Here is a 72,089-nt window from a genome sequence, read left to right as displayed (position 1 = left end):
TCACAAAGAGTTGGACATGACTGAGCGAATAACACACACACAGTCCTTGCTCTGCCGACTCAGTTCATCCTCTGGATCAGCTTCACCATCTGGAAGATGATGAGCTTGAATTCAAGCCAATGAGTTACTATTTTACTGAGAACTTGTTATGTGTCAGGCATGATAGCTCTACAAAGTAACTCCTAACATTAGACCCATTTATGGATGAGGAAAGTTAAGAACATAAGATTAAATAACTTGTCTAAAATGGACCATAAATAAGCCTGAGTGCTGAAGAATAAATGCTTTCAAATTGTCATGCTGGAGAAGATTCTTAAGAGTCCCTTGGACTGCAAGGAGATCCAACCAGTCCATCCTAAAGGAAATCAGTCCTGAATATTGATTGCAAGGATTGATGCTGAAGCTGAAGCTCCAATACTTTGGCCACCTGATGCAAAGAGTCACCTCATTGGAAAAGACCCTGATTCTGGGAAAGATTGAGGGCAAGAGGAGAAGAGGCAACAGAGGCTGAGATGATTGGATAGCATCATCGACTCAATGGATGTGAGTTGGAGAAAACTCCAGGAGACAGTGAAGGACAGGGAAGCCTGGCATGCTGCAGTTCATGGGGTTGCAAAGATTGAGACATAACTGAGCAACTGAACAACAACAGCAAAACCCTCACAGATAATGAGGAATGATTCAACAATTTTTCAGATTATACTCCATTTAAGTTATTATAAAATATTGGCTTTATTTCCTGTGCTTTAAAATATATCCTCATAGCTTATTTATTTATACATAGTAGTTTGTATCTCTTCATCCTCTGCCTTGATTTTGCCCCTTCCCCTTTCTCTCTCCCCTCTGGTAACCAATATTATTTATAAAGTAAACAAGGTTCAAAGGAGCAAAACTGACTTTCTTTTGGACATTTAACTTCTACATTGTGGAAACCAGGTAGCTTCAAAATCATATTTGCTTTATTCCAAAATCAATTACCCCTCAATGAAATAGTGCTTTCAGTTCAGTTCAGTCACTCAGTCACGTCCTACTCTTTGCGACCCCATGAATTGCAGCACGCCAGGCCTCCCTGTCCATCACAAACTCCCGGAGTTCACTCAGACTCACGTCCATCGAGGCAGTGATGCCATCCAGCCATCTCATCTTCTGTCATCTCCTTCTCCTCCTGCCCCCAATCCCTCCCAGCATCAGAGTCTTTTCCAATGAGTCAACTCTTCGCATGAGATGGCCAAAGTACTGGAGTTTCAGCTTTAGCATCATTCCCTCCAAAGAAATCCCAGGGCTGATCTCCTTCAGAATGTACTGGTTGGATCTCCTTGCAGTCCAAGGGACTCTCAAGTCTTCTCCAACACCACACTTCAAAAGCATCAATTCTTCGGTGCTCAGCCTTCTTCACAGTCCAACTCTCACATCCATACATGACCACTGGGGAAACCATAGCCTTGACTAGACGGACCTTAGTCAGCAAAGGAATGTCTCTGCTTTTGAATATGCTATCTAAGTTGGTCATAACTTTTCTTCCAAGGAGTAAGCGTCTTTTAATTTCATGGCTGCAGTCACCATCTGCAGTGATTTTGGAGCCCCCAAAAATAAAGTCTGACACTGTTTCCATTGTTTCCCCATCTATTTCCCATGAAGTGATGGGACCGGATGCCATGATCTTCGTTTTCTGAATGTTGAGCTTTAAACCAAAAGGCAATGCCAAAGAATGCTCAAACTACCAAACAATTGCACTCATCTCACAGGCTAGTAAAGTAATTCTCAAAATTCTCCAAGCCAGGCTTCAACAATATGTGAACCGTGGACTTCCTGATGTTCAAGCTGGTTTTAGAAAAGGCAGAGGAACCAGAGATCAAGTTGCCAACACCCGCTGGATCATGGAAAAAGCAAGAGAGTTCCAGAAAAACATCTATTTCTGCTTTATTGACTATGCCAAAGCCTTTGACTGTGTGGATCACAAGAAACTGTGGAAAATTCTGAGAGAGATGGGAATACCAGACCACCTGACCTGCCTCTTGAGAAATCTGTATGCAGGTCAGGAAGCAACAGTTAGAACTGGACATGGAACAACAGACTGGTTCCAAATAGGAAAAGGAGTGCGTCAAGGCTGTATATTGTCACCCTGCTTATTTAACTTCTATGCAGAGTACATCATGAGAAACGCTGGACTGGAAGAAGCACAAGCTGGAATCAAGATTGCCAGGAGAAATATCAATAACCTCAGATATGCAGACAATACCACCCTTATGGCAGAAAGTGAAGAGGAACTAAAAAGCCTCTTGATGAAAGTGAAAGAGGAGAGTGAAAAAAATAGTGCTTTAGTTATTGTATTTAATGCCAAGTTTAGCTAAGGACAAATAAAATGCAAGAAACTTCCAAAATTCATCTTGATGAATTATAAAAGAACTTTCTTGACTCCCTTCTCTAAATACTCTGTTTCTCTCACCATTTTATTTCAATGTTGTCCAGCATGGGCACCATAAACAATGTTTCTTTTATAGAATAATGGGAAATGTCATTTTTTTAGCAAAAGAGAAATAAATAACATCTTTGACTTTTTATTCCCAGATAGTCAGTTGTCTCAACTTATATCTGACTGATATCTGATAGTCAGTCAGAGGAAGTAAGAGTAGAGGGCATTAGGAATTAATGAACTGTGGAGGTGAGATCTTCCTTGTTGACAAAGCAAGACAGAGATAAAAGATTAGGGCCTCTGGTTAAATGGAATGGTGGCTTTATAAGAAATTCCAAAGCAGAAAAGTCAGAAAATAGCATCACATCATGAAAATCAGAGCACATGGAGGTAATTCTGGGCTCTAAAGAAAGGAAAAAATGACTTAATAAGGATAGTGGCATGATTTGTTGATTCATAAAACAAAATATTACATTATAGCTTTATCTTATTACACACACAAATTCCATATGGATTAAAGAATTAAATGTAAAACAAACCAAAAGAAACAAATTTAAAATAAGAAAATAAAAATATTCATAAAAAACTTATTGAATCGCAGAATGGTCATAAAATACATGAGTTCAAAACAATGGACGAATTCAAAAGGATAACTATTACAAATGTTTTTCCATAGAGAGTTTTAAACTTTATGTGGCTGAAAAAACACCATAAATGAAATTAATAGTCAGATAAAAAGTTTCCATAAAATATTTGCTTATATAGGACAAAATAAGTAATAACCTTAATGTATGTCTTTGTTGTTAGTTGCTGATTCTTGTCGGATTTTTTGCGACCCCCATGGACTTTAGCCCACCAGACTCCTCTGTCCAAAGAATTCCTCAGGCAAGGGTACTGGAGTGGATTGCCATTACATTCTCCAGGGGATCTTCCCAACCCAGGAAACGAACCTGGGTCTCCTGCATTGCAGGCAGAGTCTTTACTATCTGAGCTACCAGGGGAGCCCAACCTTAATATAAAAATGTCCTCAGAACAACTTAACCAAGTGCCATTTTGGAAGGAAAAAAACAAAAACAAAAATATGCAAAGTAATAGTTGAATTGATGCTTTCAAACTGCGGTGTTGGAGAAGACTCTTGAGAGTCCCTTGGACAGCAAAGAGATCAAACCAGTCAATACTAAAGGAAATAAACCCTGAATATTGATTGGAAAGACTGATGCTGAAGCTGAAGCTCCAGTACCTTGGCCACCTGATGCAAATAGTCAAATCATCAGGAAAAGACTGTGATGCTGGGAAAGATTCAAGGAAGGATAAGAAGGGAACAACAGAGGCTGAAATGGTTGGAAGGCATCACTGACTCAATGGACATGAGTTTAAGCAAACTCCAGGAGATACTGAAAGACAGGGAAGCCTGGCCTGCTGCAGTCTGTGGGACTGCAAAGAGTCATACATGATTGAGCAACTGAATGACAACAAAGTAGTTAAATAATAAAAATGTAGACATATCAGACCTGGGATGACTTTTAATTTGGCAAAGATGAATTGCACATACATTTCTTTATTGTACCACCTAAGTTCAACAAACCCTGGATATTGTAATTATATATTATAAATTATATATTATTTATAATTTCTATATTTATAAATATAAAGTATATATTTATATATAACTATAACATTTATAATTATAAATTATATAATTTTCAAAAATGGAGAAGGAGGAGAAGGAGAAGAGGAAGATGAAATGTGGACAAAGGCAGACCAGCCAAAGACTTGGTCTCAGGAAATAATACAGCAGTGAATTTCCTGGGCTTTCTTTTTCTCTCATACCATCCCAGATGTGGAACTGAGAGGCCAGCAACTCAGAAATAGCAATAAGAGTAGAAAAAGGCCCAACAAAGATCAGTCTCTCTAGCAAAGGACCAGAAAATGAGCAGTCTAAGGAGATAGAAAACTTTCAGACAATAATTACCTTTGTAGTTGTTTTTTTGCCAAGTCGTGTCCAACTCTTTTGTGCCCCCATGGACTATAGCCCACTAGGCTCCTCTGACATGGGATTTCCCAGGCAAGAATACTGGAGTGGGTTGCCAATTTCCCCCTCCAGGGGATCTTACTGGCCCAGGGATAGAACCCATGATTCCTGCATTGGCAGGAGATTTCTTTTCCACTGAGCCACCAGGGAAGCCAAATAATTACCTTACTCCAGCCAAAATCCAGAGAAAAACCTATGACCCCATTAGCACCCACACCAGCAAAGACCAAGTGAGAGCTTAAATTTCCTCCTTGCAAGGCCATAAAGAGGTGCCCCCATGCCTCTGCAGGGGTGGTATCTGAGGGTGCCAGTAGGGACCTAGGACTTTCATCCCCTCTTGTCATTACAAGACCCCTTTGCAGTGTAAATGGAGACCATATGGGAAGTCTGGACTTCCATGCCTTCCCATTTTCTAGTGGGATGGTGATAGAGCAGGCTTAGTGAAGTCTGAGGACCTTTACTACCTCTCAGTAGTAATGAGGCCATCCCACCATGGTGTCAGTGGCAACACAAGCATCCATGACTGGCAACGATGAAGACCTTCCCTAACCAGATCAGGTGTTAACAAAGGCAAAGTGGGGAATCTAAACTTTTAAACAGCAGGAGACATCTGCCTCTCTTCCAGAGAAGTATCAAACAAAGCCAGTGACAAGAGAAGGTTTAAATAAGACCCAGACTCATAACATATCATGAAAATATCCAGGTTTCAATCAGGAATCATTCATCATACCAAGAACAAGGAAGACCTCAAAGGGAAATATATATATATATATATATATATATATATATATATATATATATATTCACTATATGGTAACATTGAGATGACAGACATGTGAGAATAATCTGACAAATATTTTAAAGCAACCATGATAAAAATACTTCAGCAAGCAACTAAAAACAGGCTTGAAGCAGAGTTTTCAAGCAACAGAACACCTCAGCAAAGAGAAATCTCAGCAAAGATATAGAAGGTATAAGAATGAAGTAGAATTTTAAAGCTGAAATATACACTAACTGAAATCAAAGCTGAGCAGATGGTACTGAATAATTTATTTACAGGGCAGCAGTGGAGAAACAGACATAGAGAATAGACTTATGGGCATGGAGAGAGGGGAGGAGAGGGTGAGATGTATGGAAAGAGTAACATGGAAACTTACATTACCATTTGTAAAATAGGTAGCCAACAGAAATCTGCAGTATGACTCAGGAAACCCAAACGGGAGCTCTGTATCAACCTAGAGGAGTGGGACGGGGAGGGAGATGGGAGGGAGTTTCAAAGGGGAGGGGATATATGTACACCTATGGCTGATTCATGTTGAGGTTTGACAGAAAACAACAAAATTCTGTAAACCAATTATCCTTCAATAAAACATAAATTATTTTTTTTTGTTTCCAAAACCTTTTTTAAAAAAAGCACTGAGTGGATGAAAGCAACTCCAGAATAGAGGAAGATAGGAAAGAATTGATAAACTAAAAGACGGAACAAGAGAAATCACCCAAATGAGTCAACATAGAGGAAAGAGAACTGAACAGGAGTCATCAGAAACTCAGAAGGAAAAGAGGAAAAGGGTGGCTTTAAAAATGCACCCTAAGAAATAATGTCTGAAAAGTTTTCAACTTGATGAGAAATGCAGATCAAGAAGCAACAGTTAGAACTGGACATGGAACAACAGACTGGTTCCAAACTGGGAAAGGAGTACGTCAAGGCTATATACTGTCACCCTGCTTATTTAATTTATATGCGGAGTACATCCTGAGAAATGCTGGACTGGATGAAGCACAAGCTGGAATCAAGATTGCCGGGAGAAATATCCATAACCTCAGATATGCAGATGACACCACCCTTATGGCAGAAAGTGAAGAGGAGCTAAAAAGCCTCTTGATGGAAGTGAAAGAGGAGAATGAACAAGTTGGCTTAAAGCTCAACATTCACAAAACTAAGATCATGACATCTGGTCTCATCACTTCATGGGGAAATGATGAAACAGTGACAGACTTTAGTTTTTCAGTTCAGTTCAGTTCAGTTCAGTAGCTCAGTCGTGTCCAACTCTTTGCGACCCCGTGAACCACAGCACACCAGGCCTCCCTGTCCATCACCAACTCCCGGAATTCACCCAAACTCATGTCCATTGAGTCGATGATGCCATCCAACCATCTCATCCTCTGTTGTCCTCTTCTCCTCCTGCCCTCAATCCCTCCCAGCATCAGGTCTTTTCAAATGAGTCAGCTCTTCGCATCAGGTGGCCCAAGTATTGGAGCTTTAGCTTCAGCAACAGTCCTTTGCGGGTCCATTGCTGGTCCTCCAATGAACACCCAGGACTGATCTCCTTTACGATGGACTGGTTGGATCTCCTTGCTGTTCAAGGGACTCTTAAGAGTCTTCTCCAACAAAAGCATCAGTTCTTCAGCACTTAGCTTTGTTTATAGTCCAACTCTCACATCCACACATGACCACTGGAAAATCCATAGCCTTTACTAGACAGAACTTTGTTGACAAACTAATGTCTCTGCTTTTTAATATGCTGTCTAGGTTGATCATAACTTTCCTTCCAAGGAGTAAGCATCTTTTAATTTATTTTTTAGGGCCTCCAAAATCACTGCAGATGGTGACTGCACCCATGAAATTAAAAGACGCTTACTTTTAAGGGAAATTATCTGGAAAGGTCTACCACAATATTTTAACATTATTCTTTTCTGGGTTTCAAATGTCTCTTAACTATTTTATTTTTGTATCCATATTTTCTATTTTTTATATATACTTCCAGCTTTAGTAATAATTCATAATTTCAAAAGCAGAAGCAAGGTTGTAATTGACCAAAATCTCAAAAGGGTCTATTTCTTTACCATCAATGCAAATTAATTAAGGAAAAAAAATGTGATCTGAAATAATAAAAATACCCCAGTCAATAAAAATTAGTAAGAAATATTAAAACATTTTGAATAACTGTCTAGCTTGGAAAAATCAGGAACTGTGCCAAGTATGAAACTATGCAATACATGCTTCTATTACCTCCTTGAACTTACAGTTCAAGAATTTTTTAAAGATGGTACAAGTCTACTGCCTCCACCAACACCTCCATATTGTGCATCTCTCTTTTTGTATTTATTTATTTGTAAAATTTTCATTTTATATTGGAGTATAATTGATCAATAATGTTTTGCTAACTTCAGGTGTACAGCAGTGGTCCAGTTATACGTATTCATGTATCTATTTTTTTAATAGATTTTGAATATTTTTAAAATAGATTTGTTTGAAATCGATTTTTCAAATAGATTTCATTTCCCATTTAGGTTGTTATATAATATTGAGTAGAGTACCCTGCTCTATACTATAGGTCCTTGTTGGTTATCCATTTTAAATATCACAGTGTGTACATGTCAGTTCCAAACTCCCCAATCCATTTTGAAAGCATCTTTAAAGCATATTTAAAGTGTCTCTCTAATCCATTTTGAAACTAAACTTAAATGGAAAAATAAGACCTGAGGTAGACTACCATAGGGTACAACATATTTAGAAATACCCTACTGGTTCTAGAAGTATCCCAGAAAACAAAACTCTTCGTGAAATGTGGGGAAATAGGAAAATAATTTTCTGCTGTACAATCTAGTTTATAATAAAGCATATGGTTGTAAATATTATGTAGTACTATCTTTTCAGATTCTCTGGCCAAGAAAATGCGTAAATTTTAGCAGTGTTCTCAAGAATGATGAAACAAGCTGGGGCAATTCACATATCTGTTGCACCTGGCTAGATATATTTATTTCCTTGTATGCCAGAATCGATCAGAAGCAGTACCAGTAGGAGATGAGAGAGACAGAGAGGAAGGTGTGTGGCAGGAATTTGACTTTATACAGTTGTAGGAAATCATCTGTGTCCAGAAGAATATTTTCTACAAAGCTGTTACAACTGTTGCTGGAGTTTGAGATCCACAAGGCAGGCAGAACAGAAGAAAAGATGAATGTAAAGAGAAGGTGAGCCTGAAGCCTCAACTGAAATCTGTATGGATTCTTTTGGCCTCTGACTGTGATAATACGGGATTCTGCAGAAGCCAGAGTCCTCCATCACAGAGTTAAGCCCGCACATTAGGGTAGATGTTGCCTCTCACAAAGAGGTTAATTAACAGATAAGCATCATTTGAGAGCTAAACATCCATCTAGTTAATAAATTTTTATATTAAATTTTCACAGTTCATGTAACTAGTGTGGTCTCTGTCTCCTGACTCTGATTCACATGGTATCATTATTGCAAGCATGGTTAAAAAGAAAAAAAAAAATCTCTTTATACATGTATATGAATTTCTACAGCATAAGGAAGAAAGTTTACTACACAAGAGAAGAGCAGAAATACACTGAGTTATTGGAAAGTAGGGGTCGTTTGTGTTATTTGTTTTTTATTTGTGTTATTGATGTAATCTAGTAAATAAGAAAAAGAATAAACAATATAACAAAATAGAGGAACACATTACTTACATGATGAAAGGTCATAGTGTCAAAATAAAGAACAGACAGGGGTACCCAAAGAAAATGGGTAGACATGAAAATGCTGTGGGCTTAAAAGAATATGTAGCAAGCTAAATAAGAACAGGAGCAGGCAGAGAATTAAAGGAATCTGGGTAAAATAAGAAAAAAAAAATGTAGAAGTGTAAAAAAAACAAGCAGAATTAAAACTAAGCTAAATTGATTCTGAAGAAAATGCTTTATTAATATACTTGAGAAGTTCTTGACAAAAGAAAAAAGGACAATAATGGGAATAGTAAGAGAGATAACAGAAGATCAAAATTAAATGTAAAAAGCAATCACTGTTCATAAAGAAAAGAAAATGAAACAAAATAATCATAAATATATTTTTAAAATGTTTTTGAGCTAAAAAATGTAGTCTACAATGTATCAGCAAAAAAATTATTATGAGAGTAACAGAGTCATTCTGGAACTGCATGCCAAACTGAAAGGAAACATCCTTCACAGAGACTTGAAGAGAAACATTTTATAATCCAAGAACCCTGAATGCAGAGGTTATTACTCATGTGGAAAAATCTCAGTGACATGTGTGCTTAGAAATATAAAACACATTTAACCCTCCTTTAAAAAAAGTACTCAAAGTTTATTCCAGCTAATTAAAAGATTAATTGAAGTAAAAATCCAAAAGTAGAGAAAAAATAATATGAAATGACTGATTGCTATAATTGAGAACCAAGAAACATAGAGTTATTGGAATAATGAGTAAAGAATTTGAATATAAATATAAAAATAAAAATATCCACAAAAAATTAATTAGAGAAAAATGTTATCCTTATCACTGTCTTCCCCTTCATCAAAGTGTTAAATATCAGGTTAAATTTGCAGATGTGGGAAATTAGAAATGTAAAAGGATAGAGGAAATTTTAAATTTAAGCTAAATTATTTCCCTTACATAGAGCAGATTACAAACGCAAGTATTTTAAAAGAATGATTTTTCAATTATTAAGGCATCATATGCATAGTTAAGAGTCCAGGAAATCTAATTGATTTAATTTTTTAAATCTCACACTAAAATATATATGCTATTTAAAATAATCCATAATATCAAAAACTGTTTCAAAAATATTTCTTAACAGAAAATTATAAACCTTTCTCAATGAAAGGCTTATGAATTTAAATAAAAATAATAATATAGTTGCAAATCTATTTTCAAATTATATGAAAAGAACAAATCACCTTATACAAGTATGATTTCTTTGTAAATGCACTTTTGATATGATAGTAGGAGAATCTATTAATATGCTACATCAGATTTAATGAAAATTTTGGTTGGTTAGCCCTAGGTTTAGAAAGTAGTCTGCTAAATTTGTGCTTCCCTCGTGGCTCAGGCGGTAAAATGTCTGTCTACAATGAGGGAGACCTGGGTTCGATCCCTGGGTCGGGAAGATCCCCTGGAGAAGGAAATGGCAAACCACTCCAGTACTTTTGCCGGGGAAATCCCATGGACAGAGGAGCCTGGTAGGCTGAAGTCCATGGGGTCGTAAAGAGTTGGACATGACTGAGCACACTTCCACTTTCACTTTCTGCTAAATTTAACTAATGTGTCAGTAACTAATTTAATCACAGTGATATACTCATTGTCACATGTAAAATAGAAAACTGTATATATCTTTGATTTTTCTGTAAAATTTGGAAATAATAACATAAAATATCTGTCAAATACTCAGCATAGATTAAGTGCTCAACAAATGATTGATTTTGTTGTTACTGTTGTTACAAATTAGGAAAAAAATTCGCCTCAACATATTCTGACAGTCAGCTAAATTCAAAATTAACCCCAAATCAATTTAAAAAAACTTGATTTATATCAGAAGGATAGATTTTTCATTCATATGAAAAATATTTATTTTATTCTAATGGTCATCAAAGTTAAATTTAAAGCATTGGATCCCAACTTTTAAGATCCAGATAAAAATCTGAGTGTACACTGAATCATTTTTATTTAACTTTATTTTGAAAATAATCCATAGATAGCTTTTTGAAGATGTAGTCCCTTGGACTGTAAGGAGATCCAACCAGTCCATTCTGAAGGAGATCAACCCTGGGATTTCTTTGGAGGGAATGATGCTGAAGCTGAAACTCCAGTACTTTGGCCACCTCATGCGAAGAGTTGACTCATTGGGAAAGACTGTGATGCTGGGAAGGATTGGGGGCAGTAGGAGAAAGGGACGACCGAGGATGAGAAGGCTGGATAGCATCACGGACTCGATGGACGTGAGTCTGAGTGAACTCCGGGAGATGGTGATGGACAGGGAGGCCTGGGTGCTGCGATTCATGGGGTGGCAAAGAGTCGGACACGACTGAGCGACTGAACTGAACTGATTTACTAGTTTTAAGGATTATTTCTGCACATATTTATGTAGGGGTTGATTTAGTTGCTAAGTCATGTCAAACTCTTTTGACTCCTTTAGTCTCCTCTGTCCATGAGATTTCCCAGGAAAGAATACTGGAGTGGGTTGCCATTTCCTTCTCCAAGGGATCTTCTCCACCCAAGGACTGAACCCGTGTCATCTCCTGCATTGCAGGCAGTCTCCTGCATTAAAGGTCGATTCTTTACTGCTGAGCCACCATGGAAGTCATATTAAATCGTATTAATTTTTCAGTTTCTGATACATATATATGTATGTACATATTTACCAGGATTTTAATAGGAATACAGGTCAGAGAGCAGAATTCTCATGTATTTCATTTCTTCTTGAAATATTATTTCAAGAAAGTAGGTTTATTTAGATAGTCCAGTAATAGCTATGTATGCAAATAATAATTGTGATGTATAAATGGTAAATAAAATAAGCATTTCTAACTTTTCATTTTTGTTATACAATATTAACCATTATTAAAGTAAAAACTATTTATAAGTATTTAGAGCAACAAAATGAAAGTAGCACTTCAAAGATAATTGCTTCCATGAGATACAACAGGCTATAACAAACAGAGAAATAGTTCTTAATGGCTTGGGAGGACTCACATGGGTATCCCCCAAGGGCTCAGCACAGAATGAGGAGACAGAAATTCACATCTCTCAGGCTTTTCCAGAAAGAGGCCAGTTTGCATATTTTAAAAGCTGTAGCCTAAAGGTCCTAAACTAGCATACACTGGGGGACTGACTGATTGGAGAGGCCAGCTGGAGTCATCTCTGCATTCTCCCTCTATCTTGCTCCAGGCCAAGGTATCTCCTGAAAGGAGCTGAGCACAATCTGAGCACAGTCTGGAGGCCTGGTTTCTATGGGTGCCACCAAGAGGATGCATCACTTAATCGACTGTCTCTGGGAGCCACCAGGGCTGTATTCCAGAGTCCCTGGGACTGTAGCAAACAAGGAAACTAGTTCTTAACTGGCTACCCCCAGAGCTTAGAACAGAGACTTCAGTCAGAAACAGCTGTCTCCCAGTCTGCCTCTGAAAGAGGCCAATTTGTATATCTTAAAAGCTATGGCCTGAGGGTCGGCTTCTAATTTTACCTGCAACTAGGTGCCTGGAGAATCCCAGGGATAGGGGAGCCTGGTGGGCTGCCATCTATGGGGTCGCACAGAGTTGGACACAACTGAAGTGACTTAGCGGCAGCAGCAGCAGCTGGGGGTCACAAAGAGTCAGACATGACTTGGCAACTGAAAAACAACAAGGGGTCAAAAGGCAATCCTCTCCAGAGACCTGGGAGAGTTTTGTTGTTCAGTCACTTAATCCTGTCTGATTCTTTGTGATCCAGTGAACTGCCAGTCTTCCCTGTCCTTCACTATCTCCCAGAGTTTGACTCAAACTCATGTCTACTGAGTTGATTATACCATCCAACCATCTCAGCCTCTGTCTCCATCTACTCCTCCCACCCTCAATCTTTCCCAGCCTTAGGATATTTCCCAAGGAGTGGCTCTTCATGTCGGGTGGCCAAAGTATTGGAGCTTCAGCTTCCGCATCAGTCCTTCCAATTAATATTCAGGGAGGGTGAAAAGTGCTATCTTTGCACTGTTCCTCTGTCCTGCTCCCTGGAAAGAGCTTACACACACACCTGAGGCCCCAGCTTTTGTGGCTACTGCCCAGAAGGTACACTCTCTTCTTAATCCCCCAGCTCTGCTGTCAATGGGACTTGAGTTCCTGATTCCATACAATTATGGGAGCATTTCTTAACCAAGTAAGAAGCACTTCTTACCCAACTGTCCCTCAAGGGCTCAGTGCAAAGAGAACAGACAGAAACATCCATCTCCCAATCTTTCCCAGAACAAGGGTTATTTGCACACTTTAAAAGCTTTGCCCTGGGGGTCAGTCTTCTAATTTAGCACACATTCAGGAGTAGACTGCAGTCCTCTCCAGAGACAGGAGAGGTTAAAATTATCTCTTGAGTTCTCCCTGTGGCCAACCCAAGGTCACCAGAATCTTCCTGGATTGAGTTTGTACACATGTCTGGCAGACTCAACAGACCTTTACAGATATTTCTATCCAATATCAGCAGCATAGACATTCTTCTCAAGCACACACGAAACATCCTCTAGGACAGATAGTATGTCAGTGATTCTTTACAAATTTAAGAAGATTGAAATCACATAAACATCTTTTCCAACCACACTGGTATATAAAACTAGAAGTGACTCACAGGAAGAAAACTGGAAAATTCACAAAAATGTGGAGATTAAACAACATTCTACTATAAAATCAATGGGTCAAAGAAGAAAGCAAGAGAGAAATTAAAAATACCTTGAGACAAATGAAAATAGAAATAAACATACCAAAACTTATGAGATGCAGCAAAAACATTTCTAAGAGGGAGTTCAAAATAATAAGTGACTATATTAAGGGGAAAACAAAGTTCACATAAATAACAAGTTTGCACCTCAAGAACTAGAACAAAGAGAATGAACTAAGCCCAAAATGAGTAAAAAAAATAAAAAGGAAATAACAAAGATCAGAGCAGAAATAAATTTAAAAGACTAAAATGATAACAGAAAAGATCAATAAACTTAAGAGCTGGCTTTGAGCAAAATTAACAAAACTCTAGTACACTCACCAAGAAAATAGAGAGAAAACTTAAATAAATAAAATCAGAAATGAAAGAGGAAACATTACAACTAATAGCAAAAAATCCACAAAAGATTATGAGAGTACTATGAACAATTATACATCAAAAAATTGGACTACCTAAAAGAAATGAATAAATTTCTAGAAACATAAAACATATCATGAAGATATAAAATCATGAAGAAATAAAAAATCTGAACAGGCCAAATAATATTGAATCAGTACTCAAAACCTTACCAACAAAGAAAGATGTAGCATCAGATGACTTTCATGGGTGAATTGTGGCTCAATGGCAAAGAATCTGCCTTCCAATGCTGGAGACATGTGGTCAGTCCTTGGGTGGAGAAGATCCCCTGGAGAAGGAAATGGCAACCCACTCCAGTATTCTTGCCTGGGAAACCCATGGACAGAGGATCCTGGTGGGTTAAAGTCCATGGGGACACAAAAGATTAGGACATGAGTTAGCAACAAAATAACAAATAAAATATTTAAAGATGAATTAATATCAATCTTCCAACTCTTCCCCAAAATAGAGGATGATGAAATACTTTCAAACTCACTTTATGAGGGTAACATTACTCTAATACAAAAATCAGACAAGAATCCTTCTAAAAAGAGAATTACAGGCCAATATTCCTGATGAACAGAGAGGCAATATCCTCAGCAAAATACTAGCAAACCAAATTCAGCAACACATTAAAAGGATCATATACCAGAATCAAGTGGGATCTATCTCTGGGATGCAAAGATGGTTCAACTACACAAATCAATCAATGTGATACACCATATGTGTGTGCTTAGCCACTCAATCATGTCCAGCTCTTTGCAACCTATGGGACTGTTGCCCATCAGGCTCTTCTGTCCATAGGATTTTTCAGACAAGAATACCAGAGTGGTTGCCATTTCCTTCTCTGGGGAATCTTTCCAACCCAGGGGTCAAACCCACATCTCCTATGTCTCCTGCATTACAGGCAGATTCTTTATCTACTGAGCCATCAGAAAACTCCAAAGGAGATGCTGTGGCTGCATGAACTGGGAATCAAAGCTGGGCCTCCTGCATGACAGGTGAAAATTCTACCACTGAACCACCCAAGGACAATACACCATATTAACAAAATGAAAAATAAAATTCATATAATTATCTTAATAGATATAGAAAAAACATTTAACAAACATCTTGTCAAGATTAAAAGCTTTCAACAGAGTAAGTATAGAGGGAACGTACCTCAACACAATCAAAGCCATGTATGTCAAGTCTACCGCTAACGTTATACTCAGGAACAAGACAAGGATCCCCATGCGAGGCATTTTTATTCAAACCGTACTGGAAGCATTAGCCAGAGAAATTACATCAGAATAGAAATAAACAGCATCCAAATCAGAAAGAAATAAGTACAACTATTTCTATTTGCCAATGACATGATATTATACATATATATATAACTTTAAAATTCCACTGAAGACAGTTCAAATTAATAAATTCAGTAAGTACAGGATTCAAAATCAACATACAAAAATTCTGTATACCAATAATAAACTATCAGAAAAAGAAATTAAGAAAATAATGCCATTTATAATTTCATCAAAAAAGACTAAAATACTTTGGAATAAATTTAACCAAAGAGGTGAAATGCTTGTATGCTGAAAATTATAAAAAGAAATGGAAGAAAATGAAAATAACAAAAAAATGGAAAGATATTTCATGAGCATGGATTAGAAGAAAAAACTATTTACAGCTGCAGTTCTAGAAGAAGAGCAAGAATGGAGTACGGTAAACATTTGGCTATGAGGAATGGGGATCTTAAGTCTGAGATTAAAAAGCATACTGTAATAGGGATTTGTTTTTAATAAAGAACAATAGCACACCAAATCATAATAGACAAAAGTGAAAATTGAAGACAATAAAAATCCTGACAGCTGCCTGAGAAAAAGAACATAGTGTTCTCAAATGAGGAACAGTAATATAAACAGCTGAAGAAAAAAAAAAAATAGAAATCAGAGGATAAGAAAACAATATCTTCAAAGTGCTGAAAGAAAATAACATGCAACTGAGAATTTCATAGCCTGTGAAACTGTACGTCAAAACTGAAGGTGAAATAAAAATAATTTTAGACAAATCAAAACAGAAAATTCATTCCTTCAAACCCACTGGAAAGGAAATACTGAAGAGTGTTCTTTAGTCAAAAGAAAAATGATCCCATCTGGATAGATCAGTAAGGCAGGCATCATTAGGGTTGTATTATAAACCACTACACTGTGATTTTATGACTTTCTTCTTACTTCTCACAATTTTTTTCTTTATAAATTTTAATGGTCCATCACTCAGAGCATAAAGACCCATGACTGCTAGATCCTCTTGACAAATTTCATCTTCTAATTCTGTAAGCTACACACTTAGTACAACCAAACGCTTTTTCACTAGAATTATATCTATTAAAATTTTATTTAATCAATTTTTGCTATTACCACTCCAGGTATTCATATAGCTTGTTTCGGTCCATTCCTTTAGTGGTAATTTTTCTGTCATGTGTATCTAGTAATAAAAAAAAACTGTAGCTGATTTTTTTAATCAAATTTTTAAGATTGTGCCTTTTTATGTGGATTTAACTGATTTAATTTAACATCTTTACTGATATGTTTGACTTTTGCCTGCCGTTTTACTGCATGTTTTCTGCTTACAGCTTTCATTTTCCTTTGCGTAGTGATAGAAACAAATTGATTTGTTAATACTAAGTAGTGAATCAACAAATTGATGGGTCAGTTTGCTTTATTCCTTTTATAACATCATGGGTTGAAAAAATGCATGCATACAATATAAAAATGTATTCAAATTTTCATTTCACTCCCAAAGAAGGGCAATGCCAAAGAATGTTCAAATTGCCATACAATTGTGTTCATTTCACATGTTAGCAAAGTAATGCCCCAAATCCTTCAAGCTTGGCTACTGTAGTACACGAACCAAGAACTTCCAGATGTACAAACTGGATTTGGAAAAGGCAGAGGAACCAGAAATCAAATTGCCAATATCTGTTGGATCATAGAGAAAGCAAGGTAATTCCAGAACAACATCTACTTCTGCTTCATTGACTGCACTAAAGCCTTTGACTGTGTGGACCACAACAAACTGTGGAAAATTCTTAAAGAGATGTAAATACCAGACCACCTTACTTTTCTCCTGAGAAAACTGTATGCAGATCAAGAAGCAACAGTTAGAACCAGACACATGGAACAACAGACTGGTTTAAAGTTGCGAAAGGAGTATGTCAAGGCTGTATATCACCCTGCTTATTTAACTTACATGCAGAGTACATCATGAGAAATGTCAGGTTGGATGAATCATCAACTGGAATCAAGATTGTCAGGAGAAATATCAACAGCCTCAGATATGCAGATAATACCACTCTAATTGCAGAAAGCAAAGAAGAACTAAAGAGCCTCTTGGTGAGGGTGAAAGAGGAGAGTGAAAAAGCTGCCTTAAAACCCCACATTCAAAAAACTAAGATTATGGCAAAAAGGTGGGGGAAAAGGGGAAACAGCGGCAGATTTTATTTTCTTGGATTCCAAAATCACTGTGGACAGTGATTGCAGCCATGAAATTAAAAGATACTTGTTCCTTGGAAGGAAAGCTATGACAAACATAGAGAGAGTATTAAAAAGTGGAAACATCACTTTGCCGACAAAGGTCCATATATTCAAAGCTATAGTTTTCCTGGTAGTCATGTACAGATCTGAGAGTTGGACCATAAGGAAGACTGAGTGTCTAAAAAATTGATGCTTTCAAATTGTAGTGCTGGAGCAGACTCTTGAGAGTCCCTTGGATAGCAAGATCAAACCAGTCAGTACTAAAGGAAATCAACCTTGAATATTCATTGGAAGGACTGATGCTGAAGCTGAAGCTCCAATATTTTGGCCACCTGATTCGAAGAGCCAACTTGTTGGAAAAGACCCTGATGCCAGGAAAGATTGAGGGCAAGAGGAGAAGGGGGTGACAGAAAATGAGATGACTGGATGGCATCATTGACTCAATGGACATGAGTTTGAGTCAACTCTGGGAGATAGTGAAGGACAGGGAAGTCTGGCGAGCTACAATCCATGAGGGTCGCAGAGTTGGACACATCTTAGGAACTGAACAGCAGCATTTTATATATATATATATATATATATATAAACCTTCAACCATAGACTGCTATAATTCAGCCCTCCTATTAAATTATGGCCATCATATTTTCAGTTCAGTTCAGTCGCTCAGTCGTGTCTGACTCTTTGCGACCCCGTGAATCACAGCACGCCAGGCCTCCCTGTCCATCACCAACTCCCGGAGTTCACTCAGACTCACGTCCATCAAGTCCATGATGCCATCCAGCCATCTCATCCTCTGTTGTCCCCTTCTCCTCCTGCCCCCAATCCCTCCCAGCATCAGAGTCTTTTCCAGTGAGTCAACTCTTCGCATGAGGTGGCCAAAGTACTGGAGTTTCAGCTTTAGCATCATTCCCTCCAAAGAAATCCCAGGGTTGATCTCCTTCAGAATGGACTGGTTGGATCTCCTTGCAGTCCGAAATACCTAAGAAATATTTGTAGTTACCAATTACCCTTTATCACAGCAGTCTGTTCATATTTTATGTATGTACTATTCTTTGTTTTTTTCTGATATTAAGTATAAACTGAATTTTTCATTCTATTTTTGTTGCTGTTTTACTGTTCCCTTTATTTTGTCTGGAGTTACTGTTTCAATTTCACTTTTGTTCTTTTTGTATTACTTACTTTGAAAAGTTTTTCTGGCTATTTTACTTCCCTGCTTCCTACACTGTCTTTTTGTTGATTATCCACCAATAACCCCATGTTTAATTACTCAGAGAGACCTCTTTAGAATTGTCTACAAGTTCAGCGTTTTTCTGTAGCTTTGATAGAAATCACCAATTTTACCACTATAATGATCATCCCCCCTCTCTCCAACCTACCCAAGTCAATCCCTCTCTCTCTTAGAAATTTTAGGTTCATCTGCCATTGATCTCTCCGGAATATCTCAATATATCTGACCTAGTCATGGCAATCTTATTTTTTCCTATTATTCCACTCTTACAGGTATATTTCTTTAATAAATATGTTTTATTGTCAATTTTTAATGGGATTTTGGCAGTCAAAATGAGAGGCAAAAACATGAATTTCATTGGCCAAACTAAAGCAGAATTGAGTTGCTTTTTCTCAGAAAAGCTTTATCTACATTTTACCTTTAGAATAGCATATGCAAACCTAAGGTACACTTGCTTCATTTCCTAGGGAAAATAGGTACTTATTCTACTGGCTAGTCTTGAGATTCTAAGAAATAAAGCTAAAGATTAAGATACACATACTCAAGTTTATCTTTAGGGTAGTGGCAACTTTTACAAGAAAACATTGGAAGATTAAAAACTTGTTATCTATGAGCTTTTGAAAGGAAAGTCATTTTCATTTGTTTGTTTTCCTTTATGTGCCCAGCAGTTAAGAGAGTATAAATTGATGTACTCTTTAGAAAGAAAATACCTTTACAGTCAATGGATTTTATTTTTTTAAAAATAATCTAGTACAGCAGAAACACAACATTATGCATCAACTATACTCCAATAAAAAATAATTTTTAAAAATCTAGAATTTGTGTAGAAAAATATTTCTCCAGAAATAAATCAAAATAAACACTTTGGGGTTTTCTTTCTCTTTGTTTGGTTTTACTCTGTTTTCCAATATTTTCAGTACAATACATTCCAGTTAAAAAAAAAAAAGTTGAAACTCTCTGGAGATACCAAATAAAATTAATGGTTATATACACTGCTTGTAGAGATCTTGATATCAGTGCTGCAGATTTCATTGTCATTCATTATTACCTTGTGCAGAAAGGGTCACTTGAGGATTCATCAATACAAAGATACAGTGATCTGGAAGCCTGGGCAAAGTATTATTTGAAGTCTTGTGCCATTGATTAATGAGTAACAGAAAGTTTAGATTTATTTTTTAGTTAATTTTCAATGGAGTATAGTTGCTTTACAATGTTGTGTTAGTTTCTGCTGTATAGAAAAGTAGATAAGCTATACGTATACATATATCCACTCTTTTTTGGATTTCCTTCCCATTTAAACCACCACAGAGCATCAAGTAGAGGTTCTCTGAGCTGCACATGAGGTTCTCATTAGTTATCTGTTGTATACATAGAATCAACAGTGTATGTGTATATATCATTCCCAATCTCGCAATTCATTCCATCACTACCCCTTTCCCCACTTAGTGTCCATACTTTTGTTCTCTAATTCTGTGCCTGTTCTTCAAACAAGATCATCTATACCATCTTTATAGATTCCACATATATGTGTTAATATGTGATATTTGTTTTTCTGACTTACTTCCCTCTGTATGACAGTCTCTAGGTCCATCCATGGCTCTACAAGTGATCCAATTTTGATTTAATAGAAATTACTAGCAAGGAATCACTTGTCACTGACATCCATCTCGTGACCACCTTAGGCACCTTCTTGTTAAGTCACCCAATAGCCATTACCTCTCTGAGCAGAATTAAGTGATGTGAATGATGCTGCCACAAGCCCAGGCCGGTCAGGCAGGCAGAGTTGCTCCCATGTTCAATTTGCAGCATCCTTTGAAGGAAGCAGTGGGACAGAGTTTCAGGTACCAGTGCCTTGACACAAATTACCAACCACACTGTCACCGTTCCCCATTCAAGTCTGCAGCATTTCATCTTCTCTTTGTTTGCTCCTTACTGAAATTTTCACCTAAAAGATACAAAATCATAATTTCTCTTAAAGAAATGTATGCTACATCTGTGGTTTGAAATGCTGTTAAGATTATTAATCATGAACTCACATTTTTAAAACAAAATGCAGTAGCCCCTATTTCCCATTGTGATTTTTAGCTCCTTGTACTATTTCCACCTGATTATTTGTCATGTGTTCTGGGATTTCTCATAATATTTTCTATGAACTTCCATTAGCATTTATGTTACACTCTTCTAGCTGTTTAGCTTCTTATGTCTCCCCCTAGTATTTTGTGGAAGGAAATTTCTCACAATAGAAGCTATATACTCTGCCTTTGCAAAGAACCTGTATTTAGTACCTGTATTATGAATAACTAAATTACTATTTGCAGGGTTTGGGGGGGAAGTTGGCTTTTTGTATGGCTTCTTAATGAAGAAGTAGCATGATTTTAAGATTTATATTTGGAAAGTATATCTGGAAATTTACAATAAGCTAGCAACTATCAAAATTCATCATCTAACTTGTCTTCATTATTTCAATGTTTCACTATATTTCACTATTTTATTGTTTACAGAGAACAACAACAACAAAAAAAGCCACTGCGTTACTTGCTTTTAGCATTTCTTTGAGCTTTATCAAGAAGCAAATCATTTGCCATACTAACCACTAGCCTTTTTATGCTAGTAAAAAATACAAACAAATTTAGATTGAGTGAATAATAGTCAGTACCATAAAGGCCCTTATGTTTTTATTATTCATTGTCAATATTGCAACTGATAAAAAACCAAGGAAGAGAGACCAATTGATTTATGCCTTTTTTTCCCCAATAAGTTTACAAAACTTCATCATTTTAATCAAATATTGTTCTCAGGATTTCTGTCCCATCTTTAACGCTTTTCTTTTTTGTAGTACCTGAAAGAGCTTCATAGGTTATACTTTTTAATTTCATTTAGGGCAGGAGGAAGCTCCTCTCTCTGTGTTATTTGTGTTCTTCATTTCTGTCCTAAAAAGAACTTTCTTGGACAGCAACAGCAAAGAAAAAACCAAGCACCACCAACCAAACAGCACTTACTTGCTAAAATACATCTAATTTCAACCAAACAGCACTTATGTGCTAAAGTACATCTAATTTCGTATGTATCAGAGCCCAGAAAACACATCTTGCTCTGCCGTGCCTCCTGTTACATGAACCAACAGTTGGGTTCAACAGAGATGCAGATGTGTTTGCTTTACTGTCCCTGCTGTAGAAACATTACTTTTAAAATTATTAGCCAATGATGCTTCATTCGGTACAAGATGCAAGAGAACTTGATTCTGAATAGGAGGAACTTCATAACAATTAGATATGTACAACAGTGAGATGGATTGCCTCTGTGAGTCATAAAATCTGTCTCCAGGGTGTTGAATAACCTCTTACTGGAAAAACTTTAGCATTAAGCAAAATCATTTTTAAGTGTCTTCTGTTATTTCTAATACATCTTCACCATGCCTATGGTGGTGGGTAGAGAAGATAGAGATATGAAATAAACACTTAGTCAGGAACTCAAAAAATTCACTCTCGCTTAGTGGACAACACAAATAGATTAATAGGTTCAATGCTAGTACCAGAGGTGGCCAAAACTAGTGACTAATAAGAAATTAATCGACCTGGTTAGGATTTAAGTAAAAGCTAGAACACTAGTTGATATCACAAAAATGATACTGTTTTTGAATTAGTGGGGAAGAATTGAAGAAACTATCCTTCAGATGGAAAATCAAGTAAAAAGAAAATGAAAATTATGTTCAAGAAAGTCTTGTTGAGCTAAGACAGACCCTATGAATTATTTTTACTCTTATTCATCTCTTTCTATTATGAGAGACAGGAAAATTGCCTGAAACAATTTCCCAAACATCCAAATTTGGGGGCTTTCCCAAAAAATTGCATTAGGGCTGACATCCCTCTAGTCTATCTTTACCTCCACCTCCCCAGGCCTCATGTTGTGAAGGATAGAACTACTCTTGTTAATAAAAGTTAATTGATCTCTAAGTAGGATTTGTTAAGATTCTTATATGATTTTGTCCTCATTTTTATTGCATTAATCATGTATAAAATTGTTGACAACGTGATTGAGCACAAATAAAGCAAAAGCAATAAATGATTGCTAAATGGGTGAATAAAAGATATGGGTTTATTGTGTTTACAAAAGAAGTCTTTGTTTCCAAAGCTTAAAGTACCCCCAAATAAATGTAATCAAAACACAATAGCCATCATCTGCTACAACCCCTTGTACTTTGAAAAATTAATTAGTTCTAAAATGGTGTGTGTGTTAGTTGCTCAGTCATGTCTGACTCTTTGCGACCCCATGGACTGTAGCCCACCAGACTCCTTTGGCCACCGAATTCTCCAGGCAAGAATACCGTAGTAGGTAGCTATTTCCTTCTCCAGGGGATCTTCCTGACCTGGTCTCCTACATTGCAGGTGGATTCTTTACCACATGAGCCACCAGGGGAGTCCTTAAAAAATGGTGCATTGGCATTATAAATACAGGAAAAATACTGCACATCTGATTATGGTTTGTGGTGCTCTTTTTCAGTTTAAAAAAAATAGCTTGTTTTCCTTAAAGTAGTTAGCCTTTGAAATCATACTTTGATGGCCGCAAAAGGGTGTTAGTTTACATAGGAGCCAGACATTCAATGCTGACTTCAGAGGTTAACTATTGAAGGGTGGGTCAATAGAAGCTTGCGTATGAGAATGCTATAATAAAAGCAAGTCACAGAGATTAGATTCTCATTAGGTAATCCTCCGTCTTTCTATAATTTCTGCGAAACATTGTTTTGAGTAACCTTTGAAATCCTGATGGGGAAAAAGCAAACCAGGCTTTGGCTGACATTTACAGCAAAATCAGATCCTTCGTCACAGCTGGAGTGTGTATAATGAGTGGATGTTTTAGGGTAGACAATGGAGAGGGCTCTTCATGTCTGTTTTACATCAGCTAATGCTGGCAGGTAATGTACTCACTGCTGCCACTGTTTTGTTAAGAAGGAAGAATGCAGTGTAAATCCCCTTAAAATTAAAAATAAGGAACCAACTCTCACCCCCCCCAACATGAGTTCATTCCAGTAAAATGACTCCTTTTAGAAAAGTTGAGGAAGGTTTCAGATCCACACCTTTCTCCACCCAATTACTGGAAGTCTTTTATTTTTTTTTCCCCTCTGTGGGCTTCATGGTGACAGCCCTAGAGTGGAATGTGAATGCCTTTTCTATAACTCAAGTAATGAATCATACCAGATTTGTGAATAATGCCTGAGCTCAATATGAGACAGGCAAACAAGTCAGGAAAACCCATGTGAAGATAACTTTGATCCTTGACTGAATCAGAGGAGGTTGTTTACCGTCAACTTCTGCATCAAAGGCAGCTGGGAATTCAAGGTGAATTCACATTGCCCCCAAACATTACAGTTAGACCCTGAACCCAAATCAATTCCCTGTATTTCTAAGTCAAAGTAGTTATGTTACCCATTTGATTTTTTCAAGTGTTTGGCTAGTTCTAATCAGAAGACCATAAGTTCTAGGTGAAAATATGAGAGATAATAGTCAACAAATTTTGGAGTGAAAAAAATGAAATCCTCTATACAGCAAGCTGCCATTCCAAAGCCACCTCTGAATAATTTCAAGGACACAACAGAAAAAAATATAATTGTCTTGCAAAACAAATGAAATAAGTTCCATCCAGTTGATTTTAAAGGGCTGTGTATGTTTGTCTGTGTGTGTGTGTTAGTCGCTCAGTCGTGTCAAACTCTTTGTGATCCCATGGACTGTAGTCTGCCAGGCTCCTCTGTCCATGGGATTCTTCAGGCAAGAATACTGAAATGGGTTGCCATTTCCTACTCCAGGGGATCTTCCCGACCCAGAGATTGAACCCAGGTCTTCCACATTGCAGGCAGATTCTTTACTGTCTGAGCCACCAGAGAAGAACTTTAAAGGGCTAAGGAAGTCCAATAACAATCTCTGGTGTAATTCCAATTTTTCAAGCTTTAGGCAAGGATATTTTGATGCTAAAGTAAACAGTTAATTTTCTTTAAAATTTCATACAACAAAACAAGGGATATGTACATTTTTATCATCGTTTGAAATGTAGCCTTAAAAAGGCAACTCTGGCTTTATCTACTTAGCACACAGCAACTTTCTATAATGATGACAAAATTAAAAAGTAAATGCATGGAGGTAATCACTAATTTATACTTGGTTTCCAGTTTTTGTTTTTACCAGACTTGGATGGATTGATAAGTTATCAAGCTTCATAATTCTAGGTAGCATAAAGAATATGCAGAAATGTTCAAGAAATCAAAGAAAGAACATTAACCATTCCCTCTATGTCTTGCTCTCTGTTTGGAAGGCATTTTTATTATTCTGAAGGGATATATGTGGGCTAGTCTGTCTCGCTTATACTGAGGCAGGAGGTAGATATTCCCCTACCCCCAGCATAAAGCGATTGGAGATTCATTCCCTGTGGACCAAAACTCCAAGGTGAGAATAGTGGGACAATTAAGACCGGAGGCTGAACCCTGCCCAGACCACATATTTCTCGTTCTTGAAGTCATGAAATATCCCTGACCACGCATGTGCAGAAAGGCTTCTTGGCGGTCAAAGGGAAGTGAGGCTAATGATGCTCTACCCATACACCTTTTCATCAGAATCCACCTTGGCTAAGAGATGTGCGTACGCACATGGGAGGATCCTGCTGCTGCTGCTGCTGCTGCTAAATCACTTCAGTCGTGTCCAACTCTGTGTGACCCCATAGACGGCAGACCACTAGTCTCCTCTGTCCATGGGATTCTCCAGGCAAGAACACTGGAGTGGGTTGCCATTTCCTTCTCCAATGCATGAAAGGGAAAATTGAAAGTGAAGTCATTCAGTCGTGTCCGACTTTAGCGACCCCATGGTCTGCAGCCTACCAGGCTCCTCCGTCCATGGGTTTTCCAGGCAAGAATACTGGAGTGGGGTGCCATTGCCTTCTCCAGGGAGGATCCTGAGATATACCAAATATGGACTGTGAACCCGTCAAATCAAAATGATTGGCCAAAGGAAAACTGAAAGAAATGACCTATAAAAGAGATTCAAATTACCATCGGGGTGCTAATCAGAAACTTTCCCTCTGAGTCTGCCTGTGTGTCTACCTACACATACTGTATTATTTTTTCCTCCTAATAAATGCTTTGTTTCACTGCTTTCCATCCTTACGTGGATTCTTTTGCTGCAAAGCCAAAGTGCCAGGGCCTTGTCACTAACTACTGGCCTAGTGGCTAGGGTTTGGAGCTCTCACTGCCATGACCTGACTTCAATCTCTGGCTGGGGAAGCGAGGCCTCACTTCAAGCTGCTGCAGGCTGAGGCCACCCAAGATCAAGACCATCTCATGTATTAGGATAGGAGTTCTTTAGAACAATAATGGCTACTAATGACTACTATTTATTGGGACCTTAATACATTCAAGGTAAAGTATGAATAGTGTACCTACATTAATGCATTTATTTCTTAGATGGGATCCTGAGAAATGGATCTTACTGTTATCTTCAGTTGAAGATACGGAAGCAGAATTAGAAACCCTAAGTAAATTATAAAAGAAAATAAAACAAGGTGACAAAATAAGGGATAAAGCAAAAATTCAAACCCAGGTTCATCTGATTAGAGGGCCCCTGGTTTTAACTACTACAATGTATTATCTATATACTGCTATAGTATTTGGTTCCTTAGGATGAGCAAATAAAGGGATATATATGAAAAGAGTATACTCTAGATACAGAATATATTTGAGGAGATAAAGATAATCCAATTTTACTAGAGCGAAAATAATAGGTAGTAATAGATAAAAGAGAAAAAGGGGAAACGATATCCTGGTATCTAAATGACTAACTTAATGCATACGGCTATGAAGAACTGGTCACAAAGCATCTATCCATTTGTTTCCAATCCCAAATATCTGAGTGTTTCTTAACTACCCTAAGTGCCCACAGAGGACGTAAGGATGACACTGACAGGGTCACTCCCTGACCTGCCAGTGCCAGGTTATAGGGGATAATTTGCTAATGCCTTTAGGAGGGGACGAGCAAACTGACAGAGAAACCACTTCTGCATGAGAAATGCGACATGTCGCCTGCACTAAAAGGACATTAGATTAAAAAAGAAAAAGAAGAGACTAAAAGCTAAGACAATCAGTACAAATAAGACAGAACAAATTCAAACATGAAGGGTATCGAGGACCCATAGACACTTCCAGGAAAGGGAACAACTTGAAATGGAAATTATCTGCCGAACAGTCAAGTAGATAGACTCTGAGACATACTAGAAAAAGATGACGTGATTGTCATTTAGTCGTTCCTGTAAAGGCTGAAGAGTGGCTCTTAGAATAATCTCTGTGCCATTTTAACTAATTTCTATTTATAAAAAAACAAAATAAAGAAGTGGGTTGGAATGAGTTGTTTGATGGACAGGTCTTGGGGGCGGCAGGGTTGGGGGGACTTCAGGGCGTGAAGGGCTGTGCTAAGCTGACTATCCAGTAAGAAAGATACGGCACAAAACACAAGTCACTCTTCAGGCCTTCGGGGTATTAACAGAGAAAGTGCAATAGACACGTAGAGACTGTAATGGATACTCAGAATTGCTTGCCAGGACAACAGGAAGATAACATTGCAGGGCTGGTATTTGAGCTGTGCTTGGAAGAGAGGGCATGATTAAAGAGATGCAGAGGTAAGAGAGCTTCCAGGTAGCAGAAATCAGTAAAGCCAAACCACCAGAAAGGACAGATGTTTCAAGTGAAACACAATTCTGAGAATATAAAATACATGTTGGGAGAAAGCAAGTCAAAGTTGACAGTATGGTAGGAATTGATCTGAAAGGGCCTTAAATAATAACAATGCATTTGGACTTCTTTTTGGCAAATAATTGCCCTAAATCCGTTCTTAAAATCTGATGTGGAAGAGGCACGTTTCTGGGGGAATTGCAAAATGCAATTCGTGCTTGCAGCTAATTAAGTTAACTGAGACGTGCTTTTCAACTAAAGGCACAGTTTTGAGTATTTTGATCTGCATGAATATGTGAAATTTAAATAAATCTCAGCTTGTGACAAGTAGGTGATGCTGAGCAGAAACTAGATTAGGCTTTTAAGAAACTTAAGTGTGAAAAACACATTTATGAAGACTTAGGTGTATTAATTAACACATGAAATTCAGTATGTGTAGATTCAGTAAAAGAAAAATAAAACCACTGATAATAGATGGATTCCTTTCCAAAAAGGTGAAGAGCAAAAAAAAAAAAAAAATCCAGCGTAGTTCTCAAAAACTAGGGTAAATAATAGACTAGCACACATCAAAGTAAACACAAGTAAAGTTGTAGCCCAAATTGGATATGTAAAGACAAAATGGATAGCTCTGGTTTAGAAGAATATGTGGATCTATGGAGGCTTTCTGGGTGGCACTAGTGGTAAAGAATCCGCCTGCCAATGCAAGAGATGCTGGAGACACAGGTTCAATTCCTGGGTGGGGAAGAGTCCCCTGAAGGGGGGCATGGCAATCCATTCCTGTATTCTTGCCTGGAGAATCCCATGGACAGAGGAGCCTGGTAGGCTACAGTCCTAGGAGTCACAAAGAGTCAGACACAACAAAACGACTAACACACACACACAGAGGTGTTTATATGTGTATGCGAATATAGTCACCCATACCCAGCAGTATTTCTGCAAATGCTGGGATTGGTTTATTCTGTAATAATCATCTTACTGCAGACAAACAGCATAGAGGAAATGGAAGCCAGATGCTTACATGAAGTCCAGCCAAGGAAAGATGTCCATAACCAATTATTTTGACTACTTATGTATAGGAAAATATGAATTGCCCTCTGTAAGATAAGACTCAAGGTTAATTGGTTTAAAAAATTACATACCCATTAAAATCCAGACTAAACTAATTTTCCCTATTATTTCCTCAATTAAACCATCAGCAATATATTTTCAAATTTTATGCAGAAGCAATTGTTAGCAAACATTTAAATTTATATTCCAGATGCCACATGAACTTTAAAATAATCACTCTGTAATTTATAACTGGGGGTCCTATACTTGAAATTAAACCCGAATGTACCAGTCTTCACACTGAGATTCAAATCTTCAGTTCAGGTCAGTGGCTCAGTCATGTCTGACTCTTTGTGACCCCATGAATTGTAGCACATCAGGCCTCCCTGTCCATCACCAACTTCTGGGGTTCAGTCAGACTCATGTCCATTGAGTCAGTGATGCCATCCAGCCATCTCATCCTCTGTCGTCCCCTTCTCCTCCTGCCCCCAATCACTCCCAGCATCAGAGTCTTTTCCAATGAGTCAACTCTTCGTATGAGGTGCCAAAGTACTGGAGTTTCAGCTTTAGCATCATTCCTTCCAAAGAACACCCAGGGCTGATCTCCTTCAGAATGGACTAGTTGGATCTCCTTGCAGTCCAAGGGACTCTCAAGAGTCTTCTCCAACACCACAGTTCAAAAGCATCGATTCTTCGGCGCTCTGCCTTCTTCACAGACCAACTCTCACATCCATACATGACCATTGGAAAAACCGTAGCCTTGAGTAGATGGACCTTTGATGGCAGAGTAATGTCTCTGCTTTTCAACATGCTATCTAGGTTGGTCATAACTTACCTTCCAAGGAGTAAGTGTCTTTTAATTTCATGGCTGCAGTCACCATCTTCAGTGATTTTGGAGCCCCAAAAAATAAACTTTGACACTGTTTCTACTGTTTCCCCATCTATTTCCCATGAAGTGATGGGACCTCAGATGCCATGATCTTCGTTTTCTGAATGTTGAGCTTTCAGCCAACTTTTTCTCTCTCCTCTTTCACTTTCATCAAGAGGCTTTTGAGTTCCTCTTCACTTTCTGCCATAAGGGTGGTGTCATCTGCATATCTGAGATTATCGATATTTCTCCCGGCAATCTTGATTCCAGCTTGTGTTTCTTCCAGTCCAGCATTTTTCATTCTGTACTCTGCATAGAAGTTAAATAAGCAGGGTGAAAATATACAGCCTTGATGTACTCCTTTTCCTATTTGGAACCAATCTGTTGTTCCATGTCCAGTTCTAACTGTTGCTTCCTGACCTGCATACAGGTTTCTCAAGAGGCAGGTCAGGTGGTCTGGTATTCCCATCTCTTTCAGAATTTTCCACAGTTTCTTGTGATCCACACAGTCAAAGGCTTTGGCATAGTCAATAAAGCAGAAATAGATGTTTTTCTGGAACTCTCTTGCTTTTTCCATGATCCAGAAGATGTTGGCAACTTGATCTCTGGTTCCTCTGCCTTTTCTAAAACCAGTTTGAACATCAGGAAGTTCACGGCTCACATATCGCTGAAGCCTGGCTTGGAGAATTTTGAGCATTACTTTACTAGCATGTGAGATGAGTACAATTGTGCGATAGTTTGAGCTTATCTTTGGCTGCAAAGGATATAATCAATCTGATTTCGGTGTTGACCATCTGATGATGTCCATGTGTAGAGTCTTCTCTTGTGTTGTTAGAAAAGGGTGTTTGCTATGACCAGTGCATTTTCTTGGCAAAACTCTATTAGTCTTTGCCCTGCTTCATTCCATATTCCAAGGTCAAATTTGCCTGTTACTCCAGGTGTTTCTTGACTTCCTACTTTTGCATTCCAGTCCCCTATAATGAAAAGGACATCTTTTTTGGGTGTTAGTTCTAAAAGGTCTTGTAGGTCTTCATAGAACCATTCAACTTCAGCTTCTTCAGCGTTGCTGGTTGGGGCATAGACTTGTATTACTGTGATATTGAACGCTTTGCCTTGGAAAGGAACAGAGATCATTCTGTCATTTTTGAGATTGCATCCATGTACTGCATTTTGGACTCTTTTGTTGACCATGATGGCTACTCCATTTCTTCTAAGAGATTCCTGCCCACAGTAGTAGATATAATGGTCACCTGAGTTAAATTCACCCATTCCAGTCCATTTTAGTTCGCTGATTCCTAGAATGTCGATGTTCACTCTTGCCATCTCCTGTTTGACCACTTCCAATCTGCCTTGATTCATGGACCTGACATTCCAGGTTCCTGTGCAATATTGCTCTTTAGAGCATCAGACCTTGCTTCTATCACCAGTCATATCCACAACTGGATAAGACTCTACACATGGACATCACCAGATGGTCAACACCGAAATCAGATTGATTATATTCTTTGCAGCCAAAGGTGGAGAAGCTCTATACAGTCAGCAAAAACAAGACCAGGAGCTGACTGTGGCTCAGATCATGAACTCCTTATTACCAAATTCAGACTTAAATTGAAGAAAGTAGGGAAAACCACTCAACCATTCAGGTATGACCTAAATCAAATCCCTTATGATTATACAGTAGAAGTGGGAAATAGATTTAAGGGATTAGAGCTGATAGAGTGCCTGATGAATTATGGACGGAGGTTTGTGACACTGTACAGGAGACAGGGATCAAGACCATCCCCATGGGAAAGAAATGCAAAAAAGCAAAATGGCTGTCTGAGGAGGCCTTACAAATAGCTGTGAAAAGAAGAGAAGCCGAAAGCAAAGGAGAAAAGGAAAGATATAAGCATCTGAATGCAGAGTTCCAAAGAATAGCAAGAAGAGATAAGAAAGCCTTCTTCAGCTATCAATGCAAAGAAATAGAGGAAAACAACAGAATGGGAAAGACTAGAGATCTCTTCAAGCAAATTAGAGATACCAAGGAAACATTTCATGCAAAGATGGGCTTGATAAAGGACAGAAATGATATGGACCTAACCAAAGCAGAAGATATTAAGAAGAGGTGGCAAGAATACACAGAAGAACTGTACAAAAAGATCTTCATGACCAAGATAATCATGATGGTTGATCACTCACCTAGAGCCAGACATCCTAGAATGTGAAGTCAAGTGGGCGTTAGAAAGCATTACTATGAAAAAGCTAGTGGAGGTGATGGAATTCTAGTTGAGCTATTTCAAATCCTGAAAGATGGTGCTGTGAAATTGCTGCACTCAATATGCCAGCAAATTTGGAAAACTCAGCAGTGGCCACAGGACTGGAAAAGGTTAGTTTTCATTCCAATCCCAAAGAAAGGCAATGCCAAAGAATGCTCAAACTACCACACAATTACTCTCATCTCACACGCTAGTAAAGTAAAATTCAAATCTTGCAAGTACTTAATTTGAAAATAGCTCAATTTTCTTCTTCAGATTTCTTATGAGTATAAAAGATGATATTATGTGTAAATTCCCATCGGTAATCCCCTCATTTTTTTTCCTGTAGAGATATTTTACTGTCTTCACTGCATCCAGAAGAATTACAACTTATATTAATACAACTCTGGGGTCTTCCTTGGTGGTACAGGGGCTTTCACTCCACACTCCCAGTGCAGGGATACCATGTTCAATGCTTGGTCTGGGGATCTAAATCCCATAGCTGCAACTAAGAGTTCACCTGCCACAACTCAAGATCCTGTATGCTGCAACTAAGATCCGGGCAACCAAATCTATATAAACTCTATCTTTGGCAAATCTCCCCGAGATAAGGAAGGGATACATGGCTTTTATGTATAATACATTGTCTCTAGAAAAGTTACTGTCTCCATGATCTGTCATTGCCCCCATAGACCGAAGTCTTGGCATACAACCTCATGAAACCCCAAAGTCAAGACTAACTCGTGAAGCTGTGGTCAGGAATCAAGGTATCCATGATCGGGTTACTTGAAGAGAAACCAATATCAGTTGCAAAAGGCAACTTGAGTCAGATCCAAGCTCTCCTGGTTGATTCAGATTGTCCCAGTTATGGCATCAAAATGCCCCTGCCCCTGATAAACTCTCCCAAGAATATGAAAATCTTGTTTTCCTGTGCTCGTTGTGGAAATCTATGGGAAAGAATAATACCTATATAGCAGCAGCTCAAAAACTAGGGACTGAAAGCATCACTGTCTATAGTATTAAACAGGACAGCACTATAGGCAGAAAATGATTATAGAGTTTGAGTATGCTGAGAAGAGGATGTGAAAACACACAAGGAGACTGAATCTCAGAAGTCCATGATGAGAACAGCCAAGTAATTCTAAATCAAACAAAGGTTAGACTTCCCTGGTGGTTGGTCCAGTGGTTAGGAGTGTGCCTGCCAATGCAGGGGACATAGGTTCAATCCCTGGTCCAGGAAAATCCCACGTGCTGCGGGGAAACTAAGCCTGCATGCCACACCTACTGAACCCACGTGCCTGGAGCCTGTGCTCCACAGTAAGAGAAGCCACCGTGATGAGAAGCCTGTGCACCACAGGAAAGAGTAGGCCCCGCTCACCGCAACTAGAGGAAGACTGAACACAGCAACGAAGACCCCGAGCAGCCAAAAATGAAATCAAATAAATCAAACAAAGGCTGTCTCCTCAAAAAAAAAAAAAAAAAAATCAGTCAAAAAGAGTGGCCATCATGTTAGAGTGGGCATAACACACCAATGATCACAGGTTATGTCCTTCCTTGACTGCTTTGTGATACTGAGGAAAGGTACATTTGTTGATTCAGTAATTGCAAATAAAATACTTTATGGGCAAGCAAAAATTTTAATAAGAGTGTGTTGGCCCGTTATGGTATAGCACAGATCCTGTCAGATCTCACCAACACTCATGGTTTCTATGGTATAGTGATATGCTGGATGAATGCAATGAAAAAGATACTTATTCTAGTTCTTTGGTATTTTGATTTGAAGGATGGAGTTACATTTTGGATAAACCTAAAGAACATTATACTAAGTGAAATGAACCAGTCACAGAGGGGGAAAGACCCCACTTATATAAATAGTGGAGTCAAACTCATCAAAACAGAGAATAGCATTCTGGTTGCCAGGAGGGAAGAGAGAGATGGGAAACTGTTGCTCCGTGAGTATAAAGTTTCAGTTTCAAAAGATGAGTAAGTTCTAGAGATCTGTTATACAGCAAAGTACCCATGCTTAACAATAGAGTATTTCAAAATTAAGAGAACTGATCTCATGTTAAGTGTTCTCACCACACACAAATAAAAGAACACAAGGGAATTTTTAAAAGTGATTGATATGTGGTAATGGGTTTCATGGGTTATATGCAGAGTCCAAACTCATCAAACTATTAAATATGTATAATTTTTGTATATCAGTTATATGGTACAGTAGTAAAGAATCTGCCTGCCAGCGCGGGAGACACGGATTTGTTCCTTGCCTCAGGAAGATCCCCTGGAGAAGGAAATGGAAACTCACTCCCGTATTCTTACCTTCAAAATCCCATGGACAGAGGAGCTTGGCGGGCTACAGTCAATGGGGTCACAAAGGGCCAGACACGACTGAGCACACACACACAGACATATATCTCAATGAAGTTTTTAGAAATCAAGTCATCCAGATTTCTGTGAAGATTTTTAGTGAAACCACGGAAAACATAAAACAACCATTGATATCTTGTCCAAATACAAACTAAACTTTTTTCATTTATATGCAATGTTGACAATTTTCGTTTAGTACATGAACTTTATATTCAAGGAAAAGATCTTACCCGAAAATCCATGCATACCTAGTATACAATATTGCTAAATATGTGTGTGATTTGCCTCCTGATGATACTGAAGTTTACAGAAAGAAAGTTTAGGGTAGCTTTTAATTTCTTCAAAATGTACAATTAATACAATTTGACTTTCTAGACATGGAAGAATATAGCCTCTTAGACATATGCTTTCAAGATGGCTATCATTGCTTGACATGGAAAGATGTTTAAATGTGAGCCTGCTGTAACATTTATGTTCAAAATATGGGACAAGAAGAATGTCATCCAACTGGGAAACACTTTGAGGATGAGAATGTTGAAAAGGAGAATAGCAAAGTATAAATTTATATGCTGCATTTCCAAAACTGTTTGCTGATCTTTGAAGAGGGCATAAGAAGCCTAGAAAAAAATGAACCGATTGCACTTGAGTAGTTCATTATTATCCATAGTTTGTTAAACTCATACACTAAAAATGACCTTTTTGGATGAGAAAAGACTCTTAAAGAACTCAAAACACATCAGTAACAAAGGGTAGTCAAAATAAATAGAACTTTCTTAATTTCTTTACTAAGACTCCAACTTAAATTTCACGTTTAAATTATCTATATAATAATTTAAAATTTTTTTCCCTAAAGAAAAAGCATAACTTAGGATGACATTCAATGTGCCTTCCAGGGTTTAAAAGTGATGGCCGTTTTAGACACAGAGAGCCCATGTGGTATTTGTAGACCCAAAGGACCTGATAGACAAACAGCTGGTCCATCAAAACAGGATGTACATACAAAGGGGACATTTTTTGGGATCCAAAAACTAATTTTATGTAAGTCTAAACTTATCTTCTGCTGCTAAATATTTCATGTTCAAATTCTTCTGTAGAGAGGATAAATAGCTTGATGTCATCACACTGGGAGGATGTCAAGAATCAGGGTAATCTGGGCTTGATAAGAATAGAGCCGCAAGTCGATACACATTTTATTTTTGTCTGTATTCAGTTTACTATTATGTAAAAGAGGAGAAGGTGGCGCTAGTGGTAAAGAATCCTCCTGCCACTGTAGAAGATGCAAGAGACACAGATTTGATCCCTGGGTTGGGAAGATCCCTTGGAGGGGAAAATGGCAACCCACTCCAGTATTCTTGCCTGCAAAACCCCACAGACAGAGGAGCCACGCAGGCTACAGTCCATGGGGTCTCAAAGAGTCGGACAAGACTGAGCAACTGAACATGAGCATTACAAGAGGAAAAGAGTTCCTAAACTCTTTTTTTCAGGCAGTTCAGAAAAGTATTTTTTAAAGAGGAAACAGAAATAATAGAAATATCCGACTGTATCGTGAATATAGTGTTAGTCACTCTGTCATGTCTGCTCAGTGGAATCATGGATATAAAAATTATTAAAATACTGTTATTCTTTCCTGAATATCATTTTTAATAAATCCTACTATTGATTAATTACTATCAGTTGCCACTGTTAACTCATCTTATTATTTCTTTGTTTCAATAATAGCACTTATGTAATAAAAAAGTAAATAAGAAGCACTCTATAATTACAAATAAAACCAATTTTAACAATGTAGGTGCTTGATTATTAATTATTGGTATATTGTTATGTTCTTTATTGTTTGGTATGGTTGTATGTAAGACTGTTTCTCTAACAAGTTGGTTACCCTATATCCAACATTGGATTCTTCTTTAGCCCTTTACCAGCAATGTAACTTTGGGCACTTAACATTCCTGGGCTAAATACTGGGTTGGTCAAAATGTTTGTTCAGGTTTTTCCATGCCATCTTACAGAAAAACCAGAACAAACTTTTTGGCCAACCCAAAGCTACGGTTTTTCCAGTAGTCATGTATGGATGTGTGAATTGGATCATGAAGAAGCCTGAGCACCGAAGAATTGATGCTTTTGAATTGCGGTGTTGGAGAAGACTCTTGTCTCTTGGACTGCAAGGAGATCACACCAGTCAAACCTAAAGGAAATCAACCCTGTACATTCATTGGAAGGACTGATGCTGAAGCTAAAGCTCTAATACTTTGGCCACCTGATGCAAGGAACTGACTCATCAGAAAAGACCCTGATGCTGGAAAAGATGGAAGGCAGGTGGAGAAGGGGATGACAGAGGACAAGATGGTTGGATGGCATCACTGACTCAATGCACATGAGTCTGAGCAAGCTCCAGGTGATAGTGAAGGACAGGAAGCCGGGTATACTGCAGTTCATGGAGTCACAAACAGTTGGACAAGACTTAGTGACTCAACAACAACAACAATACTCCTAATCTTGTAAAATAATTATAAACAATAATAACTCTTTAGAGATTGTCACCATCTTTAGAGATGGTGGAATGTCCTATAGCAAATAATAAATATTAACTCTTCTTTCCAAATAATTGTCCCATCAGAAACTGTAAACCCAGCATGAGGTTTTCCATGCCAATTGTTTTCTGTTATGAAGTTCTCGGCTCTGTGGTTTCCTGGACCTCAAGCTTGCTTTTTCAAGTCCTTCTCCTTCAAGGTTTTGTATGGTCTCTGAGAGCGAAATTTTAGTATAGGCAAAGTCATTTCTGATTCACTTTCTGGATGGTTCCTGAGTCTGTTCTCACAGTTAAATTATCCTAATCAATGAACTTCTTTTTTAACATTCCTGGCTGCATTTCACTCACATCAGTTCCTTTCAGGAAAGCCCCTATCATCTACTTCTGATTCCACCACTTTGGATAGAATAGGTTTGCTCCATATTGTCAACCAAAGCTGGATATAAGAAAGACTCAGGCATCCTGTACAGGAAAGCAATGAAGGCTGGAATTTCTCCTCAGGAAAAGTGGTGATTTGAGGGAAGATTTTTCCAAGCGTGGCCTTTTGTTTCTTCACCTAAGTGTGCTAGTAAGAAGCAGTTTTAAGTGGAGAAACAGGAAAACATCAGAAAGAGATTGTTCATTTGTTTCCTAAAGGGATAATTTTCTGGCTGCATTGTGCCAGGAAACTGGCCTTTCCCAGAGTCCTTTCCCTTCCTTCAAACACAGCTACAGACTGTGCGTAGGGTCAATTCAAGCTGTGTCATCCATCAGAGAAACCAAACTGGAGAGAAATGTGAGATTCGGGTTGTGGTTAGCATGACCGTGAGGCCAGACTGAATGGTGGTGCCAGGAGATTCAATGCGGGTAGTCAGAGGGAGACGAGGATGTGACCAATGTAATCATTTGCTTTATGACTCTCAGGCCAACATGAGGTCTTTAAAGGATGAGGTGGCTTGAAGCCTCTCTTAAGGGAGGATGTGGACAAATGTCTTTTTTTTTAAAGTAAACTTTGGAGAGATCAGATAGAGTACACTGTACAACAGGATCTCAGAACAGGAGCAAACTAATATAAAAATACTAGAAAGAAAAATATTCCATGTGAATTACTGACTCATGCCCTCTTCCAAATTTAAATATGAAAAAAATCTATGGAAAATTCCATGATACAGACAAGGACAGTCCTTAGAATGTAGTCACTGTCATTGAAAGAAGGTAGGTTTTTTTCAGAAGTATTGGCATAAGAATTCAGGAGGTCACTGAGGGTACCCTCCTCCTCCCCCAATGGTGGGAAGCAGCAACTGGTCTCATTGACCAGGGGGTGAATATGTAGTAAAATCTGTTTTTTGAGAATATAAATCTCAGACTTTAAAATATGAATTTTGGGTGATGGGATACACGACAGAGGATTTCAGTCTATAAGAGATCAGATACGTTACTGTGAGAACCAGCAGCTGCCTCCAGTGTTTGGTTGGCAGTGGTAGAGGAGAGGGAGGTATATATGTGTGTAACCTGAAAGAGTTGAGAGTTAACAAATTCAAGTATGGGATTCCTTTGTTTGAACTTAATCTTGAGAGAGAGGAATTATACTCGATTTTGCAGAGAGAAAGAGAGAGAATGAGATCTTGCCAGGACCAGCTGCCATTGTCAGACTGCGTGTGTGTGCCCTCAGTTGCTTAGTCGTGTCCAGCTGTTTGTAACCCTATGGACTGTAACTCACCAGGCTCCTCTGCCCATGGAATTTTCCAGGCAAGAATACTGGAGCAGGTTGCCATTTCTTGCTCCAGGGGATCTTCCTGACCCGGGATTGAACCTGAGTCTTGCATCTCCTGCATTGGCAGAAGGATTCTTCATAACTGAGCCACCTGGGGAGCCCCATGAAGGGCTATTTTCTGATGGTGACACCATGTGACGGCAAGAAGATGAAGCAATAGACTGACAGACTGCAGTGCTAGCCTGAATAGGATGTGAAAGCCAGTTTCCAGTCTCAGTTTCCATTTTAGTGCTATGTAAGACCCTTGGGTTCATGAAAAAATTCAGGTGGAAGACTTGAGAAGTCTTATTATTAAGGAAGGTACTGAATTAAGCATTCAATCAAAATCATAGATGTTAAGATTGCATTTTTTCACCCCAAAGTAGTAGAACATATATTCAGTCTGCATCAAGAAAGAATTAAGAGGAATCTACATTTTTAACAACCTGTGTTTTATCTAAAGATACCTTTAGAATCACCTAGTGCTTTACGAGAATATAAGTTCCCTGAAGGAAAAGAATTCAGTGCTATCAATAATACTTATATAAATGAATTTAAAAATCTATTCACTATATTATTTTGAGCTTTGTAAACACTGATTAAATATTAGGCCATTAAATAGGGAAAATATTATTTTCATATCAGATACCAAATATTTCAAATTTATTTAGGCCTAAGAAAATAAAATATGATTCTATTAAACGTATATGCAATTGTTGGATGCTTACATTATGCATGAATGTGTGCTAAGTCACTACTGTTGTGTCCAACTCTTTGCAGCCCTCAAAACTCCACTAAAGGCTTTGCAGAAGGAAATGTAGCTCACCAGGCTCCTCTGTTCATGGGTTTCTTAAGGCAAGAATACTGGAGTGGGTTGCTATTTCCTTCTCCAGGGATCTTCCTGACCCAGGGACCTAACCCAAGTCTCTTATGTCTCCTGCATTGGCAGACCAATTCTTTACCACTGAGCTATCTGGGAACACCCGTTTAGGTCCGAGTAACCACCTATCCCTTTACTTGAAGTTTTAGTTCCACTGTCAAAAGACTCTGATTTACTCCCCAAATTCCTCAATCCAAATTCGCTCCAAAATGGAGTGACATTTTATGAGGCAAGTAGTTTGCAGATTAATCTCAGTCTCATTCTACCACCAGACATTCAGTATGTATTAATACTTCCAGGAACCTTCTAAACCTTTATTCCACTAACCAGAGCCCCAGTATTAAAATAAAAATCACTCCTTTACTTAAGCTCTAGGTTCCAAAGTTTTTGTTTTATGCTTTTAGAATCCCTTTGTAGAATTTCAATAAAATAACTCTATTTACCCTTTTCTTTCATTTAGCTTGTTTGTCTTCGAAGATTAATTTTGTTCTGCACCCAATGAGAGGCTGTACCAGCTCAGCCAATGAGAAACTACTACACTTCAAACTCTCACTTTCCTCCAATGGACTCATTGTTTATTACAACCTCTCCCAACTTCCCCTTTTCCTCAATAAAATAAAGTTTCTTTCCTTAGCATGCTAGTCTCAAACTGCAATTCTCTACTATTCCCAAGTAAACCCATTTTGCTGATTTTTAAAAAAGTAGCAATGTTTTTAAAAAATTAATTTTCCTGCTGTTGCTCAGTTCCTTGGACTACAAGGAGACCAAACCAGTCAATCTTAAAGGAAATCAACCCTGAATATTCACTGGAAGGATGGATGCTGAAGCTGAACTCCAATACTTTGGCCATCTAATGTGAAGAGTTGACTAACTGGAAAAGACCCTGATGCTGGAAAAGATAGAAGGCAAAAAGAGAAGGGGGTGGCAGAGAATGAGATGGTTAGATAGCATCACCAACTCAATGAAAATGAATTTGGGCAAACTGTGAGCGATAGTGGAGGACAAAGGAGCCCAATGTGCTATAGTCCATGAAGTCACAAAGAGTCAGACACAACTTAGTGACTGAAGAACAACAGTTGCTCAGTTTAGTTGCTGTGGGTTTTTCTTTTTATTATATTATTATATCATGTTTTTATAATAAATACTATTTTCCAGTATTTTTTGTTATAAATGTAATCTAGTCAGGAAACATAATCAGGTACAGGAAATCTTTGGGAAATGCATTTCAATATCAAGACAACTCTAAGTGTTTTACCAATACTCTTGTGTAGATTTTTCCTGTAAAATTATTTTGTATAGGGACTATAAATACTTCCTGTAGTCCTTTTAAACAGTATATTAATTAATAGTTGAAAAACTCTAAAAATTCTAACACACACTGAAATTTTCTTATTAGCAAATAAAAATGGTGATATTTTAAGAGTGGAATCAAGACATGAAAAAAATTAAAACAATCATGAAAAAAGTTTTATAAAAGGGAGTAATGTCATAAAATTTCAGATTTGAAGGAAATTTCAATCTAGTTCAACCATTTTTGAAGAATTACCTCTTGAGCATATAAGAGGTTCAATTAAAATTTTGAATAAAAGTGCTATGTTGAATATGACCTGAATTAATTGATTTATTTTATTAAGTCCCATTTTTTTACATGAATTCTATTTTATTTTATTTCTGAACAATTCTGCTGGGTCTTATACTGAAATAAATCAATATGACCAAAAACGCGCACACAAACACACACACACATACACACACACTAATAGCCCTGTAATAGATAAAACATGTCTCTTTTTTAATCCAATAAATAAAGTTAAATAAAACCTAGGCTAATTTTCTATAAAGATAAATATAACCCCTGACTTTAAAAATAGTTTAGATTATAAAAAAGAAAAGATTTTTATTTTTTTAAAGTGCAAGAGTCTTTTCCTTTCTTTGAACATAGCATTTCAACTGGATCAAATCCAGGTTTTTACCACCAAGAAAAAATATCCAATGTATAAAACAAATAATTTTTATGTATTCATAGCCATTTTAACAATTTTCCTTTCAACTTTTCAATATACCATTCTTCTGAAATGAGTAGTAGGAAACCCCAAGCCACTTTGACATGGATCCAGGAGTTATTGCATATTCTAGATTAAAATGGAGTCAAAAGCCTTTGATACATCATCAAAGTACTTCAGAATCTTACACCTCTTCTGTGAATATATTTCAAATTAAAGCAGTATGAAAATAGCTCTCGTTTTCTCAGCATAACCTCAAAGTCAACTACCAACAGAGGACCATATTAAAGAAAATTTGAGAAATAATTTTGGTTTTTGTATTTGGATTTGCATCATTTCTGTTTCACTTTTCTAAGTGCAGCCCTTACTCCCCTGCCAGACATCAGTCTCAGCAGATTGCTGTGTAAGAATTCTGAAAACTTTGAGAAATTAACTATAACTACTTATCATTCACAATAATTAATAAGATCTTAGGTATGCCACACAGTTTCTTAGAAAAAACTAAAATTACAGCCTTAATTTACTTCCGATTTCTTGACAGCTAGAACCAAAAATACTGGGTGTTTTTCCTTAGCTGCTTTTCAAACTGTTCAAGCAAAATATAAAGGACCAGAAAAGTTTAACCTCATGAGCAGTTCCCATTTTGACTTGCTTTAACTTCTTGGGTGATTCAGATGGTAAAGAATCTGCCTGCAATATGGAAGACCCAAGTTTGATTCCTAGGTTGGGACGATCCCCTGGAGAAGGGAATGGCTACCAGCTCCAGTGTTCTTGTCTGGAGAATTCCATGAACAGAGGAGCCTGGTGTGCTATAGTCCATGGGGTAGCAAAGAGTCAGACATGACTAAGCGACTAACACTTACACTTTAGTGACTATGTACATAGAATTTGCATTACCTGGGCCCTCAGGGTTGTGCTCATTTTGTGTGCTGGCTTTTTTCTTGGATATTTTAACTTCTAATACTACCAGAACATGCCATGCTATCTGTGTACACAAGTAAGCTTGGGACCTCATATTTTACCAGACAGTATTTTGGAACAGTTTAACAATTCTTTTTTTTTTTTTTTTTAATTTGGGAGAGCTTATTGGTACAAATATTGTCACAGTGAAACCTTAGTTTAACTTTGATTTTATATTGAGTCCTAATATGGCATAGATCTCATCTTTCCCTAATTTTTCTCCTCTAATCAACTTCAGTTCAGTTCAGTCCTAGTCGTGTCCAACTCTTTGTGACCCCATAAACTGTAGTACACCAGTCTTCCCTGTCCATCTCCAACTCCTGGAGCTTACTCAAACTCATGTCCATTGAGTCAGTGATGCCATCCAACCATCTCATCCTCTGTCGTCCCCTTCTCCTCCCACCTTCAATCATTTCCAGCATCAGGGTCTTTTCAAATGAGTCAGTTCTTCACATCAGGTGGCCAAGCATTGGAGTTTCAGCTTCAGCATCAGTCCTTCATTGAATATTCAGGACTGATTTCCTTTAGGATGGACTGATTGGATCTCCTTGCACTCCAAGGGACTCTCAAGAGTCTTCTGCAACATCACAGTTCAAAAGCATCAATTCTTCAACACTCATCAACTTAGAGGTAAATAACGATAACATTATGCTCTTTAAGGTGTTCTCCTGTTTTTTGTGTGTGTGTGCAGTATGTGGGATCTGAGTTCCCCAACCAGAGATTGAACTCATACCCTCTGCAGTAGAAGCACAGAATCTTAACCCCTGGACCACCAGGGAGGCCCTAAGGTGTTCTTATTTTAACATAATAATTCCACTTCTAATATTTTATCTTAAGAATATGAATAAGCATTTTTTTCAAGTTGTTCATGATAATATTAAATATAAAGACAATTCTTAATAACACAAATATTCAGCAAAAGAGAAATAGTTTTATAATGTGAAATACTTCCATGAGATAAAATAGAGTACAATCATTAAAAACTCACTCCTGTTTTAAATCATAAATTATATAAATTTAACTACAATCATCAGGTTAAGAAAGTATGACATACGGCATGGTCCTTGAAAGGTGCCTGGAATTTGACTTATAAAGTTTATATAATTCAAGTATTTTATCTTAAAGAACTCCACCCTTGCATATACACAGAAGTAATAAAATGGTGCTTTAAGATAATCAGGAAACAGTATGAGTAGGGGTTGGCTCAGACCTTGGTAAATGTCAGAGGTTACATTACCAGAAATCTTTGGCAATGAGAATCAAGAGATAACATGGGAAACAGAAAGCAAGGGAACGTCAGAGACAAATGCCTGCATATTTACAGTCTATCTGAGTCAGGAGAACAGCCTGAGGAAACCAGTGGTGGATATAGCTACTTATCCCACTAAGAAGACAAAATTCAAAATTCTGTATTGTTTGAGGGGAGAACACAGCACAAGGAAATAAGAATCTAAGGAGGAGAATCCAAATGAGGCCATAAAGAGACTGTTCCTTTCTCAGGAAAAAATATTTCTAGCACCTTCCTCCAACAAGAGAAGTGTTTCCCTTGATAGTATAAATTTAAATAGTGTTAATTATTTATTAGTATTAATGAATTATTTAGTATTAATTAGTTATTTCCAATTCAGAAAGAAGCCAAACATTATTTTACTAACCATGTGTATTAGTCAAGGTTCCCAAGAGAAACAGAACCAATAGGGCAATATATATAGATAACAAGGAAATTCATTACAGGAATTTGCTCATGTGCTTATGGAGCCCAAGAAGTTTCACAATCTGTCATAAGAGCTGGAGAACCAGGAGAAGCAACAGTATAATTCCCAGCCTCAGGCTGCAGGTCACTGGTATTAGTACCAGAGTTTAGAAGACATAAGAATCAGCAGCTCAAGACAGCCCACAGAATGTGAGAAAATATTTACAAATGAAGCAATCAACAAGCAATTAATCTCTAAAATATACAAACAGCTCATGTAGCTCAATATTTAAAAAAAAAAAAACAATCCAATGAAAATATCAGCAGAAGATCTAAATAGTTCCTCAAAGAAGACATTCATTTGGCTAGGAAGCACATGAAAAGCTATTCAACACTGCTCATTACTAGAGAAATGCCAATCAAAACTACAATTAGGTATCACCTCACATTGGTGAGAATGGCCACATCAAAAACCTACAAACAATAAATGCTTGGAGAGGGTGTGGAGAAAAGGAAACACTCTGGCATTGTTGGTGGGAATGTAAATTGATACAACCACTATAGAGAACAGTGTGGAGATTCCTTAAAAAACTAGGAATAAAACTACCATATGACCCAGCACGGAGAAGGCAATGGCACCCCACTCCAGTACTCTTGCCTGGAAAATCCCATGGACGGAGGAGCCTGGTAGGCTGCAGTCCATGGGTTGCTAAGAGTCGGACACGACTGAGCAACTTCACTTTCACTTTTCACTTTCATGCATTGGAGAAGGACATGGCAACCCACTCCACTGTTCTTGCCTGGAGAATCCCAGGGACAGAGGAGCCTGGTAGGAGGCCATCTATGGGGTCGCACAGAGTAGGACACGACTGAAGCAACTTAAGAGCAGCAGCAGCGTGACCCAGCAATCCCACTACTGGGCATATACCTTGAGAAACCCATTATTGAAAAAGATGCATGCACCCCAATGTTCATGTAGCATTGTTTACAATAGCCAGGACATGGAAGCAACCTAAATGTCTATCAACAGAGGCATGGGATAAAGAAGATGTGGTACATGAAAACAATGGAATGTTGCTCAGCCATAAAAAAGAATGAAATAATGTCATTTGCAGCAACACAGATGGACCTAGAGATTGTCATACTAAGACAGAAAGATAAATATCGTATGATATCACATATTTGGAATCTAAAAGAAGGGTATAAATGAACTTATCTACAAAATAGAAATAGAGTTACAGATATAGAAAACAAGTTTATGGTTACCAGGGAGTGGGGGTGGGGAACAAATTGCAAGGTTAGGGTTGACATTTACACACTACTGTAGAAAAGGAATGGAGAAGGCAATGGCACCCCACTCTAGTACTCTTGCCTCGAAAATCCCATGGATGGAGGAGCCTGGTAGGCTGCAGTCCATGGGGTTGCTAAGAGTCGGACACAACTGAACGACTTCACTTTCACGCATTGGAGAAGGACATGGCAACCCACTCCAGTGTTCTTGCCTGGAGAATCCCAGGGACGGGAGAGCCTGGTGGGCTGCCGTCTATGGGGTCGCAGAGTTGGACATGACTGAAGCGACTTAGCAGCAGCAGTAGAAGAAGGATAGAATTCAAGCACACTTGAGGTCAAGTTCAAACTCTCCCAATCTCTGCCTCTTCATTCTCTTCAACCCCTCAACAGATTGGATGATGCCCACCCATGTTAGTGAGGGTGAATTTTCTCTACCCAGTCTGTTGACTCAAATGTTAATCTCTTCCAGAAACACCTTCACAGACAGACCCAGAAATAACTCTGACATCCCTTAACTCAGCCAAGTTGATCATTAATTAACCAAAATGTCATCCCGCATTCTGATTTTCTCTATTCTCCCTCGTGGCTCTCAGTTTTTACTTTTCCAAATCATAATAGAATCTATTCATCTCAGACTTAACATTCCTGTATTTTCTAAATCAAGATGGGGGAAGAAAAAACTTGCTAGATGTGCATCTGACTCAACAGCATAAGGGATTGTTGCTGGTGTTTGTTGGTTCTACCCAAAGTCTTCATGATAATGACTACAGGCATGACCTCTCTTCTGCTGCAACTTTTTATCCTAGGAACACTCTGCAGTCATGAAGAATCTTTTGGTGGACCCATTGCTGCATGAAAAGGATATACATTTAAAGCTTTGGAGACACAAACTGCAATAGTTAATGTTCAAGGATTTCTAATGTGGGTGCTTTTGTTTCTTTGAGAACAAGCGATTTTGCCTAAGATGCTTGCTTTCCTCTGCTCTATCAATGTCAGGCTGATGAGAGGAGAGGCTTGGGGTCATGAAAGGAGAAAAAAATCTCTGACCACAGCTTGTCATCACCCCCAAATTCCAGAATTCCTAAAGGCTTACTTGAGATAATAATGTTGGCCAAAAGATCAGTTTTTTAATAGAATTATGGGAAGAGGGGATTCTGTACTTTCTGGTTTTATATTTAGGCTTTAATTGTTGCATTTAAAGATTGTTCATGTCAAAGATACACGGACCTGGAAACAGTTGATATTAAGGCCATAAGAACCAGTACTGTTGGAGCCGTTGTAAATGGCAATCATCTATTTTAAGGGGTTGGTGTCTGGGTTGTGTGATGTTTCAAAAGCTACCTTTGCATATAAACAAAATCTAAGTCATGTTTAAGGATACTAAGCTTTTAATGAGATTTTTCTGAAGCAATGTTATGCCTGTTTTTGTCTCAAAATATTGCTACTTAGATTTATTATGTAGATATTTCACTAGATAAGGAACAACTTGTTACACCGTGACTTAGTGTTTCACAACATAGAAACACCCTTGCATAAACTCTTATTTGACAGAGTGGAAAAAATAAGGATTTAATTAATAATTCATCTTTAATTAGTTTTTCTTTTCTAAGAGGCATTTTAATTTATTTGCTCCATTCCCAGGTCAGTAGTAATCATTGTTTTAAGAAACATCCCAATCTATTTGAACTACTGTGGTTGTTGTGAAGACTATGTCCAATCTTAATTTTTAAATGGTTTTATAAAGAATAATTTACACACATTGTAAATCTCTCCCTCACACACATGATAGCACTTTGTATAAAAGTCAAAGTAAAATCTCCCATTTTTCTGCCCAGAGGATACTATTCCCCAGGATACTAAGCCACTGAAGGAAAAATTTAGTCATATAATGCTTATCAAAAAAATTATACAATATTCTTGCTAACACTAGATATTATCAATATTTTTACCAGTCTTGTGCATTAGGTATAATATCTCCTAGTTTAAAGTGTTTTTCAAAAGTTATAAGTTGTATTGGATAGTTTTTTTATTTTTCTCTGTCAGTGTTTGCCCATGTATCAATTGGGTTGTTGCTTTTCCTTAAAACTTGAAAGCCTCTGAAGAGACTGTGTCAATGCTCTCTTTGATTTATTTATTACAAATTTTCCCCTCAATTTAGTGTGTATCTGTTGACAAAATTAATGTGTCATTTTTTCCAAGCAGAAAACTTAATTTCAATATAGTCAATTGGAAAAGAAGAAAACTCTCGCTGTTTGCAGATGACATGATCCTCTACATAGAAAACCCTAAAGACTCCACCAGAAAATTACTAGAGCTAATCAATGAATACAGTAAAGTTGCAGGATATAAAATCAACACCCAGAAATCCCTTGCATTCCTATACACTAATAATGAGAAAATAGAAAGAGAAATTAAGGAAACAATTCCATTCACCATTGCAATGAAAAGAATAAAATACTTAGGAATATATCTACCTAAAGTAACTAAAGACCTATATATAGAAAACTATAAAACACTGGTGAAAGAAATCAAAGAGGACACTAATAGATGGAGAAATATACCATGTACATGGATCAGAAGAATCAATATAGTGAAAATGAGTATACTACCCAAAGCAATTTATAGATTCAATGCAATCCCTATCGAGCTACCAACGGTATTTTTCACAGAGCTAGAACACATAATATCGGTATTTTTTTATGGCTGTTTAGAAGTATGCTTAGAGTGTGTTCCCTTTTTAGTAAGAACAGTTAACATTACTGACCATAGATATATTCCAGGAGGTGCTTTCCTGGCTGCTTGAGTGGCAATTGCAGGGGCGCATGGGGTGCACAGGTGACTTTACACATATCAACACAGGCCACAAAGGCTAAAGCCTGAAGCACACTTTATCCTAGTCTCATCAGGAATCCCTGTGATCCTCTTGGAACCCAGGATTGAAGACTTGTGAGGATCAACTACAGGGCCATCTCCTCCTCTTTCTCCCTCTCTGCCGTGGGAGACCATCGTGAAGTAGTGTCTCATTGCTTCCTACCTCCTGAAGGTGGACCTGTTTTTCTCCACCCTCACCTCCCTCAGAGTGTAGCTCAGACCCTAACATTGCAGCACCACCATGTAGCCACCACTCAACAGAGTATCACGAGATTTACATTGCACTTATCTGACCTCTTTTGTTTTAGTATCATTCGTAGTAGGATGTGAGACAAGGGGCAGGAAGCTAGTGCTTTTGGCCAGTCTTCCATCTGCTGTGGTTATGTAGAAAATGCATATCCGCATAAGTAATATGTGTAATACTCATGGGTAATATATAACCAATATATGCATGTGTGCATGCTAGGTCTCTTCAGTCATGTCTGACTCTGCAACTCTATGGACCCTAGCCTGCCAGGCTCCTCTCCAGGTAAGAATACTGGAGTGGGTTGCCATGCCCTACTCCAGGGGATCTTCTTGACTCATATTGAACATAAGTCTCTTATGTCTCCTTCATTGGTAGGAAGTTTCTTTACTACTAATGCCACCTGAGAAGCCCACCCAATGTATGAATGTAGGTAATACATTCCCTAGAGTAGGAAATGGCAACCCACTCTAGTATTCTTGCCTAGAAAATTCCATGGGCAGAGGAGCCTGGTATGCTACAGTCTATGTGGTCACAAAAGGTAAGACACAACTGAGCACAGAGTGTGTGTGCGTGCACATGCACACACACGCACACACACACACACATAAGTAATAAACTGTCTAAATCTCAAAGTACCTCACTGAATCTCTACCAGCAATATCTGTCAGGTTTTGGACTAGGCTTTGCCTTGATATATTAACTCCTTTAATCCACAGAATAATTTTATGAAGTAAGTGCTTTTTATACAGATGAATAAACTGAGTGCTATGTGTTGAATGCTTGTGTCCCCCCACCACCACCTCAAAATTCATTTGCTGAAGCCCAACTTCCGAGGTGGTGGCATTAGGAGGTAGGGCTTTGGTTTGGACTTCCCTGATGGGCCAGTGGTTAAGAATCCGCCTTCCAATGCAGAGGACGAGGGTAAAATCCCTGGTCAGGGAACTAAGCTCCCATATGCTGTGGGTCAACTAAGTCCATAGCCAAATCAAAATAGTCAAGTCTATAGAGACAAAAAATAGATTAAAGTACATCTAGGGCTAGGGATAGGTGGCTTTGGGGGAAATGGGAAGTGACTGCCAAAGGTGATGGGATTTCTTTCCTTTCTTTCTTTCTTTTTTGTGGTATCTTCCCTGATTAGGACCAGGGACAGGACCTGTGCCCCAGCATTGGAAGCATGGAGTCTTAACCACTGGACCACCACCAGGGACGTCCAATGGTTTTTCTTTTGAGGTGATGTCACTGTTCCAAAATCAGCCATAATAATGGTTGCACACTCAGAATAAACTAAAATCATTAAATTGTCCACTTTAAGTGAGTAAATTGTGAACTATATCTCATAAAACTATTAAAATACATTTGGTATTTTTATTAAGTTCACACTAAGTTGAGAATTAACAGGTGTCCTGGGGATCTTTGCAGAGAACAATGAATGCCTGGAAAAGAGTGGCAACCTGAAGCAAATAAACACTTTCTTCCTCTAAAACTCTGCCTCCCTAGCATCCAATAATGCTTTCTGCTTTAAAGTAAGTGATCTACAGGCTTCCCTGGTGGTTCAGTGGTTGAGACTCGTGCTTCCAATGCAGGGGACATGGGCCTGATCCTTGCTTGGGGAACTAAGATCCTGCATGCCTTGTGGGGCAGCTGAAAAAAGTATAAGTATACATACATAAACTAGGTGTTGTGTTTTTTTTTTTTTTTTACTTTATTTTACTTTACAATACTGTATTGGTTTTGCCATACATTGACATGAATCCGCCATGGGTGTACATGAGTTCCCAAACATGAACCCCCCTCCCCCCTCCCACCCCATATCATTTCTCTGGATCATCCCCATGCACCAGCCCCAAGCATCCTGTATCCTGCATCGAACATAGACTGGCAATTCATTTCTTACATGATAGTATCCATGTTTCAATGCCATTCTCCCAAATCATCCCACCCTCTCCCTGTCCCTCAGAGTCCAAAAGTCCGCTCTACACATCTGTGTCTCTTTTGCTGTCTCGCATACAGGGTTATCATTACCATCTTTCTAAATTCCATATATATGTGTTAGTGTACTGTATTGGTGTTTTTCTTCCTGGCTTACTTCACTCTGTATTAAATAATATAGTAAATCACCTAACTGGTGCTCCTAGTCCAGATCTATGGTGGTATGTGTCAGGAAATAAGGATTGGAGAAGAAAACTGGATTTCAACCTCTGGCAAGCGAGCATTCAAAGGGTGGTGGCTGCAAAAGGAACAGAAGAGTCAAGAACCCTGGATTCCTTGTACCTGCACACCTTCCTTCGCAGTGTTCATAGATAATGAATGAAGAGTAGGGGGAGATTCTGTAAGTTCTACCTTCATCTTGACTTCAGTGTGTTGCTACTTGTTTTCAAATGAAAACTCTTGAGCATTAACTGGGATGATGTGAAAACAACTCCGGGCAATTTTGGTTTCAGCTCTGTTCCTACCACAGTCTTCTCCACATCATACATTACAAGAAATGACGGCAAACAGACTATAGGTAATCTTCCATATATAACACTTCATTGACCCTTAGAAGAAGGCTTTCCAGTTTGTGATAATGTCAGTCAATATTAAGAATGCGAGGTCTTACTAAAAGATTTTCTAAAAGGAAAGGCTCTTAAAGATAAATCTGTAACCACAGACTAAAGCAAAGAATGCGATGTGACAGCCATCTAATGGGAACTTCACCATAAATTATCCACATGAAAGAGTGCAACTAGAGGGATACATTATCTTTTACTATCAAAAATATGCTTTGTTCGGCACTGTAACATAGAGTATCTTATTGGCAGGAAAATAAAAGGCTCTTGGGTCTGTCCCAGCTGTGTACTTAACAAGGCCCCACAGCTGCTTTTTCAGATCTTTTGCGGTAAACCATTTAGGAAGAAAGAGAGAGTGTTTTATCATAAACATCCTCATCCACGTTCGCCTCAATTCTTTCTCCACCTCAGACTTCTTTCAAAGTGCAGATCTTGGCCTGTTATCAGAAAGCAAAAAAAACAAAGTTTTGCAACCCTAATTGTAATGAGTCCTTGGACTTTTCAGTATACCAGAGAACCAGGAGCCAGTAACCAAGGGAAAAGAAGGAGGCACATGAGCAGTCCTCCTTCTGGACCACCAATCCCACCCAGTGAGAAGCTTGGCTCTCTCAAGTGGTAAATCTTAGAGTCATACTCTTCCTTGTTCAGTCACTAAGTCATGTCCCACTCTTTGTGATCCCATGAACTGCAGAACGCCAGGCTTCTCTGTCCTTGAATATCTCCCAGAGCTTGCTCAAATGCTTGTCCTTTGAGTCAGTGATGCTGTCCAACCATCTCATCCTCTGTTGTCCCCTTCTCCTCCTGCCTTCAATCTTAACTAGTATCAGGGTCTTTTCTAATGAGTCAGCTCTTCACATCAGGTGGCCAAAGTATTGGAATTTCAGCATCAGTCCTTCCAATATTCAGGGCTGATTTCTTTTAGGATTGATTGTTTGATCTCCTTGCTGTCCAAGGGACTCACAAGAGTCATCTCTAGCACCACAATTCAAAAGCATCCATTCTTTGGCCCCCAGCCTTCTTTATGGTCCAAATTCCACATCTGTAATCAAAAACCATAGATTTAACCAGATGGATCTTTGTCAACAAAGTGATGTCTCGGCTTTTTAATACATTGTCTAGATTTGTCCTAGCTTTTCTTCCAAGGAGCTAGTGTCTTTTAATTTCATGACTGAAGTCACTGTCCACAGTGACTTTGGAGCCCAAGAAAATAAAATCTGTCACTGGTTCCACTTTTCCCTTTTCAATTTGCCATGAAATGATGGGACTGGTAGTAACTCTTGGAGTGGCTATAAGGACCCACCCTCCTAGCAGTGACATCTGCTCTAACCATTGCACGTCTACCCAGGTGGGTCAAAACAGCCTAGTCATATGTCAGTGGGAATTGACGAAGCAGCTCTGTCATATCCCTACACTCTTGGCTACCAGCGATATCTCAGCTATTCAAAAATTTTGACCACATACTATTCAAAGAAAAGAACACAATACATTATTCAAAACTTTGATAGGGAAATCCACATAAATTTTGGACAATTTTGTTTTCACTGCAACTAGCATCGTTGAATAACTTTGAGTAAAAATCAAAAGCCAACACTATCCCAGAGTATTCCAAATGGCCCTGAGAGTGTCTTTCTTTTCACCCATCAGGAGCAACTCTCGGAGCAACTCTCGGTGGCTTCCTGTAGATGCTCCCCTTTGCTTCTTAATAAACTGTGAAACATGTGATCCATGATTTATGTCTCATGCTATTCATTTCATGCTTTTCAGTTAAAAATAATAATTTCCTGACTCCCTCCTCTTTCATTCTCATTCATTCTCCTCAAGCCAGACAGTGGAATGAGGAATAAAATGAAAGCAATGACAGTCTTGAATTTTAATCTACCCCCAGAAGACTGAGTCACCAGTTTTTGTCAAGCATTGTGGGAGTTTAGCTTATGCTTTTTTTTTTTTTCTTTACAAACAACTTTGATGATTTTACAAACAACTTTGGGCTTCAATCTATTCTACTGAGAAAGTGAGTAACATAATCTATTGTCTGAAATTTATGGTAGGTAGTATATTGTTTTAAAAACCTAGAAACATAGGTGATTAGATCAGGGGAATCACAAATAAGCTTAACTGTTTTTTACTTGCATACAGATAGTTTTTTCTAGCCTATATAAGATCTTATGCCACCTCTGGTTGGAGATATTCAAGATGTTGGACAGAGGTGTAAAAAAATTATATAACCTCTTTTTTTTACTCTGCAGGCAATTCTGTTGGTGAAAGTAGGGGGAAGAAATGAAAAGTAATGGCTGAAATATGTTAAAAACAGTTTACTTCTGCCCCTCGCATTCTTTGACAGCCAAGATTTGGTCTTGCAGTATTTCTCATTAATCCCAATAACAACTGTGGAACAGCCAAAACCGGATGTAAAATCTTTTTGTATATGAAGGAGCAGAAATTAACTAACTCAAATTAACTAACTCAGATAACCTACTCTCAGAAGTATCAAAATATAAATACTAATTTTTAGTACTAATTAATACTAACATTAATGCTAATTCTAATACTTAGTATATGTATACTGGCATCTTACCCACAAAGTGAAACCATGGCTAATGACCCAGATAAGTGACTTAAATCATATGACTGAACTTTCTGAAAATGAGATTTCTAAAAATAGAATATTACTTATTCAGTTTGATTTTTTCTGGATATCTGCTTTTATGAGGAAAGTTGAATTGTGTTCCCTACTTATCCTTGAAATTTTGGAAGCTAAATACATTTTCTAAATTATTTACCAACCTGAAATACACTTTTTATATTCCTAAATATTTTTGTTTTGCAGATCTCTACTTACTTTTTAAAGCTAATTTTACATAAACTTTAAATTGTGGATCTAGGAACATTAGAGGGGACACCCATGACATCTAAAGTTGATTGATTATTTTACTCATAATGTATATGACATTATGTATCTAGTATTTCAGGAAATCGTGGATAAATTAGGTACACATTCTTCCATCAAGAAGCTAAGAGGCTGATAAAGGGGTAGAAGACATTTGTATAAATAATGAGGGTACATAGTTGAAGGTATAAATAGCTAGAAAAAATGGTATGAGTACTGTTATATTTATGAAAGAATTTTGCTCATTTATACATGTGAGTTATCAGGAAAAGGCTGTTTTAACATAGAATTATACAGTTGGGAAGGGAAGGTAACTCAACTTCACTCTGTAGGGAGGTAACTTGAGAGAGTAGATGTTTTAAACCATATAAAGATATTCCATAATGGAATTCATCTAAACATTTTTTAAAACCCACATTTATATTTCATAACTCCTTCTTAAATTTATAAATAAAACCCCACAAAAAATAGTTCCAATAAAATATATCTCAGAGGTCTACAAAAGAAATTCTTACTAATATTGAAAAATAAATGTTACAAGAGAGTTCTTTGCAAACCTCTGAGCATAAAAAAATGATTTCGCATAGAAAGTATTATTTGAGTTGCTTTTGTTATTGTCAATCACTAATCCTGTCTGACTCTTTGTGACCCCATGGACTGCAGCACAACAGGCTCCTCTGTCCTCCACTATATCAAAGAGTTTGCTCAGATTCATACCCATTGAGTCAATGATGTTATCTAACCACCTCATCCTGTCACCCTTTTCTCCTTTTGCCTTCAATCTTTCCCAGCATCAGGGTCTTTTTCAATGAGTCAGCTCTTCATATCAGATGGCTGAAGTATTGGAGCTTCAGTTTCAGCATCAGTCCTTCCAATGAATATTCAGCAATGATTTCCTCCAGGATTAACTGACTGGTTTGATCTCTGTGCAGTCCAAGGGATTCTCAAGAGTCTTCTACAGCACCACAATTCAAAAGCATCAATTCTTCAGTGCTCAGCCTTCTTAATGGTCCAGCTCTCACATCCATACATGACTACTGGAAAAACCATAGCTTTTACTATATAGACCTTTGTTGGCAAAGTAATATCTCTCCTTTTAATAGGCTGTCTAGGTTTGTCATATCTTTCCTTCCAAGGAGAAAGCATCTTAACTTCATGGCTTCAGTCACTGCCCACAGTGATTTTGGAGCCTGAGAAAATATAACCTGTCACTGCTTCTACTTTTTACCCTTCTATTTGCCATTAAGTGATGGGACTAAATACCATGATCTTCATTTTTTACTGTTGAGTTTCAGCCAGCTTTTTCACTCTCCTCTTTCACCTTCATCTTATCTGCCTATCTGAGGTTGTTGATATTTCCTCTGGGAATTTTGATTCCAGCTTGTGATTCATCCAACCTGGAATTTTGCATGATGTACTCTCCATAGAAGTTAAATTAGCAGGGTGACAATATAAAGCCTTATCATACTCCTTTCCCGATTTTTAACCAGTCCATTGTTAAAATGTTCTATGTCCAGTTCTAACTGTTGCTGCTTCTTGACTCACATACAAGTTTCTCAGGAGACAGGTAAGGTGGTCTGGTACTCCCATCTCTTCAAGAATTTTCCACGGTTTGTTGTGATCCACACAGTCAAGGACTTTAGTGTAGTCAATGAAACATATATAGATGTTTTTTTCTGAACTTCCCTAGCTTTCTCCATGATCCAAAGCATGTTGACAATTTGATCCCTGGTTCGTCTGCCTTTTCTAAATCCAGTTTGTATGTTTGAAATTCCTCAGTTCATATACTCTTGAAGCCTAGCTTGAAGGACTTTGATCATTACCTTGGTAGCCTGTGAAATGAGTGCAATTGTACAGTAATTTGAACATTCTTTGGCATTGACTTTCTTCGAGATTGCCTTTCTTTGGGATTGAAATAAAAATTAACATTTTCCAGTCCTGTGGTCACTGCTGAGTTTTCCAATTTTGCTCGCAAATTGAGTGAAGCACTTTAACAGCATTATCTTTTAAGATTTGAAATAGCTCAGCTGGAAATTCATCACTTCCACTAGCTTTGTTCATGGTAATGCTTCCCAAGGCCCACTTGACATCATACTCCAGGATGTCTGGCCCTAGCTGAGTGACCATTCCATCATGGTAATCTGGGTCATTAAGACATTTATCACATAGTTTTTCTTTGTATTCTTGATGCCTCTTTTTAATCTCTTTTGCTTCTGTTAGATCCTTGCTGTTTCTGTCCTGTATAGTGGCTATCCTTGCATGAAATATTCCCTTGATATCTCCAATTTTCTTGAAGAGATCTCATCTTTCCCATTCCATTGTTTTCCTCTATTTATTTGCATTGTTGATTTAAGAAAGCTTTCTTATCTTACCCTGCTGTTTTCTTGCTATTGAGTGGGTGATGACAAATGTATAAACTCTAAGCATAAAACACAGAGGAATGATAGTCTTGGGGAGACAGCATAGAGAGCAAAAACTTGGAGCAGAAAACTGTGGGTGTGTGTGGAAATGCTCTTAGGCTTGCCGAAGGGGAGCTATGGTAGATTCTATAGGAAGGTAAGGTAGGTAGATTCAATAGGAAGGTAGGAAGGTAAGGATCAAAATGTAGAAGGGCTGAATTCTGGGCTATGAGGGATGGCTATTCTTGGGATGTCAGTGTGAAGTCATCAGTGTTTGAATACACGAGTAGATGCCATTTGAGTAGTTATGACTAAACTAACTGTGATATTTTGTATACCCTGGAGTGAGGAAGCTTTTAAAAAATACTATACGCGAGACAGCAAAAGAGACACAGATGTATAGAACAGACTTTTGGACTCTGTGGGAGAGGGAGAGGGTGGGATGATTTGGGAAAATGGCATTGTAACATGTATACTATCATGTAAGAAATGAATTGCCAGTCTATGTTTGATACAGGATACAGGAGGCTTGGGGCTAGTGCATGGGGATGATCCAGAGAAATGATATGGGGTGGGAGGTGGGAGTGGGGTTCAGGATTGGGAACTCATGTACACCCGTGGCCGATTCATGTCAATGTATGGCAAAACCAACACAGTATTATAAAGCAAAATAAAGTAAAAATTAAAATTAAAAAAAAATACTATAATAGTTTGCTTCCTTGACAGCTCAGCGGTAAAGAATTTACCTGCTAATGGAGGAGTCACAGTTTCAATCCCTGAGTTGGGAAGATCCCCTGGAGAAGGGAATCATTATGCATTCCAGGTTTCTTGCCTGGAGAATCCCATGGTGAGAGAAGCCTGGCAAGCTACAGTCCATGGTGTCGCAAAGAGTTGGACACGGCTTAGTGACTAAACAACAACAATGTAATAGTCCAGGTGAAGAATGGTGATTAAATACTGAGAGACAGTGAGAAATTACATAAAAGCAATAACATTAGAAATAGAAAGAAGCAGACAACTGCAAAATATTATCCTAGTGACATAATGAACCATACCTTAGAAAATATGAAAAACTCTATCCCATTCACTTGCTTTCCCTTGTGATATAAAAAGGACCCTTCATTTGGAAGACTACTGCACAAGCTCCAGTCATGGAACGAGTGAATCTTGAAAAGAACTATATTAGCACCCCACATCAGTTTGAGTTTCTTCTTGTTCTTGCATAAAAAGTTCGAAGCCATATACTCAGGGTACTTTTAACAGGACCTCAAATGTGTTGAGTTGACTAAAAGCACGAATTTCCGTCTGATGTCAGACACACCGCCAAGCTTTAACTTTACAATGAAGCTGCAGCACCTATGCCAAATAGAAAATCAGAGAGCTGTGTTCCTCTGAATCCCGAAGTATCAGTGGACCTGTGAACCCATATTGTCCTACTTTCGGAAGTAAAAAGAAGTCTCACTGAGGTCATTTGGCTCACAGGGTGAATAAGCCTGTGTATGTGATTTACTCATTGTGTCAGTGATTTACTCAACTGTCTCTTCAAATTAAGCTTCAACTCTACTACCTTCCTTTATGTCAGTTGTTCCTGCTGAAGTCTAAATAAAGGAAATTTAATCCAATCAAACTATAGACTGAAAATAAACACCAAAGGGGAAAAGTAAGCAGCCCATGTTATTCAAATTCCAAGGGTTCTTTTAGTCTGGCTAACATTGCTCCTATTGGGAAGCCTCCAGTGGGACCCTTGGTAAGTGGATAAACAAAAAGCCAAGTACTATCAAATAATTGTCTGGCAATATCAGAAACTTTCCATCTTATTTAGGAAGAAAGCACCCATTGGTGTCAGAGAGCATAACATAGCAGTGAGGAAATCCACACTGGCATGTGATGGCTTTTCCCCATTAAGCCATAAAGGGCAGGCTAAGTGATGGTCATACCTTGCCAAACAAGCTTGAGCTGAAGTCAGGAAAGTAGAAAATGCCTGGATATTTCATTGTTCAATAGAGAATAGCAGATACCTCAAGAGACAAGCAAGAGGCAGCAACTTATTGATTAAAACACGCTCGAGTGGAAATAGGGAACCAGAGGACTGGCCATAGAATAGCTTTTCCTATAATAGTTTGCAACTAAAGATTCCTGGAAAAGACCACCCTCCCAGAGAATGGAGAACCACTCATGTGTGCGTGGCACAGGCAAACCAAATGGCCCAGATTTTTAAACCAGACAATTTAGGAAATTATATGACTGGAATCTTAAAACCTGCACTTTTACTTCATATATCACAAAGCACAGCATTTCTTATCCTGTAATCTTTTAAGCATGAAAATCCACAAGAGAACACTTTAATGAAAGTTGTTCTTTTCCACCCTTTGAAATCCTTTCTTATTAATTTGAAGGAACTTGGAAAACGGTGAATTATTGAATGGACTGGGTCATGGAATGTTTTTAAAGCGTTATTGTGTTGAAGGGAAGATGAAAGGGGGTAGAGAGAAAGAGAGAGAATCCCTCACTTGAGGAAAGGAAGAACAAACCTATCTCTTGAGCATGTAAGCACTTTACTTTTTTGAGTAGTCCACTGAGGTAGGTATTTTGAATTCCATGTAGTAGATGAGGAAAGAGAGAATAAGAGAGATTAAATAAGCTGTCCAAGGTCACACAGGAGAAACTCAAAGGTGAGTTTTTTTTTTTCACTAGAAACCAATGACTCACATGTCCTGCACCCTGATATTCCCCACTACATCTTCAGCATCCCAATAGTTGACAAGGATCACCCTTTGACAATTAGCTTAATGACTGGATGAAATGTATTTCTTATTCCAGTGTTGAGTATTCGAATGAACCATCTTAAATTACTTGTGATAATGTTTCCCAATTCACTATATCATTCTGGGGTGAAGACATCTTTCCCATTTCTGCCACAGCATTGCTCTGTGATGCTAGGCAAGTTACGTAACTTCTCTGAGTCTCATTTTCTTCATATGTAAAAGGAGAGAGTAGACCCAAATGTATAAGTGATTATACTATACGATGTGGGCTTTCCTGGTGGCTCAGAGGTTAAAGCATCTGCCTGCAATGCAGGAGACCTGGGTTTGATCCCTGGGTCGGGAAGATCCCTTGGAGAAGGAAATGGCAACCCACTCCAGTATTCTTGCCTGGAGAATCCCATGGACAGCGGAGCCTCATGGACAGCAGAGCCTGGTGGGCTACAGTCCACGGGGTTGCAAAGAGTCGGACACGACTGAGCGACTTCACTTTCACTTTCACTATATGATATAGTTCATGTAAACATTTAGCACAGTGTCCAGCATATAGTGATTGGTTAAAGCTGGTAATGATAACTAGATAGGTTATGCCACCTTAGCAAACAACCACCAAAAAGATCAGTGGTTTTAAGCAACAAAAGTAAATTGTTATTCACTTAAATGTTAATCATTGGTCTGCTAAACTCTAAATATGCTCACTTAAGGTCTGAGAATGACTAAAACTTCTTATCAGTGTGAATCACTATTTTCTCTTTTCACTGAAGAGACCAAGGAAGTTGGCACTCCACTTCTCCACCCTCCGGTGTCATCAATGTTTAGTGGAGAGCTGAACTTCTAACCCAACAAAGTGATGAAGCTAAACAGTAACACCCACCTGACTTTCACACTATGCATCAATCAGGAATCTGCCTAAAAACAAACAAATTAAATGAAATAGAATACAGGGACTCATAATATAATATCTAAAATGTTCAGTGAACAAATTAAAAAATCAAAAGATAAGTCCCACTTGAAAGAAAAGACATTCAACAAACGGTGATACAAAGATAAATCAGATGTTGGAATTAAGAGACAAGGAGTTAAAGGAGCCATCATAAACTAGTTCACTAAGCAATTATGAATTCTCTTCACACAATTAAAAAAGAGAAAAATCTAAACAGAGAAGTAACAGTTACACAAAAAGAATGGATGACTTCAGCTTATAACACTATATTGTATAATTGAAATTTGCTAAGAGAGCAGAACTTAAATGTTCTCTTTAAAAAAAAAGTTAAAAATATGGTAAGCATAAGGTGATGGATGTGTTATGTGGGGAATCCTTTCACAATGTATACATATGTCAAATCATCATGCTATACACTTTAAATATCTTACAATTTTATTTGTCAATTATAACTCAATAAAGCTGGAATGCAAAACAGCCAAATAGTAATTATAGAAGTAAAAAATATAATAACAGATAATTTAAAAACTTGCTGGGTGTGCTTATTTATAGAATGGAGATGACAGAGGATAGAACTGGTGAACTTGAAGACAGATCTACAGAATTTACTCTATCTAAATGACAGAAAGTAGACTGAAAAAAATGAAGAGTCTATCAAGAACCTGTGTGTCAAGAAAAAAATATATAATATCCATACTATCGGAATCACAGAAAGAAAGAAGTAATGAGATTGATACAATGTTCAAAGAAATAAAGAGCCAAAACTCCAAATTTGGTAGAAGACGTAAACCTATACATTCAAGAAGCTGAGCAAACCTCCAGCAGGATAAACCGCAAGAAATCCTTGCCAAAACACATTATAATTAAGTTTGTGAAAACTAAAGACAAAGAAAAAAAATCTTGAAAGCAGCCAGAGAGAAACAACCCATTACCTAGAGGAGAACAACCACTTGAGCATAGCAGATTTCTCATCTGAAACCACGGAGGCCAAAAGAGAAGAATATGACATTTTTCAAGAACTGGGGGGAAAAAAAAAAAAAAACTGTCAGCTGAGAAGCCTGTATCTAGAGAAAATTTCCTTCAGGAATAAGGGGAAAAGTCAAGATATTCTCAGAAGGAAAAGGAAGAAATTCTTTGCTAGCCTTAAAAAATGACAAATAGAAGCTCTCTAAACAGACAGGCAGTGATAATGAGTGTTGTGAACCAGTGCTTTGAAAGCATTTCCCCTAAAGTCAGGAACAAGACAAGGGTGTCCACTTTCACCGCTACTATTCAACATAGTTCTGGAAGTTTTGGCCACAGCAATCAGAGCAGAAAAAGAAATAAAAGGAATCCAAATTGGAAAAAGAAGAAGTAAAACTCTCACTGTTTGCAGATGACATGATCCTCTACATGGAAAACCCTAAAGACTCCACCAGAAAATTACTAGAGCTAATCAATGAATATAGTAAAGTTGCAGGATATAAAATCAACACACAGAAATCCCTTGCATTCCTATACACGAATAATGAGAAAGTAGAAAAAGAAATTAAGGAAACAATTCCATTCACCATTGCAACGAAAAGAATAAAATACTTAGGAATATATCTACCTAAAGAAACTAAAGACCTATATATAGAAAACTATAAAACACTGATGAAAGAAATCAAAGAGGACACTAATAGATGGAGAAATATACCATGTTCATGGATCGGAAGAATCAATATAGTGAAAATGAGTATACTACCCAAAGCAATTTACAAATTCAATGCAATCCCTATCAAGCTACCAGCCACATTTTTCACAGAACTAGAACAAATAATTTCAAGATTTGTATGGAAATACAAAAAACCTCGAATAGCCAAAGCAATCTTGAGAAAGAAGAATGGAACTGGAGGAATCAACTTGCCTGACTTCAGGCTCTACTACAAAGCCACAGTCATCAAGACAGTATGGTACTGGCACAAAGACAGACATATAGATCAATGGAACAAAATAGAAAGCCCAGAGATAAATCCACACACATATGGACACCTTATCTTTGACAAAGGAGGCAAGAATATACAATGGAGTAAAGACAATCTCTTTAACAAGTGGTGCTGGGAAAACTGGTCAACCACTTGTAAAAGAATGAAACTAGATCACTTTCTAACACCATACACAAAAATAAACTCAAAATGGATTAAAGATCTAAATGTAAGATCAGAAACTATAAAACTCCTAGAGGAGAACATAGGCAAAACACTCTCAGACATAAATCACAGCAGGATCCTCTATGATCCACCTCCCAGAATTCTGGAAATAAAAGCAAAAATAAACAAATGGGATCTAATTAAAATTAAAAGCTTCTGTACAACAAAGGAAAATATAAGCAAGGTGAAAAGACAGCCTTCTGAATGGGAGAAAATAATAGCAAATGAAACAACTGACAAACAACTAATCTCAAAAATATACAAGCAACTTATGCAGCTCAATTCCAGAAAAATAAACGACCCAATCAAAAAATGGGCCAAAGAACTAAATAGACATTTCTCCAAAGAAGACATACGGATGGCTAACAAACACATGAAAAGATGCTCAACATCACTCATTATTAGAGAAATGCAAATCAAAACCACAATGAGGTACCACTTCACACCAGTCAGAATGGCTGCGATCCAAAAATCTGCAAGCAATAAATGCTGGAGAGGGTGTGGAGAAAATGGGAACCCTCCTACACTGTTGGTGGGAATGCAAACTAGTACAGCCACTATGGAGAACAGTGTGGAGATTCCTTAAAAAATTGCAAATAGAACTACCTTATGACCCAGCAATCCCACTTCTGGGCATACACACCGAGGAAACCAGAATTGAAAGAGACACATGTACCCCAATGTTCATCGCAGCACTGTTTATAATAGCCAGGACATGGAAACAACCTAGATGTCCATCAGCAGATGAATGGATAAGAAAGCTGTGGTACATATACACAATGGAGTATTACTCAGCCGTTAAAAAGAATTCATTTGAATCAGTTCTGATGAGATGGGTGAAACTGGAGCCAATTATACAGAGTGAAGTAAGCCAGAAAGAAAAACACCAATACAGTATACTAACACATATATATGGAATTTAGGAAGATGGCAATGACGACCCTGTATGCAAGACAGGAAAAAAGACACAGATGTGTATACCAGACTTTTGGACTCAGAGGGAGAGGGAGAGGGTGGGATGATTTGGGAGAATGGGAATTCTAACATGTATACTGTCATGTAAGAATTGAATCGCCAGTCCATGTCTGACGTAGGGTGCAGCTTGCTTGGGGCTGGTGCATGGGGATGACCCAGAGAGATGTTGTGGGGAGGGAGGTGGGAGGGGGGTTCATGTTTGGGAACGCATGTAAGAATTAAAGATTTTAAAATTAAAAAAAAATAATAAAAAAAAATAAAAATAAAAATCCCCTTGTAGGCAGATTCACTGAAAGAACAAAATATATTTTGTGTTGAACACTGGAGTTATTAGAAAATCCTGCCTGAGATCTTGGTACAGGATCAGTGTTGTCTGAAATAACAAGCTGAAAAACATGAGCTGTAGATACAATCTTGGTTTTCCACTGGTAGTCTGTGACAGAAATATGGTCCTACTATGGAACCTCAGCAGAACTGCTCATGAATGGAGAGCCAACGACAAATGATAGAACATCTCAGGATTTGAGTCTAGCCTTAAGCTGATAGAACACCAAGAAGAAAACCCCAGCTTTCCTCAAGAGAAATGATGTCAGTTATACCTGAAAGGACTCCTCCAAAAAGAACATCAGTGGTCTGAGACCTTCTGAAACTATGCCCTGGCAAGAAAAGGAGGGTTGGATTCTTCAAGTTTGTCCAAAAAGGCCAAGGAGTGAGGACGGAGGAATAGAAGTTTGGGGTGTTGGAGGTGTAACTTAAAGAACAAAACAATAACTTTTCCATTATTTCTTTGTCTGAATATTCAAAGTCTGGAACACATCAAAAGCAGTTAAAAATAAAATGGATTGTTTTACTTATCTGTCATCTCAATGTAGTTTCCATATTATTTAAAATAGTAAGCTATCTTTGGGTGACATGAGCTTTAGTGATGTGAATTGCAGTTTTCTTTATGATGTCAGAGGCCAGTTATTTAGTAAGTGGGAGGAAAACTATCTAACAGAATGTACCTTAATAGGAAGAAAATCAGCTGAACTGAATAAACTAGAGTTTACATTCCCTCAGTCTTTATTTTTCATCTAATATTACCCCATGCTACTGAAGCCTCAGCCAAGAACTGAATTTTATTCTTTCTGGCCCTATGGTTTCCCTTCAGTGAGAAATGTTCAGGCTGAGACACATTAATAAATGCAAATAAATTTAGCTAGTATTTGCTTGGCTGATTCTCAAATTGGATCAAGAAAGGAAATGGAGAATACCAATTGATAAACTATTCAAAGGAGCATTCTGAAGTTGGCAAAGTTGCAAGAATGGTATTTTATGGTGGTTCAGATATATAATATGTTTTATAAACTGCTCAAAAAAGAGAAAATGATCAAACCATAGCCTTTTAGACATAGATGATGTGGCAAGGGGTTTATTTGAGATATAGTAAATATTTGAAAATGACTTCAATTTATGTCAAGTGCAGTGGAGGATAAGATTTATTGAAGAAAAGATCTTTATAAAGCACACTAAAGTATTTAGAGTTAGATTAGATTTCATTTGTGAGGTAAGGGAAAAATATTCAATATTTCTTTTACATGTTAAGGAGCTACCGGGAGGTTGATTGCTGCTCTAGCCTCTCACAGTCACCAAACTTCTATTAAGCATGGCAATTATATAGGCTTTACTAAGTGATCTGTTAATATCACTCAGTCCCCAAAATGGCTTTGTGGCAAAAAATGAGTGCCCGCTAAAAGGAAACTGAATGGCACCAGTCCTGAAATCCTGCTGCCTGGGACTAGCTTCACACTTAGCTTTGCATGGGATTACTCTATAATAAATTCATGAAGAAAAAGGGACACATTCAGACTTAATATTTATCAGTGTGGAAAAATAAAATACAAGTCTGAGTATAAAGAGCATTTAATGGAAAGAAACTTCAGACTGACTAGTGGTTTTGTTGTTTATTACTTTGCTATCTCTCTCATTTTCTTTTGCTTTGTTTTAGTTTCTTAGTTCTTCTGCCATGAATTCATTCAATACTCATTCCTAAAGAAGCTAACTGACATGATTTCCAGGTTGCCCAAAGAGGAAAATAATGGAATCCTTACTGAATCTGATTAGTGTAGTTTATTTTCCATATCAAGTAACTTCGGTCAACTCAAGGAAATTTCACAAACACTAACCACTAGGATTTTAGAGAAAGTAGATGCAATGAACCACCAAATCTCAAGGGTTTGTTTTAATCTCAGAGGTAATTCTATCTTTAGAATTAATCAGTGGCACAGCAAAGAATTCAAGACAAAACATTTTATTTTGCCAGGATTATCGGTAGATGTTTAAATTCAATAAACAAGAAAATCAAATGACCCAAAGATAGTAGTCTTCAAGAATTCATCAGCAGAATTCATCAAAGTCCTTCCTTTAAATAGTGCTCTTTTGAACCTTGGAATTTGGGTTAATAAAGAAATACTCATTTAAGTGCTCCGACTGAGCTGAGTCCTTTGGAGTTGATGAACTAAAGGGTGATATTGGACCTGAAAGTTTTCTCTTCTGTGATTGATGTCACATAACAGGTTTATAGGGAGAATGGCCTTGGGTTTAAACAGTTTTCATGCAGGTCACATGTTCCCACCTACTTGCTCCATGACTTTACTAGTCCTTTAATCTCTTTGAGCTTATCAACAAAACAAGATCTGCAACACTTTCTCTGTTTATTTCCTGTGTTTGTCATGAGATTCAGATGAACAAGTTGATATGAAACTATTTTGTATAAAGTCAATTATTATACAAGGAAAGTATATTCCATTTTCCTTTCAGAACAAAAAGTGAACTAAATTAAAGCCATCCTAGTTATCCAAATGGGTGAAAATGGCCAAGCAGTCAGATCCGGTCCTTGTTCACGCCTACAAATGAAAAGTTCCTTCTTCATGTATCAATATTATGACTGAATCAATGGCTTTGAAGTCCTAGAAAAAAATTACAGACTCCAGATTGATTTGCCATTGAGTGTTTAAATAATGTGTTCTGTGGAATTAATAATTGTATAAGAAATATTTGCTGGATGAAGCAATGAATGAACAAGGCTTGACCACAGAAATAAATTCAACCCTATGGATTTCAGAGTTGTAGGATGGCCACTCACCTAAAGGTCATTCATTGTTTTTTGTTTTTTGTTTTTTTACATAAAATGTCATTTAAAAGAGCCTTGAATTTATATTATTAGAGAACTTAGTATAAGTTAAGGCATTATCTTCTCAAGATCCTATGAAAATACATATTTGAGATGACAGATTTAGTTTAATCCTGGTGTATGCTTGCTGCTTTTATTGTTTCAAACAAATTTAATAAAATATTGCAAGGGATCCATCATTCTGATGCTTGGATATTAAAACTATAGATAGATTGTATGTCCAAGTAGATTTCTGAATGTCATATAGGAAGAACTGCACTGGTGTCTTGCTTGTCTTAAAACAACTATTATTTTCCCATAGAAAATGAGCAGTTTTAAATGCGTATTCATATGCCAGTCAAGACTTGTGTGCAAAGAATTCAAAATGAATGTAATTATGCTCTGATCTTATTGTTCTGACTAATGGAATACTAAGGAAATCTGTTAAGTAAGAAGATTTAGTAAAAGATTTCAAAGTACAATAGTTACAGTAAAGTTGGCTTCATAAATGTGAATAAACTATTCCATGAGATGGTGGAAAATAAGTAGAAAAATCTTAATACACTCCATCCTGCAAGCTCAGCAAAATTGCACCCCACTCTCGCTTAGAGTCTAAAAGCAAACTGGGTCACTGTTAAAGAATATCAACTGGGGAAAAGTTTCTAGATGTTGGAATTTATTAAAATTTAGTGCAAAATACTGACACACTATATTTATCTATATCTAGCCTCAAAGCTTGGTCTTAAAGCTTATTGTCTATTTGACTGAAATTAGTTTAGAAAAGTCTTAAGAACATTTTTGCTGATGACTTACTTTTTTCCTCTATGTATATCACAATCTTTCTTAGGTCTCAAAATAGGCTAAGTTCAGAATATAAGTGAAGAAATCAATATAGTGATGACCTTTAATCAGCAATATTTAGGACAGTTCTTAGTCCTTATAATATAGCCTTAGCATCTGAGGTTGCAGTAAGCATCATCCTAGCAGTGGTCATGATTCTCTATGAACTAGAACTCTTGGCTGAAAGGAACCCCTACTTCCAATCTCCCTGTGACTTAAGTTTTTGCTTTTCTCTCTGCCCCCGTGCTATGGGCTTTTTCTTTACCAGTCTCCATTTAGGACCATTTCTACCACCATGGATGGTTTCTACCGGTATGTTGATCTGACTAGCTATAGCTATCTTGGTGTAAAATGGATCAAACCCTTCTCAGTTTTGCTTGGAGTTACTGAGAGGTTCTTTATGGGAAAATAAAAGTATACACTATTGTTTTTGCCTAAAATGTGCTCCTTGTTTTCCTTTCAGCAGATCTTGTCCTTAACTTCAAAGTGGACATGTCACCTAGGATAGAAAAACCATTATTATGGATTCAGGGATTGGTTCAGAAAGAGAAACAGAACCCAAGTTAGACTATACAAATGTTTACTGGGATTTTATATGTGGAGCCTGTGAGAAAAAACACTTTCATCTCTGGGGATGGGAATTTTGGGATGCAAAGCTGGAGTGCTGCAGTGTGGTCATATCAATTCAATATGTATGGTAAAGAAGGGGAGAAAATCCATCTGTAGAAAGAGAGTATGAAGCCAAAGAGGAAACTGGAGAAAGACAGGAGCTTGACTTAGTTTGAGGCCCAAGGCCAGCTCTTCCACCACCCTTTTTTCTTGTTGTTGCTTGTCATTTAGTCACTAAGTCGTGTCTGACTCTGCAACCTCATGGACTCCAGCATGCCAGCCTTCCCTGTCTTTCACTATCTCCTGGCATTTGCTCAAACTCAGGTCCATTGAGTCAGTGATACCATCCTATCATCTCATCCTCTGTCACCCTCTTCTCCTCCTGCCCTCAATCTTTCCCAGTATCAGGGTCTTTTCCAATGAGTCAGCTCTTCACATCAAGTGGCCAATGTATTGGAGGTTTAGCATCATTCCTGTCAGTGAATATTCAAGATTGATTTCCTTTAGGATTGACTGATTTGATGTCCTTGCTGTCCAATGGGCCCTCAAGAGTCTTCACTAGCACCACAGTTCAAAAGCATCAGTTCTTTGGCCCTCAACCTTCTCTATGGTTCAACTCTCACATCCATACATGACTACCAGAAAAACCACAGCTTTGACTAGATGGGTCTTTGTCGGCCAAGTGATGTCTGCTTTTTAATACACTGTCTAGGTTTGTCATAGCTTTTCTTGCAAGAAGCAAGCATCTTAATTTCATGGCTGCAGTCACTACCCTGGGAGCCAATAAATCCATCCTTTAAACTTGTTTGTTTGAGATAGCTTCTGTTACTTGCAATCAAGAGTACAGATGAATAAATCAATAACAATGAACTTTTCCAAGTAACAGAAAACCACTGACATAGCAAAGACTACAGAACACAGTTTCTTTAAGTCTAAGGTTTGCCTGCCTATTAACTTGGAAACGATATTTTTCAGATTCACAAGTTATTCATTTTTTTTGTTTTTAATCTTGCTAATTCACTTGAATATTTTATCAGACCACTCAGTATTTGGTCGAACACTAATTTAGGTTGCCACTTCCAGTTACTATATGGAGTGATTCCAACTAGTTATAAGTTCTTTTTATTCATTCATCTTTCCACTTATTCCATAAACATTGATTGACAGTTCTACTGTATCATGACCAATGTTCTAGACCCTACGGTTGCAGATAAGAGCAGAGCCCACTGGAATAACACCATGGATGCTTTCGAGGACTCGGAGGAGGACCCTGCTAGTACTCTGAAAGGGTGGGGAAGTCCAGAGAGGCTTTACATAGAAGGTAATATTTGAGTTACATCACAAAGAATGAGTGGAAATTTTTCTGCAGTGCATTTCCCCAGTTGTCACTTTCTCACCTTTCTCATATCTGAATTGGAAAATGGAGACAGGGAGAACACTAAAAGATGGCTTTGGTGCCAGAATTGAACTTAAAATTCTGGCTTGAAGCATACATGAACAGGTGAGAAAGACTGCAATGCTCAAAAACATATTTTATAAAATGGAAGCTATAAAAATTGGAAGCAGATAAAACAATATGAAAAGCAAGATGAACAGAATAAAAGTCTGCTTCATATTTCTTGAATTTGAATTTTTTGTTCCAGAGCACTTTTTAAACGTTATTAATAATTCTGAAGGCCTTGCATATGTCCAGGAACATTGCCAGCATTTCAGGGCATGAAGCTACGAATCTCTTCACCATGGTTTTCTAATCATTTGCAGTTCTGAAATTAACTTTCCACAGACTGTTCATATTAGTGACTAGTAAGTCATATTAGTTGATCAAGAAAGGCAGATTTTCAGATGATGGTATTGTTCCCAAGTGCTAGCTCTTTTGAAGGAAATAATCATTCACATGCTATAAAACTGAACCAGTAACTGAAATAGTACACTAATTGTTGAGTTTCAGAACTTGTATTTTAACTGTTTCTTTTAAACCCAGAAAATATACATATTTTAAGTGAATGATCTTAACTCTAATTTCATCTACTGAATTCCATCTTATTTAAATTGAATTTCAATCATTTCACTTGAATATGCATTCTGCTTCTTAGGACTGTATTCTTAGAAAACAGGTTTAGTTTTAAGTGACTTGGGTATCTGCTGATTATTAAAACTGTTCATATACTACAAGATTTCCTCAACTGTCAAAGAAAGGATAATTACTGTGGCTTGTTGTATGAGTTCCATGATAAGCCTTTTGTGTACAAATTATTTTTATTACTTCATTCTCATTAAGAATGGGAAGGAAGTGGTTAGAATGGGACAGGATATTTTTCAGACACACCAAAGAGGTGGAGGGAACATGGCAAAAAAAAAATAATAATAATAATAACAGTAGGCAAAATAAACAATAGGAAAATGAAAGCACATTTGTATTTATATTCAAAAACACAAGGAAAACCTAAGCCCCAGCAACTAGTATGTTTTTATGAAGAAAGGTAGCAAAAGAAGCCCAGAGATGATGGCGGTACATGCTCAGTAACAGAGTTTTGTCCATCTCTTTGTGACCCCATGGACTATAGCTCGCCAGGATCTTCTGTCCATGAGATTTCCCAGGCAAGAATACTGGAGAGGGTTACCATTTCTTTCTCCAGGGTATCCTCCCAACCTAGGAATCAAACCTACATCTCCTGCATTGGCAGGAGATCCCTGGGTTGGAAAGATTCTTTACCACTGAGCCACCAGGGAAGCTCAGAGACGATGGTCAGCTACTTCTAAATTAGAAATACTTTCCAAACCCACCACCATCCGACCAACTGATTTTGTGATACACACCTCCATGTTAGTCAAGCATTCTGGCTTAGTACAGAAGTTGTCTGCAGTCACTTAAGTCAGCTTTCCATATACTGTAAATCACAAAGAATATACCAAAGAAACATGAGGTAGTTGGAGTAGATTCTTCCACAACCATTTCCCACCCGATCTCACATTATCTCTCTTCTCAATGCTAAGCACTTCTTTTCTGGAACACCCAGTTCATTGTTGTTACATAAGGTCAACAGCTCAGCCAGTTAGTGGTTGAGGCCAGAGTGACCTTGCCCTTCTTCTTCTATCACAGTATTACACGGCATGTTTGACAGGTTGCTAAACTAAATAATGTGACAGATGAATATTTTTGTCTACTGTCTGTAGACAAATTATTGAAATTTTGATTTATTGGGCAATCTTCCATTAAGATTAAACTGACACTCTTAATAAATAATATCGCCAACTGTGATTCTGGTAAATCTACCAGTTTTCTTCTGCTTGATGATTAGTAAAACCATGATTTTTTTTTAATCTTTTTTTTCTTTAAACTTTTTATTTTCTATTGGGGTATAGCCGATTAACAGTATTTTAATAGTTTCAGGTGAACAGTAAAGGGACTCAGCCTTACATGTACATGTGTACATTCTGCCCCAAACTCCCCTCCCATTCAGGCCGCCACTTAACATTGAGCCGAGTTCCCTGTGCTATACAGCAGGTCCTCGTTGGTTATTCGTTTTAAATACAGCAGTGTGTACATGCCCATCCCAAACTCCCTAACTGTCCTACCCTCTCAGCAACCATAAGTTCATTCTCTAAGTTTGTGAGTCACTTTCTGTTTTGTGAGTTCATTTGTATCGTTTCTTTTTTTAGAATTTAATGACCTCATGGCCTAATCTCTTCATATTTTTCAGGGTAAAAACAACTTTGAATATTTTAACATAGACTATACCTAGACACAGTTTTTAATATGAATAAAAATAATGTTTTAGAATATATTTGAACCTCTACTTTTTTTTTTTTACTCTACCTTTGCTTATTTTTGAAGTGTGAATATTTAAGTGTAGGCACGTGAAATTCAGGCTTCATTGAACCTTTTCATAGTGTTGGGAAATGAGGATTTGGTAGCTTAGTATCAACTAACTTTCAATATATTCTTGTGCAAATTAAAAAAAACACTATCCCTCAAGAATTCTCATTTTCTCCAAAGAACATGAAATATAATTATGCAAGTCAGTTTGTCAAAAGGACAAGAGCAAATGAATTTTTGAAAGCTCTGTTTGTGTTGGAGATTCTGAAGTTGGCTGAGAAGTTTCACTTGGGATTTTTCTACAAGGATTCCTTAAATTATCACAAGATTATCACCTTCATATGGATGGCTAGTATTTCTGAAATAACATTTTAAGGTACTTAAAAGAGGCTCATTTCTGAAAACAATAGTGATTCGGGGTTAATATAAGGCTTTAAGGGTCAGACATAAGAAAATTCATCACTCTTATCTCCAGTTCTATTATGGACCTGATACATAAGCTTCAGGAAATTAATTTCTCCTTTTCTCTCTTTACTGATAAAACTGACTTCTTTCAAGGTATTGTAAAACTAAATAGTGGTTTGATATTGCTAAATAAAAGCCAAATCAGATTGGCACTTCAAAGCACCCTGTTCATGGAAGCAATTCTTTATTATCACTATGGTCACATGATAATAGTTTACATGTTGTTTTTGGCAATAGTCACTAGCAAAGCCATCTTCCCATATCTTCTGAACCTCGTCTAAAAGTGTTGGAATATCACTTCTTAATAAGGTAGATAAGTCT

This window comes from Capra hircus, chromosome 14 (genome assembly GCF_001704415.2).
Source record: "Capra hircus breed San Clemente chromosome 14, ASM170441v1, whole genome shotgun sequence".
NCBI classification, from domain to species: Eukaryota; Metazoa; Chordata; class Mammalia; order Artiodactyla; family Bovidae; genus Capra; species Capra hircus.
Note: the sequence above shows the minus strand (reverse complement) of the source record.